The sequence below is a fragment of the Phaseolus vulgaris genome, chromosome 10 (assembly GCF_051622355.1).
Source record: "Phaseolus vulgaris cultivar YP4 chromosome 10, ASM5162235v1, whole genome shotgun sequence".
In the NCBI taxonomy this organism is placed as follows: Eukaryota; Viridiplantae; Streptophyta; class Magnoliopsida; order Fabales; family Fabaceae; genus Phaseolus; species Phaseolus vulgaris.
Window position 1 is genome coordinate 31,739,872 of NC_143507.1, and position 72,089 is coordinate 31,811,960.

Here is a 72,089-nt window from a genome sequence, read left to right on the forward strand (position 1 = left end):
ACACGAGACAAAGTATATTGATGTATTTGTTAAATGATTAAGATTTCAAGTTGAAAACTCCATGAGTAAGGAGGCATTTCAAGTGTCAGATGTAATTGTTAATGACTTAAGTTAATGGAGTATTAAGTACAAATTGGACTAAGAATTTTATGATGGAAGTAAAGGAGGATTATGAGATTTAGGATAAGGTTTGTGTACTTGCAAGCAAGACAGTAATCAAGCTACTTACAATTGGATAGTACCCCTTCCATCGGAGGACTGGGTGGAGAGTTACAAATATGAGAAAAGCCTACTTACTAGCCTCCGTGAGAGGATACCACTTTGGTAGATGCTAGGGATTGGTTGAAGTTAGAGAATATAGTTTAGTATAAAAAATTATGAGAATAATTAAGATATATCATTATCTGAAGAAATTCTTTTGATGGTTCAATATAAAGAGGAAGTGACTCAATAGGTCCTTGTTTGTCTTACTTATAAAAAACTGAGGTGGAGTATCAAAGAATTGGGAGTACAACAATATGACGTGGCTAAATAAAAATGACGTAATATTGGTATACAATAAGTTTTCTTTTCCACAATTAGTAAGAGTATATAGTATATGGTAAGACCAAGTAATGAATAGTACATAATTTTCTTTCATAAAAGATAAATGAAGTCTTGAAAGATTATGATCTTTAGCTGAAGTATTATCCTGGGAAAGGAAATATTGTTGCAGATGCTTCAAGTCACAAGGAGATATATGTATCAACACTTAAGATTAGAAGGTTGGAGTTGAGTGAAAGTTTCAACAGTTTGAATTTGGAAGTTATAGTATCTTGAAATCACATTAGTTGTGATACATTTTTATAACTAAAGAGTTTTTAAAGAAAGGGAGGGTAAGAAAATTGGTGAAATTGAATTTAAAGAATATTCTAAGATTATTCAATAATGATAAAACTAAATGGGAAGTGAATAATTTTTCAAGACTTAGGAACAAATATGTACAATAGATGATGATAAATTGAAGCAAGTGGATTATCTAAGATTCATGAAAGCAAGTTCAACTACATCTAAGTATGACCCAAAAGTATCAAGATTTCATGAATTTTATTTAGTGACATGGTATGAAGGAAGAATAGTCAAGTATGTAGCTACTCGTTTATCTGTCAAAAATAAAAGGCAAAACAAATAATGATTGGAAATATGTTAACATAGTTTGACATTCTCAAAATGAGAGTGAAATAATTTTCATGAATTTGTCACTTACTTGTCACGTATAAAGAAGAAACATAACTCAATATGAATAATAAATGATGGATTAATAAATATTATGCATATTCTACCTATGCAACTGAAGTATATGTTTGAGGTTATGTCGATAATTTGGTGATTTAAGAGATCTCAGTTTGATAAAAGTGGTGAAGAGGTGCCATTTGGTACTATAACTAATGTTAAGGAAGTTTGTGTTTGGCTAGGTTATGCTTATCTTTTTATTAGGGTGAGGATGAATCCTTTAGCTTGTGGTATTGGAGGGAGTGAGACAGTGGTAAATCCTAGTCTTCTAAGTAGAGGTCTCTAATAATTGATGTTGCACATCCTTCTGAATATGAGAATATTATCACTCGAGATGAAGAACAAAGTGAGCTAGTGATGTTGACACCACATCATGACCATTAGAAAGTAAAAGTGACTCTTCCAATAAATATGGAAGCATTCCATTTTTTATTTAGTTATACATATCTCAAGGTTCTATGGATTCCATTTCTTTGGTATTTGATGTTGTCTATATTAGTATAATCTGGGATCGAATAACATGAATTTTATTTGAGATATAATTGCGAAGAGGTTGGTGTGAGATGCCTATGTTCATGTTATAATACAACAAAGTTGTGAGTCATTGAGTTAGGTCACATCAACATCTCTTAAGCAATTTGACAATAACCTTTCAGCAAAAATATTGCGAAATACTCGAAGAACATGGGGTTGACCTAGATTGTCTATTGGAGATGGAAGGAAAAAGACTTTGGGGCCTTAATTCAGTATGCACCAGAAGGAAGGTTGGTCAAACAAAACTTAGAGTATTTTTCATCACTTCAGTTACAAGCAACTGAGTCAAATTTTTAGAACTATGATGATTGAAGACATCTTCGACAACGCAAAAATTTGATATAGATAAAGGAAGAAGACCTTTAGGTTTCTCAATGGGTAAAAATGATTGTCTGAGAGTTACACGATGTAGGGAGAGCAACCCAAAGTTCATGGGACCTTGTAAGATCCTTGTACTTGTCCATATGAACTTGTCTTACATTGAAGTACATTAGAATTTTGGGTTCTCAAGTAAAGTAACTTTGTGTAAAAATATCGATATAGTCAAAGTGTTGTGAAATCTCATATGTTGTGATTCCACTTGAGGAATAAAAGAGAACATAAGAGAATCATATCCTAATTTTTCTTGGTAAGCTAATTTTTAAGGACAAAATTTTTTGTTGTTAAGGATAATTGTGACATCGTGGCCCTGTACACCCCCTCCCATTTTTCTCATCTTTCCTCTCTTTAAATATCTCTTCTCTCCATTCTCTCTTCATTTTCTTTCTTATATCTCATTTTTCCAAAATTTGATCACACCATGCACTAGCTGAGGAGTCAAGATACATTTATACCCGATCAGGTTTTCCAACATAGTAAGTTCATTTTTACTTTAAAGATCCTTTATTTTCTGATTTTCCTTATGTTTTAGCCATCAATCTTGATGGGGACGATGGGCACAGTTGAGAAAAGTGTTCCTCTCAACTTGTTTTACCTTAGACTAAAATTTTCTATTGTTTGGACAACATGCTTTAGGTCCTTAGATTCTGGAATGATTTCCCTGGAGTTGGAATTTTTAATGGAATAAAAATTTTCACGTAAGAGAAGTTATATATCTTTGAATATAATCTTGGGGTAACTTATTTGGATAATAAGTTAATATGAAAATTGTATTATACATATTTAAGTATATAGTTATTTAAATTGAATTTAAATGGTGTTGCGTGTATGGAATTAATTGAAGCAATATGCTTGAGCAAATAATAGTTTCCATTAATAATTTAAAATTGTTTAGAAGTAGAATTGAAAATGTAATTTGAGTATGTTGTTAAGCTAATTTACTAGTATTTTCGCGAGATGATTCTCGCTCAAGCGAAAATATTTTGCATTTGACTTGTTCTTCAATTTTGTTCTCCTCAAGCGAACATATTTTCGCTCAAGTGAAAATTGCACTGAAAAATCATCCCTCTCGACCTTATTTTTGCTCAAAGGAAGTCCATTCTCACTTAAGCTATAAATTTTCGCTCAAGCTAACCTAAAAAAAACTTATATCCTATTTTTATTTTCTCTTTTTCATGTCTTTTCAATGATTTGAATTATGCATGAATTTTTTTTATACAAAGTATACATTTAAAAAAAAAAATCAATTGATTTGTGAATGTTTAAATGTTTTGGGATTGAATGGTGTGTAATATATATAAAAGTGATATTGTATGATTAATTGAATTGTACAATTTCTACATGGATTGGTGAGAATGGAAGGTCTATGAAATTGAGATGATTATGTAATTAATTTGAGTGATTGATATGCATTGTATGTGAATGATATGTATTGTATGAAGATGATGCAATTGTATGGAAATGAAATCTTACATTTGGAATAATGTATGACCTTTTTATTGGTTTGATATTAAGTTTTTGCACCTATGTTTAACAAAGATCCTATAACTTCATTAATTATCTAAGTCATATAAACTAAGATATCAGTAGGTGAGAAACTCATTAAAGAGTTCATACACATCGTGACTGTTTGTAATCACATGATATTGGATGTTTGAACTTACCTTGTTTCTTTCTCTCATATTTGCTTGTAAATCTAAGTCTTGGGTATTAGATCAGATGTTACTCTATGGTAGAGCCTACTTAATACAAGTCTTCTAGAAGGTGTCTCTATAAATGGATCAATGTGTACTCCTTATGATTGTTGAGAATGATATTGAAATGAAGTTGGGTTGATATGATGTGTATTGAGTACTATATGAATGATATAATCTAATTAATTATTATTTTTTATTTATATTTTCGTACGTTAGAATTTGATTTTTATAACTTATTCTTGTATGTGTTATTTGTATATAAAATGTGATGAGTATACTATGTACACAAATAGATATAGGTATAGGGTAAGAGGAACTTTGGAAAGAGTGGAGAGCATTATTTTCTTTTACTCACTTTTATAAATTTTTGCATATTTTAGGATTTTAGATGTGTATACTAATTAATATTATAATATACTCTTTTTCAATAGTTGAAATTTATTGGTAAAAATAATTAGTGGATCTTATCATATTTAATGAGCCTGTTCTAATTTTGCAACTTTCAGTAAATTTTAGTCAACAAGAATTTGCTCCTAACCATCCTAATTTTTTATATACCACACCTTCCTGTTCCCCTCCACAAACACTGGAATTCTGGTGCAGGATGTTTTCATAATACAAGAAGGGACTTGAATGTAAACAAGGATAAAAGGCTCATTTACTCTTACAACCACTAAAAGGGATATTAAAAATTACAGACAACAGAATTATCTTACAAGATAAAGAAACGACAATTCAAACAAACCTCGTACAATCAACTATGCATTAGCTGAAAGCCTTGCCTCTATTCAGGAATCATTCAGCAACCTTCATACCAGACAGATAGACTTTACTCTGAATCACACTTCCCCCAATCCAAAATCCAGGCATAACCATCAAACCAACTTTGGGTTTTTCATCATTGTCATCCATTATCATATTCTTGACCACACTTTCCATATAAACATCTGAGAACTCACTCCCTCCTTTGACCTGAAATACCTTGACGTTAGGCTCAAAAGAATAAGCCAACCTGTGTAAAAGCCAGATTGTCTTAGTCAGTTTAAGAAAAGCCTGGTAAAAAGGAGTCCTGGGATGGCCACCACCCATCACATAATTTCGCTGATCTAAATTTCCAAAGAATGACGCCTCCATCTTTGGATGAACTACCACTAAGTATTTGCTCCTGCAAAATTTCCCAAATATGGAATCTGGATTTTGCCCTAGCATGTCCAAGGGATCCATCTCTCTTAAAGCAAGGAATTGGTGGAAGAAGCTCTCCTTAGTTACAGTAATATTGTCTGATTTAACAGAGAAGGTTTCAAGCTCAAAGCCACTAAACATTCTTTGGCATATGTAAGACTCAAATGCATATTTCTTATGAGCTCTCTTTGCATAAACAACATCAGGTTCGATTGAGTTCGCAGCTGCATCAAGGTCCCAACCAGCTGCTTTCATCATGTTGATCAAAGGTTTAGAAAAATCATGAATGGCTTTTGCAGCTGCTTCCACAGCAGAGGTGAAGAGATCTGGAGTTAGATCAACAGGAAAAAAGCCATTTTCATCTTCGGATTCTTTGGTAGACAAACCTCTAAGCTTCAGATTTTTCTCTAGTTTAGTTCGCTTCTGGCTAGCCTCCTCAATCTGCTGCTGCAATTGGTGGATCTCGGAATCTTTATTCTGGATTTCAGATTGGAATTTCTTCACCATGACCTCATAAGTTTTCAGAAGACTCTGTTGTTCTTGAATTTCTGCAGCTAAACGTGAGTCTTGAGGAGAAACACACACGGGTTTTGGATTGTTCTCCCGGTAGAAATGCTTGAGTTCAGACAAATTTTTCAGCTCACTAATAACAAGTTTATCAGCAGTGTGGATTTTATCAGGGTCATAAGGAGTATGAGCAGCTTGTAGCTGGATGTAAGCTGACTTCAAGGAAGAGATGTTTGTAAAAATTTTAGATATTAGAGTTTCCATTGCTTCTGGATTCTGATTCATGGCATCTTCCATTGGTTGAGGATGGACCTTTTGGCTGTTGCTCTCACGTAATTGGGTCTCTTTTGCTCCAGTGGGTAGCATAGCTAACGCCAAGATAGAGATGGTTGAACAAACTTTCTGTCAACAGAAAAACAATTAACTTCAGCCCACAAGCTTTCAAAGAAATTTAATCAACCTGCGTAGTGCAGAAATAACATTTTTTACTACATTAGATGAGTGTTCAATTCATATTTCAACACTGAAGTTTTTAGAAAAGAGAGGTAAAGAGAACTAAACAGACTTAGAATTTAAAGACATTAGGGCAACCAAATATGAGGAAAGAGAGATATTATTGTAATAAAGTCCATTAACTCAAAAGGAGAGATGACCACTGAACCAAATAATTAGAACATTATAGCCAAAATATATATATTATAACAAATCAAGAACAAACATGTAAGTAATAAGCAACTACCATATCAGTACAATACTGCTTTACCCAAAACAATTTCTTTATCTGATAAAATATCCCAATATTTAGTGCCCATAGTTTCTTATACAGCATGTTTAAAAATGAAGGTTCAAAATTTCTGGTAGCTCTGCATCTTACAATTACAGGTTCCAGAACGCCAACTGTGTTAATTCTGGGAATATAATATACAGGAAATAAGATCCATGATTTCATCACCACAAGGGTCTCACTTGGTAATTTCATTCAAAAAAAAGGCCAGTTCACTATATCATTTGCCTGTAGCATGAAAAATTATATTTCTAAATTCGAATTATTAAACTATAGGGAAATGAAAAACCTACTTAAATTGACTAACTGAGACATATTTCTTCTTACATCCGTTCACTCCAAACATACTGCGGCTAACCATATGGCCAGAAATCTTGGAAGATATGACCAATGATCTACTTGTGGCCTACATCCTTTTATCAGAGTTTTTTCTTATTTTTAAGAAACTATCATTAGCATATCGGAGACTGAAGTACCTTTCTCTGAGACTTTTTTTTTTCGGAGAAAAAAATAATAATTCTTACAAATTCTCAAACAAGCCTTCTAATTGGAAAAAAAAAAACATTTTTCTTCAAAAAAACAAAAGATAAAACAAATGGGTCCTAGCCTGTGATACAGACCTCCAGTGTCTTACCATTTAAGGTACTGTAACTACTCACCATTCCACAATTGCACAGCATCAAATTGCAAGTATTCTAACCAAAAACAAAACTTCATATAGAAAAAAAGACATACATTCAGTATACAAATGAAACTGTGAGAACGAGTTCTCTACCTAGAAAGACTGCATTTCAGCAAGAGAATGAATCCAGCAAGCATAATACCCTTGAACCCTAGATATTGCAAAAAGAATATTAATACGACAGAGGATAGCTTCAATGCTGTAAAGAAGAATAAATCAACCCTAATCCACAAGCAAAACACAACAAAAATTCAATAGCAACCCCGTGTCACAAGAAATTCCCAGAAATTCTGGTGTCTCTATCACAATACAAAACCCTAAATTATGGGGAAAAAAGAAAAGAAAAGTGATTTTGGAGAAGAGAACACGTGGGCACGAAAGAATGAAGCTTAGCCAAGCAAAAGAAAAAACAGATCTGGGATTTAATTTGGGGTTACCTTGTTGGGAATTTGAAGGAAGAGTGAAGATGAAGTGGTGGTTCAGTAAAGTGAAAGCGTGTTGGTCACAAACAATTGGTATAATTACAAAACCCTATGTGAAACGAAAGGGAAACGTTGATGGACCTGTCGTTTTGTTTTTATTTGTTCCATTTTCTTATTATTGTTTTAATTATTTATTTCGTGTTCCCACCACTCCACCGAAAATTTTACCTTCCACTGATTTAAATGGTAAGATAATTATTTAATATATGTTAAGTGATTTTTAATATATTTTCTATTTTTTTATTATCGAATTCTTAATTAGTGTCTAGTTGATGACTTTTTTTTATGATAAAAATATCTATACATTAATAACCTAAAATAATTTTACATGACGTTGGATGGTTTTTATATTGTATGACCATTACATTTTTATAATTTTGTAAACATTTATATAATTATTATTTCATTTTTCTTAAAAATTTATATAGGAAATAATTAGAATCATAAATTAATTTTCCTATTATATGTTTATTTTAAAAATTAAAAAAAAAATATATAATAACTTTGCATTTAATTTTTATAAATATAAATGTTTTCTTAAATCAAGCCATTTTTACCTTTAAAGCTGGGAAAAAAGGTTAGTTTTTTTTTTGCCCTTATAGGTTACAGATTAAATCTCACTCATTCAGTGAGATAAATATACTTTTTTTGTAAGGCTTTTTTTTATTGTATGTTAGTTATTTAATTTGAATCTTTAAAGTGTATGTATATTTGTATAAATTATATATTTAAAAATAATTTTTTTACTTAATTCTCACTCTGGTCCAAACATCATTCTCATAATCATGTCTAGGAAAAAATCATAAACCAAAAAACATAAATTATTACAAGACAAATAATAAAAAATTAACATACTGCTTTTATTTAATTTTGTATAAAACAATATAACTGTTTATGATATTGCCAAATTTGTTTGAAGAACTTCATGGATAGAATTTAATTTTGTATATACTGTTAGTTCTTAAATGGATGAGACACTCTTCATTTAGTTCTTAAAAGAATAAAATATTTATTTTAGTTCTTCAATAGATAAAAAGAGCATCAATTAAATCTACTATTAAATTTTTTGGAACTACTTTATTATTAAAATATAATATTGAGGGCCAATTGATAGAAAATTAATTACTGTTTTTTCTTTAAGCTATAATATTAAGAATTAATTTATATTTTTTCAAATATTTAAGGATTGTTTAAACTTTTCATTCTATAAAAGATTAAATTAACACGGCCTCAATTATTCAAGAACCAGTGATGATGGAAACATGCAAAATCAAATCAAGTAAAATTAGATTTCAGTGAACACAAGTCTTGTTTAAGGTGAAACGCAGCTTTTTTTAAAAGCTTAGGATCATAAAAATGTGTTTACAAATTTGTCTTGTAGAAAAATTTAAAAAAACATAATAGATCATAAATGTGTGTTTAGTAATTTGACTTAGAAAAAATTATAAAAAAAAATAATAGATCTAATAAGCTAATCAAACTTAAAAAAAAACATCAATGTGTCTTTTTCATTATATATTATTCTTTATTTTTTTAAAGATTAGTATTGAAAGAAATTAAATATTTTAAAAATAATAGTTATTTAAAAATAGATATAGACGGTAACACCGTTAAAAATTCTCTTTTTCCCTTTCTTCATCTCTCCATTTTTTTTCTTTCTCTCTTAATTTCTTCTCTCAATTTGTATTTATTTTATAATCTGATCGGGCCACGTTTTAGCTGAGGAGTTAAGAAACATTTATACCCGATCAAATTTTCAATTAGAGTAAGTTCATTTTGCTCTAAAGATCCTTTGTTCTTTGTTTTTCCTTAGGATTTAGTTATCAATTTTGGTAGGGTCAGTTGAGAAAAGTAATCATTTCAACTTATTCTACTATATACTAAATTTTATGTTCTTTTTGAATAACTTGCATTAGACCTTTAAATCTTGAAGCTTTTCCAGACTGAGGGAATAAAATTCTAGAAGTTGCTTAGAAAACAAACAATTAAGGTAAAGGAAGCTAAATTTTAATAGCACCCTAGACTAAAAGATCGGGATGAGGAAGGGAGGTGGTCACAGTATTCAATTTTTCTTACAGGGATGTCATGTGTTTATATATTGTGTTATTTGTTTATATATTATTCAAAAACTTGTAAAAATATTAGATTTTGATGGTGTAGTATTTAAGTGCTGTTTTTTTTTATGTAAGATAGACTTTTGAACGTTGTGGATCACATTCTGAATTATATCGTATGATGAAAATAGTATGAAATTGAATTCATACATTTGGGATAATGTATGGACTGATGTTTTTTTGTGTATTAAGTATTGATGCATATGTGGTAACAGATATTTACGAGCTACACTGATGAATAAGTCACATAGACTAAGATATAAGTGGGGAGAAGTTGATGGGGGAGTTCATGCACACCGTGACATATGAGATGCACGACTTGAGTTGTATTGAACTTATCTTGATCCTTTATATTGGATTCGTTTGTAATCTTTGGATCCGGTGTTAGTCTCTGGTAGGACTTAATATGGATTTTCCGAAAGACGTTAGATGTTATTATCTTTGTTGAATATCCTAGATGTGTAGATTCTTGTGAGATTTATGTGATTATTTTATGTTGGGATTTGAAGAAGATTGAATAATTGAGAAACTGATCTTGTAATTTGGGTTTCTCTTTTAATTTAATTGTGTATATTATAAAATTTTAATTTAATTGTGTAATTTTATTTTTCTTGTTGGGTTGTGAACTGCAATAATTATACTATGTACACAAGCAGATGATCATACCGGTGTTGGAGGTTATGGAGGGCTATAAGATGTTCATTTGAACCTTATATTGTAAATATTTGTATTTTTATAAATCCTAATTATGTATAAATTTTTGAAAAACTCTATAGCTTCTATTGAAACATGTAGAATTTGTATTGTAATAGTATTCAACATTTTTTAAATTATAATAATTACTTTTTCTCTTGCGTTATATATATTTTACATTTTGGAAATTTAAAATTTACATTTTTTTATTAGAAATTATTAAACCTAAACCTAATTTTTATTTATTTATAAATAGAATCCTGATGAATTCTCACATATTTTCATCCCTAAGAACGATAATCACAAGATGGTTTCTTTACCCTTCTCTATTTTTAACCCTATTTCATTTTTCTTTGTAACATTATCTTATTTCATATCACTTCAATCCATTAACACCGACAACAACCACAAAACATGGGTTAATTCTTCCTCTGTTTTACGTAATGTTTTAGGTTCTCTACAATTTCCTTGTTCTTCTCTCTTTCTTTTCAACGCAGTACAACCTCGTGGCGCCATCCCCTCCTAGATCTACTCACTAACAGGTACCAATTTTTACATTCCTGCTTTCTTTGATTAATTGCAACGAATTCCAATGTGTCTCCATTTTTTTTTCTCATCTTGTTTCTCCCCCATTTCACGATCTATGCTCAGTGTCTCTGCTCTGTTCTATTTCGATTGAACTCACTGTTGATAATGCTATTAATGCTTCTGGTTTGTCCCCTGCATCAATTATCCATCTGGGTCATTTCTAATACCCTAATAAATTGGGTGTTTAAAGTTTCTTGCTTTCATGATTGTGCATACTCCAGGGATGGATTTTTCAATTGGGTTTTGATTTAGTTTTCTCTTTATGTTTTTGTGCATCATGTCACTTAGTGCGCTATAGTTACATAACTGTGTTTTTGGATAAACTTGCATATACAGAAGAAAACAAAATACTAAACCAAACATACCCTATATAAATGAACTTTGATGCTATTTAGTTGAGATTTCAATTTTATTGCACTGTGGTACAATGTATTTAGGTAATTACGAGTTTATGGGTAATTCTTGAACATTCAGCAACGACAGGTGTGCTTAGTTTCAATTTTCCTTCTTGCTTCATAGGCTGTAGTAAGCTGTTGTTAGTCATAGATGGCACTCTCGGCTTCACGGGCAATGTCAAAGGGTGTGGTGGTATCGGTGCCTGTTTTGGTTCTATCTGCATTAGTGGCTACTGTTTTCCTGTTCTTCCTTTTGTCCTCTCTGTCATCCTGCTCCTGCCCTACTACTTCAGACATCTCTGCTTCCAATGCTAGGAGTGTTGCTATTGGTGTTTCCGAGCCTAGCAGTGGTGATGTTCCATTATTGGCAAGGAAGGAGTCTGGCAACAGCATTTCTCCCTTGTCAACAAGGAAGGAGGATGTTGAGTGGGTGAAGGATCAAATCCGAGCGAATGGGCTTCATATGCATGACAATGTGCTTCGCAAGGGTATTAACCCTCGCACTAGGGCTCAGCAACTGGAGGATCTGAGACAGTAAGACCCTTCCAAGCTCTCAATGTTTTTAATCCTAATGTGTGTATCAGCATATCTTTGTTTTGGGATTACTATTTCTAAACATTATTATTACTCATCAGAATGGTAATTTATGAGAAGCCTGCAATTTGTAGTTTTCAATGAAAGTTGTATTTGGAAGGGGGGAGAGAACATTGAGGGGGTGGGGGGCATTGATTAAAGTTCTAACAGTTCAGACTCTATATATTAACAAATATTAGGAAAATAAATGAACTAGCAGACAAGTAGGCTAGAAATTATGCTGGATTCATAAAAGGTGAGAGAAGATGCAACAGAATGAGTGGAAATTGGTGTTCCTGGAAAACACACTGCTACTGCCTTTCTTTTTGTTTCTACAATAGTTTTTTGCATGATGCTATGCTTCAGACTGAAGTTTGTTTTACTTTCTGTCCATCTTTCTGTGAAAATGTGTATTAAACTCCGACTTCACAACCTTTAAAGTTGACATTTTTCTCAATTTTGAATTCGCGATTTATAATGGTTGACAGATCCCCTCATTCTGTTAATATAGTACTTATCCATTTGATTATGAATAATATAGTAGGGGTGCCCATATTCAAACACTGTATATAACGAAGTTCAAACTCAAGATTTTTTTTGTTATACAGCTATGTTTATGGGAGTGTTTAGTTACCCTCTTGGGACACATTTTTGAGGCATTGATGGCAATTTCTAATTTCATTTCTATTGAACATGGATATTTGAATACCCTTTTTGGTTTTCTGATCTCAACTTTTTCTTCCAAGTGCAGATTTAAGGGCATATCTCACTATGAGAAACCTGAATCAGATAATCACACTGCCTTCCCATGCCCTGGGGAACTGCTAGTGGAAGAGCACCATAGCAACTATGGTGAACCTTGGGCTGGGGGAAGAGATGTATTTGAGTTCCTTGCACAAACCACTCAACTCAGACCAGACTCATTGGTGCTAGAGATAGGCTGTGGTACTCTTCGAGTTGGTTTGCATTTCATTCGATACTTAAATACTGAACACTTCCATTGTCTTGAAAGAGACGAGCTGTCTCTGATGGCTGCATTTAGGTATGAGCTTCCTGCCCAGGGCCTTCTACCCAAACGGCCTTTGATAGTTAAGGGGGAAGACATGGATTTCAGCAAGTTTGGTTCTGGCACAATTTATGATCTGATTTATGCTAGTGCTGTATTCCTTCATATGCCTGATAAACTTGTGTGGACTGGACTTGAAAGGTTAGCATCTAAATTGAAACCATATGATGGAAGAATCTTTGTATCGCATAATATAAAGTTCTGCTCACGGTTGGGAGGAGAGGAATGCACAAAGAGGCTTACAAGTTTGGGGCTCGAGTATCTCGGGAAGCACACTCATGATAGTTTGTTATTCAACCATTATGAGATATGGTTTGAATTTAGACGGTCAAAGGCATAATGTGTGGTTGGTGTTATGTAGTAGCGTGAGAAACATCTCTAACATGACACTGAATGTGTGTTGCTCATCTGACAAATCTTCAGCAACAAAATGATATCCTTGTTTTGAGTCTTTAAGAGGTGGCATTTTTTCGCTACTCGGTTCATCTCGTGCCAGAAATCTGTATACACTTGACTCTTCAAAAGAGAGATGAACTTCATGAAAATTTGATTGAGGACTCTACAAAGACAGGGAGATTTGTATTATTCTTTTGGGGTCCTTTTGTCGAAGGGCTAGCTTTAAGTTTACATTTTCACATTGTTTCTATATAGATTCAGATATGATAGTTGTATTTGTAGCAGTCTTGTTATCTGGCAACTGATTGCCGTTTTGACAATAATTACACTAGATGGTATCTAACAGGTGTAATGTAATGATGATGTGACAGTGTTGAATACTTGTATTTTTAGGATTATGTGCTGTAACAAGAGTGTTTTTCAGAAGGTTCCAAAATACTCTCCGTTAATTGGAATATATCAAACAAGCATTGTTTGAGAAAATGGCGCCTGGGAATTCAAAATGATCAATTTTAGCAAAATTAGCCCTTGTTTTTGGTCCCTTGGACCAAACCCAAGGTCGAAAAGTTCCATATGCAGCCCAAATTAATTTATGTATATACCTCATCTTCAGCGTGATTTATCCTTATAAACCAAATTTTGTGTTCAAACTTTGTTCGACTTAGAATTGAAAAAAATATATGGTATTGGTAAAAGGTGGTTCAAGTCACGTTGTTGGAAGAGGACGTGGGTAATTGCATTTCAATTGATGGGAAGACTAGAAATGTGATGTATAAATATAAGAAAGTACTAACATGAAGAATTTATCAATTGAAACATCATTTATCAAGAACTTCAAAGGATGTTGGGGCGTGTATAACAGTTCTTGAAGCTATTATAAAGTTAACGTTGGGGGTTGTTGATCGTTTATAGCAAAATTTGATTAAAAGGTCAAAATTCAAAGAATTTGAAAGGGGGGTAGTATGAGTGATTATGATGATGCCAAAAAAAAGACTAAGGCAATAAGAAGAGGATCATGACTCAGGGAGAGTTTAAGATAATGTTGTAGTTGGTTCCCAAACATGATATCACATTTAAGTCACAATCATACCATTAAATCAGGAATAAATATTTGAACCAATAGATTGAAAACACCTAACAACTTTTGGAAGAATTATTTTGAAAAAAATTGGGTGAACAATAATGAGAGACAAATGGATTTAGGAAAGAAGAAGAATTTTACTTAATTTCTAGTAAATAGTTTCAAAGAGATGGTCTTTTTGAAATTGATATTTTTGACACATGTAAGATAACTGAGCAAATTTCAAGATCATGGATGATGTTGTTAAAGAGGTTGGGAAAGAGAATGTGATGCAAATTACCTATAATGCAGGAAATTACAAGACATTCAGGTTACTTGTTAATGTTGAAAAGAAGTTATTTTGCACACCAAGTGTAATTCATTGCACTAATTTAATCTTGAAAGATTTTGATAAGAAAATACAACTCTATCAAGAGAGAATTGTGAGTGCAAGTGGTACAACCTACATCTATTAAGAACTGAACATATTTCTTTGATGCACAAATTTACTAAAGAAACATATTTGATAAACATATTTTTTAGAATATATACTTTGTTTGAAGATTAATTTATTATTTTTATTCTTCTTAGTTACACTCTCTTTGAAAAGTCATGAATTAAAGATTGAACAACCAATTACATAGATTATTGCATGTTGCATACTATGTTGTAGTACAATTCTAAGTTATGCTATGTTGTACTATAATCCTAAATTTAAAGCTCATTATGAAGTGAAGCGTGAAATTTATGATTGTTTAGATAGGTTGGTGAGAAACATTGATGAAATGAATAAAATTTATACTCGCATTGATAATTTTAAGAGAAAATGTAATTTTTTTAGTTAAATTTGAGTTGTAGTTTGTTCAATTATGAGCTTAATTGAAGTGTAACTAAGATGGTAATAATTTGAATTTATGAAATTAACTTTATGTACACCACCTAAAAGGCTATACTAAGAAAAATAATTTTAGAACAAAAGACCAGGAATTATGTGATTTTTGAAATGGTTAATTCAAGATTGAAAAAAAAGAAGAGGATCTTAGAAAAGTAAATGACTAACATTAATGATCAAGCTTCTAATGACTAGGTATAAAAATTAAGTATAAAAATTAGATGTTTTGAATAAAGACATTTTAGTTGAAGTTGGAAAAAATATAGTGTTACAATTAAGAATGATTTAGGGTTCCTTCAATTATTGAAAATGATGAAGAAGGTCAAAGAGGTGATATTAATGAATAGGAAGACTATCTATAAAATTTACTATCATAATTTTAATAGGAATGATTTATTTATTTTTAGTTTACTTGTATTAATTAACTATAAATTTTTTAATTATAGTATAATTAGATTTATGAATTATGAATCTATTTCTACTTATGTTATATACTGCATCATAGTATTTATAATTTATTATGAATTATTTTTCTTTTCTATATTATTTTTAACGTTTTTTATCTTCGAATTACTTATGTCAACTCTTTGGTTTTATACCTAATTTGGAATTTTACTAATTGTAGTTGTTAAATGATTTGCAAACTTTGAGGATAAAATGGTGGGGCTTTTAGCACTTCCAAGTTGGTTGACATATTTTTGTTAAACATGAAAACTTAATTTGTAGATATAGTATATAAAATTTATCATTATGTATAATAAAAATTATAGAATTAAAGATATAAGGTATCACTACAAGAAAATTATGAAATAAAAACCAATTTTAGAGACAAAAAATAATTAGTTGCTATAATAACTAAATTAGAAACCATTTTAGAAACTAAAACAAAATTTGGTTTCTAAAATAGTTTTTATTATTGTTAAATGGTTTCTAAATTGATATCTAATTAGCTACCAAGGTTTTAACTACCAATTATTTAGATTCTAAATTTGGTAGCAAAAACTTTGATAGCTAATTAGATACAAATTTAGAAATCATTTAACAATAATATAAACTAATTTAGAAACCAAATTTTTTTTAGTCTCTAAAATGGTCTCTAATTTAGTCACTATAGCAACTAATTATTTTTTGTCTCTAAAATTGGTTTTTATTTTATGATTTTCATGTAGTGATAATATGTATTTTGGTTGAACTTACAATTTATAAGATAATTTCAAAGACTTTCAAACTTCAAAATTAATCTCACATTCAAATTTAAACAATCAATCAAGTTCATAATACCTATCAATTCAAAATAACACATTTCATTCAACAAAACAAACCTACAAGAGAAACATTTATGATAATATTAAAAGATAAAATTATCTTCGCTTACCTAATTAGAAGGATGAGATATAAAACAAAGCTTCAATCTCCAAAAAAACTCAAAGATATCTAACATGCATTATATAGTTATGACCAATTATCTGAATACATCATTAGGACTCATAATTAATAAAAACTATTTATGATGCCACAAACACCACATGCAAAGTAAATTTACCTAGGTAAACAGAAAAACTCAAAATTGGTTCAAAAGAAAAAAAAGAGCAAAATTGAACTTACTCAGAAAAAATATGATCTATGAGTTTTGCCCTATTTAATGTATGAGTCTAAAAATGATTTGATTGTCAATTATGAAAGATGAAGTCAATTTTGTTAGATAGAAGAGAGAAGAGAAAAGAAAAAAAAACTATATAAAGAAATGATGATTATTTAAAAAATAATCATGGATAATTGATTCAGGAACTATTATAATTATATATTTTTTACTCTAAAATTATTTTTTAGATCTTTATCATTTTAATACAAGACTTGCAATTTTTTATAATTTTGGTTCAATATCCAATTTATCTTATGCTTATATTTTACAATTAATAAAATTATTTTTTATTGTTTAATTAAATAAACATGTTAAATGTTTAGTTCAGTTGAAAAATAAATGTCAGAATTTGACCAAAATTATAGATTTTTTAAACTTTACGGACTAAAATTACAAGAAAATAAAAGAGGATCAAAATTATGGATTAGAAATTAGGAGTCAGAAAGGAAATTTATTCGATATAATACTATCTTTAGTTCATTTTAATCATTTCACTCAATTATCGTAAAATAAAAAAAGAGACAAATAAATAATAAAAAACGACAAAGAGACTGATCAATAAGTAAGTAATAAGAAATTAATAATAATTTTAATAAAGATGAGAGCTGTAATTCTATTTTTTTTTTAATTCTAAGGTCATTAAAAAAATTTCTTTTAACCATCTTAAACAATAATTACTAAATGAAGAAACAAACAAGAAATATCCTCATGACATTAACCATAAAGCTAACTAATTAAACATTCGTTTATAGTGAATAAGAATTTAATAATATAATAATAATATTAATAATAATAAGAATAATAATAGTAGTAGAAGTACAAATTTTCAAAATTGTTTTTATTATACACATTTTTCTACAATTTTATCTTATTTTATTAATATTTTGATAATTTTTTTTATAATAACTATTGTGGTAAATGTTTTTTTTACTATGGAGAGTTTTCTTTCTTTATTATATAACAAAATTCTAGATAAATAGGTGTTGGAGCATTTTTCTATAGTAATTTATAATCGGATATCTATAATCTATTATAATATACGTGTAGGAATCCACCGGTCGGTCATACATGTAACTTTAACTAAACTCAGTGTTAGCAGAGAGGAATGCATGACAACTGATACTCAACCCAATTGGATGATCCCAATCAAACAATATTTAACTAACATAATATGTGACCCACACTTGGAGAAGACGATGAAGCAACAGACCGCCTGGTTCATACTCATCGACCAAGACCTTTACAGGCGAGGGTACACTCGTCTACTCTTAAAATGTCTTACTCCCGACCAAGTCACCTATGTCATGAGAGAATTACACAAGGGAGTATGTGGAATTCACTCTGGAGCATGAACCATGGCAGCCAAGGTACTATGAGCCGATTACTATTGGCCGACCTTACAGGGTGATTGTACAGAATTTGTACAAAAATGTCTGAAGTGCCAAGAATACGACGCCCTGTCTTATTGAAAGCCTGAGAACTTGCACTACATCTTATCACCATGGCCGTTTGTGAAATGGGGAATGGACATAATTGGACCTTTCGCTCCAGGCAAAGGCCAAAGTAAGTTTTTGTTAGTCGGCATCGATTATTTCACTAAATGGATTGAAGTCGAACCTTTGACAGTAATAACCGTGCGAAATGTACAAAATTTTGTGTGGAAAAATATCGTTTGTCGATTCGGACTACCTCAAATCATCATTACTGATAACGGTTGGCAATTCACCGACCGAGGGTTAGCAAAATTTTACGGAAAGCTTGATATCAAGCACATTGCGAGTTCAGTCGAACACCCACAAACCAACAGTCAAGCTGAAGCCGCTAATAAAGTTATTCTCAATGAGCTCAAAAAACAACTCGGCCCAACCAAAGGTAACGGGACAAAAGAACTTCTTGAAGTCCGTGGGCTTACCGATGCACACCACAGTCTACAACTCAAGAGACACCATACAGTTTGACGTACGACACTGAAGCAATGATTCTTGTTGAAATAGGTGAGCCCTCTCTACGGCGACAAACACTGGATTTAGACCTGAATAAAGAAAGCCTACTGGTCGACCTTGACCTCATCAACGAATTTAGGGAAAAGTTCATAATACGGGAGGAAGCCTACAAGCTATGGGCGGCAAGGAGATACAATTCGAAAGTAAAACCAAGAAGTTTTCAGAAAGGAGATTTAGTTTGGCGAATGCGCAACGATGCCCGGAAGGACAACGACAATTTTCAAGCAATTGGGAAGGTCCATTCCGTATCACCGACAGAGCAACCGGTGAAGCATATCATTTAAAATATTTGCTAGGAAAAACTGTACCGAGAACGTGAAATGCCACTCATCTCAAATTTTATTACAGTTGATAAATAACATTAGTGTACTCTTTCCTCGCTCGGTTGTTTTATCCCTAAGGAGGGTTTTCGATCGAGAAGGTTTTAACGAGGCACTTTAAAAACTATTGTTTTGCATGTCTGTACTTACATTCACATCCAGATGACCAATAACATCAGTGTTATTTACCGAACTCTCGGTTAGAAACCCATTAATAACTTAACTGTTATTTATACCTATTATTTTACCATCTTATCGGCTTGAAACTTAACTACATTTATCACGTTATCGTTATACCATTCGTTCGGTCAGATATTAGTTATGAAGTTAGCACGAATTACTTAGCAAAGTCAAATATATAAGGGCGAAACCATAAGCGTTGTTGTTCAAAGCAGTTGAAAATGAAACAAATTGTTCAAAACCCAGAACCCGGGTCCAGGTATTTTGCCATTCAAATAATATCCTCGACCGACTGATCTGGTTCGATCACTTCGATGCGCTGAGGATCTTCCATCATATGGTCGGCACTCCCCCCAAGCAGTACTAGCTGGCCCTTCAGCACATCTTTACCCAAGTCATACTGCGAGTTATTCGTCGGCACACCATGAAAAAAGGCTGCCTGCCGGACAACCTGGTAAAAACTTTCCTCATTAATGCGCAACATGAACTCTTGGCACTTCTACACTTCAGCAATAAGAGATTCTTCTTTAACTTCAGCATCCGCTTTTTCCTTCAAAAGTTGATCTCGCTCAGCCATCAACTTGGTGAGAGTTGCCTTTAACGTTTCTTCTTCCTCTTTGGCTAGTCGATCATTCTTCCGCATTTCCTCCCTGCAAGTTTCAATAACCTCTAAAGTCGCTTTCAAGGAACTGGCCGACTCCTCCAACTAAACCTTCAGCTTCGACACAACCACCATCTGGGCCCTACTTAATTCATCACCAAGAGCCTTGCCCACGATGGTAGCAACTCCACCAATTCTTCTATAAATTCTTTGGTGGGGATGGCTGCCAGGACACCTTCATCTTCTGGGCGAAGATCGAATTGCATAGTTGGGGCCACTCGCATTGAAGGGTTCAACATTGTAAGTGGCCTGCCAGACGACTGCCCCACTTCAGAACTAGTTTGGACCTTGGGTGGACGCCCCCTCTTTCGGCTGACGGTTGGAGCGACCACCGCCGTAGTCGGCGCAACCTCCTTAACAACAACTTTTCCTTCCCAACCCCCGCGAGACTGCTAAGCTTTCGCACGACCACCTGACGTTTAAGGTTGCTCATGAAATTGCTCAAGGCGGGATCCATCTTTTTGATAATATCTGCAAGGTACAAATACAATTAAACCATATTAAACATAGCGAATACACTGCAAGAAATCCACGTACCATTGAAGTCCGTCCACTTCTTGGATGACCCATATAAAGCTATCAACTCTCGGGTTGGCAGCTTACATGAGAGTTGATCAATAACGACTAAAATTTCCTTATCAAATGGCGAAAGAGACGACTACAACCAATTACCAAGTTGAGTTGGTTTCTCCTGGAAATTTGGTTGTCCGATTTGCATTACAAAAATAGTTTCGGCCATCCGGCTCCACAAAAAATTTAAAGTATTTTTTAAATTTTTTTTATACAAAGTAGTAAAAGTGGAAAATCGAATATTCCCCGATCGACTAGACAAAGATAACCAACTCACAGGAGTACTCGAACGTGTTATAATAATACAAAAAGGCTTCGGGAGTAGGCTCAAGTTGGAAAAGGCGAAAAAGTACCTGGAACGCGTGAAGGGCCGCCCACGAGTTAGGATGTAATTGTGTAGGTGCTATGTTGAGAGTCCGAAGGACCCCCATCGTAAAATTATCAAAAGGTAAGGTTATATGTAAATAAGCAAAAAAGGTATTATATACGAAGAAAAAGTCGACTGGTGCGTTCTCCCGACCATGACACACACGGTAGGTCACGCCACAAATGTCAGCCAATATGGCTCCAGGCGGGCAGCCGGGCGCTAGAAATGAATTTTCAGAAAGGAATTGATCTAACTTATCAGAGTCCCTTAACCTAGTGGGAATTTTCAAAACTGTGGGATCAACCCAATCATAACTTAGGCCGTCCGACAACTGACTCGCACCACCAGATGCAGTGCGAGTCACAAATGACTCGATATCTACAACATTATCAGAAGAATCCACAGAAGAAGACATTACTGACATGGATACTCGACAACTCAAAGGACACGGAAGACTCGACACTCGGAACAGAGGATACAAGACTTGAAAGAAGAGAGAAAGTGTAAACCTTTCCACCCACCAATGAAGCTATTTATAGCCAACGGAGTAAGAGAGAAAATCCTTTACCATTCGTCCAACACGGTTAGATCTAATGCAATCCAATGGTCAGCACCACTCGGCATACGAAACGACATGTAATCTCCACCGTCAAATGCATCTGATGAAACAATGCATCATGAAACGACAACTCTGTCAAACGCCACATCTCTGCCATGAATTTAATGCTACCAACAATCAAGCACAACCTCGAAAACCTCAATCATCCTACACGACTCTTCAGAGATGAATCTCTTTGAGCCTGGGGGCAAGTGTACCGGTTGGACTCCGGACGATTGAAGACCGGGTCAAGTAACATTTACAACATAATAAATACGCAGTTACAATTGAAGTGAATGAGTCAAAGGCACGCCCCGAAATACTCGGATAAATATCTCAATGTAACAATAAACCGAAAGATACACTCCCGTGATTTCAGGGAGCCACTACGCATGTTCTGATCAAGAGATCCAACCCACACAGGTAAGGGCCCATAGGTCAACTTATAAATAGAATTTTTGAAGGGGAAAAAAGTACGTTTTTCATATTCTACTAGTACGCACCAGAAACACTAGCACTGACTTGATCATCAGAGTGCAATCGCAGGTACCCCGACCGACGAAACACACGCAGCGAAAGAAAGAACTTGAAGAAACTTGAAGATCACTGACACGTTAGCAAATTATGTATCCAGTAAACAGGTATTACCTGGACCCATCATCGTACAAGTACAATATATGTTTTCATTTATTATGGTTAATACTATTTTTTTTTTAATTTTTAGCGTATCCTTCTATATGATTAAACATTACTGCTATAAGAAACTTCACATATTATAAAATATATAAAAATAAAATTAACATAAATATTATATTTTAACTCATTAAAATAAAAATTATATATTAAAAAATACTATAATATTTTTTTTCCATTAATAATAATAATAATAAAAATAACATTTTATTAAAAATAAATAAAATGATATTAAAAACCATCAATCTTATATATGATGTTTTGCGATATATATGTCATATTTTACTTTTACAATTTTGTTTACACTTTTTTTAATTATTTACGTTCTCTAATAATATTATAAGCAACTCAATTATTTATTTTTAATTAAAGCTGTCATTTTTTTTTATTTTTTAAAAAGTATAAAATACGGAGGACTATTTTATACTAGAATTAATAATATTTGCTCAGAAGATTTCATTTCTGGGAAAAAGTATTTTGACAACCACTTTTTTTTATAAAACAATCACTTGAGAAGTCTTTTTAATAATAAAATATTTAATTAAAATATAAATTAAATTATTTAATGAAAAATTAACAAAAAAAGTTGTAGAATGATTATATAAAATTACATGATTCCCTATATGTATATCATCAGTCTTGGTTTTGAACATTTTAAAGGGTGTTTGGAAAACTTTCTTTAACTGTTAAAGAAAAAAATGGCATATAATAAATTAAAAAAGAAATTCACACGTGAATAATAAAACAAAATATTTTTTATCAGCATAAATAATTTGGTAAATAAAAATGAAAAAAATTGTGGAAAGTGGTGTGATAAGCAGTATTCACACACCCTTTCTGCAACTGCAACTGCAGCTATACATTTTACTCTGAAATGATAAGAGCTTCAATTTGAAACAACCTCGTACCCTAATTTCACTCTGAATTCGCCCTTTGGTCTTACCCCCAATACACAAAGTAAGATTCTAACTTCACTTTTTGGCCTTAATTTTTCATTACTCAAACACCCATTTTGTTCTTTCTTTTCAATCATTTCGGTTCCATTTCAAAATTGTTTTTTAATACATTTTAATCTGCTTTGTCACTTTACAAAACCCAAACTAGGATGTGTTTTTTGTTTTTTTGTTTTGCTGAGGGGGTACTCATTGTTAAACTCTGACTCTCTAACAAGCAGTTGAATCGAGTCAAATTACTGTGGAATACAGAGATGATAAAAGAAAATAGCCAGTTTCAAAACTGGAAAGTGGTAGCTATTGAATTGTGTTATGTTTAGCAAATATTTGCATTAGACTATTTGTATTGCATATTTGTGTATATTAAATATTCAGCTGCAAGCACTTTGTTGATGTGGATTTTTCGCATTCACATGTCTTCTGAAGAATTTTAGTATTATGTTCAAGTTCTTTGTGTAATGTAAAGTGAATTACTTACACGCGAGGACGGTAATTGCCATTTACTTATGGTTCCATTTATCATTGTATCCACCAAAATTTGATTTGGAGTGTTTCAGTTGTGATTACATTTGTTATCATTATCTGCATATGCTGGTAATATGCTTTTAATGTTTATCATCTCCAGGAGTGAGGACTGTGCATGTTGTTTGCAAACTAGAATGATGTCTTCCGGTTGTATGACAAGGGCCAAATTTATATCTCTTGATTATAACTGTTCAAGAGTTTCTAAAGTTGATCTTGCTGCATTCTTTTACAAGACCACGTTTGGCCAGAAACAATGCTCTCCATGCTTTAGTTTTGCTCAGCCTTGTTTAATTGTTAATTTCAAGTAAGTCAGTAGCAATTTGTGCTTATGATTTTTTATCCTGCATAGAATCTAGGACAACTTTTGATAATTGATATACATAGTTGGAGGTTCTGTAACAATTAAATGCTGACAAGAAGCTTGGATGTGTTGTTATATTTAAGGGATGATAATGTAAACCTGTCTTTGTTGCTAGGCAGTTCCTTCACATCAGCTTTATTGGGTTACAGATTTTCTATATTTTGGTTAGGTGGGATTAAGTATTTAAAAAAGTATGATAGGAAGAAAGTGTCTAATGTGATGAGGGGTTTTCTTGGTCTATAAAGGATGATGAGAAGTGTTCTTCTATTTAGTCTAACATGGTGAAATGTGTTGAACTGTTGATGAAATTGTTTCATTGCAAAAGTCTGTTAGATTTAATTTGACGTCTAAAGTCTGATTTATTGTAATATCAGCAATCTTTTGAAGACCGTATTCTATTATTGTTGTACACATTCAGTTTTTCAACTGAATGTTGGGAGTTAGTGTTTCTGTTTTTGTGTTATGGTTGTATAACCACTTTTGAAGATATATATAGACTTTGCTGGTGTACTCTTTGAATACAAGTGAAATAATATTCAGTTCATCTTCTGTTAAAGCTTTTTATTTGTTTTCTTCATATCAAAATCTGATATGGTATCAAAACCTATATAGGGTAGGCATATCATTAAAATAGCTGGTATTTTGTAGCTAATTTGGGATATCAATATGAACATGTACTTGCAACTGTGCTGTTTGAAACACTTCAAACCCTGTATAAGTGATTATCAGAGGTTAACTATATGAATAGAACCATTACTATTGATCTTTTTCTTAGGATATTAAGTCTTTTGTCTTCAGGAGGATGACTTGGTCAGTTAGAAACAGCTTAAATGACAGCAGTTTTAGTTCTTCCACTTCAAATGGCAGTAATGGAAGGACCCGCATAATTAGAGTGATTCAAGAGTTTCAGAGTAAGTTAGGTTCTAAAATTCAGGAGGTAAAGAAAAATCTTCCCATGAAGCTGTTTTTCTTCTTGGTTGGATTTTATTGTGCAACTGCCTTTGCCACTGTTATTGGACAAACTGGTGACTGGGATATTCTATCTGCTGCCTTGGCTGTGGCTATTGTGGAAGTCATTGGGGCTCTCATGTATAGGGCTTCTCTTCCTTTAGTTAGCAAGAATAGAGGCCTTATTTCCTTGTTTAATTATTGGAAGGCGGGCCTTACACTGGGACTTTTCTTAGATTCCTTTAAATATTGATTTGATAGCATTGTTGGATGAGCAATCCCTTCCATGTGAATAGAAAGTTCCCACTGTTATTATGATGCTTGGCATTTGTAATGCACATGACTCATCGTCATTGCTGTAATCTGTCACCACTATGTTTGATATATGCTGAAGTTACACTTTACTCGACCTAAGATGGAGCTAGTTCAACTTCTACGGTTAAAATCCCTGAAGTTCAGTGCTCATATCCAGAAGATAAGACATTCAAGAGGCGAATCATGTATATTTATGAAGAAACATAGCAATGGTTGAGTTTTGACTAGGACACCCTAAAGGACATTGAAACATTCAACAACTTCATATTTTCAATTAAATCTCCATTGGCTTTGGTTCAAGCACCTCCCGGAACAACATTTCAGTCCTTCAGTCCATTATTTCAATGTTTCATCCTATAATCCGTCTTCACATCAGTTCCTTGATAGTAGTGGGATTGCTGGTATTCATTTTGCAGGCATTCAGACAAATTGGAACTTAAAGAAGTCCATTTTTTCATTGACTTGTGAGATGATGGTATACATTGATGCGGATCTTTGAATCTTTTTGCAAGAAATCCGACACTGTTGTATTGTACATGTACAACACCGAATATGTGTCTCTTCCATACAGAGGAAACTTGATTGCCTCATGAATGGTGATGCGAAAATTGAGTTTGGTACAAATAATGCAAACTGTCTCAAATGTAGTCTTGGTAATGTGATTGTGGATCATCATTTCTGCAGGAACTACAAAATACTTGAACATTGCACCATGTTCATGTCTACCAGGCTCCATCATGAACTGCAAACAATGCCATCTGTCGAATTGATTTTGTTTTTCTTTTTAGTATACTGCTAAGGATCTTTTGAAAAGTTATCCATCTCTATGTACAATTTTAGTTCTAAAGAAGAAAAGTTATCCATCTCTATGTACAATTTTAGTTCTAAAGAAGAAAAGTTATCCATCTCTTTGTACAATTTTAGTTCTAAAGAAGAAAAGTTATCCCTCATGTCTATATACATTTTGGATATACAGTTACCTCCAGAAATCATTGCACACTACAAATTGATGGAGATACATCTCTTTGATGAATGTATGGACTGGAAATTCTACAGGAACTAATTTATGCGCATCACTTTGGTGTATATATAACTTTTGGTGAATGTGTATGTGTCAGTTTTCAATTAACTTGATGACCAAATGATAAACACTTTTTCAAGAAGAATGCCAGTCAATTTTCCAAGGATGACAACTTTACCATTTACATTTCAAGCAAATTCAACTTGAATCTGAAAAATTATTTGAAATCTGAAACTGGTATGGTTGGATGTTAAGCAATCAACACTAACAATATTTTACTGTTTGTGCCAATCTCAAACTGCTACACTAACTGTGCATTTGGATAATCATCTGTAAAATAGAATTTAAATTAAATTCATATTTAGAAAAAAAATTTGGGGCTAAAATTGATTATAGTTTGTGTTTGGGTTCATTTTATATTATTTATAAATAATCATGTTGGAATAATAATTTTATAGAATTAAGGCCATATTTCGTACATCAAAGTTAAAAATACTTTGCCTTGCTTAAAGTTTGTGTGTTTCACACTTATGCTCATGCAAGCAATGAATAAGTATGGAATAAACATGGGTGGGTTTAAATTTTAGTTGGAATATCTATACTAGCTTTTCATTTTGCATTGATAACTATGGCAACATATTTAACATTTTTTTTTCTACATTATAAAATTTAGCTTAAATTTTAATTGAGTTAAAAACTATAATATTTCTTTTCAACTCAATTTAATTTCTTAACTGACAGCAAAACACTATGCTAACAACATAATGTCAAATATCAAGTTAATGTGAAATTATAAGTTTGACTAATACTATGCATATATTCAAGTTGAAATCATTTGGTGCAGAAGAAACACAACTTAACATTATATTTGGAAGAGGGGAAGAGAAGAATTAAGAGAAACTGATATGGAATGAAGAAAAAAAAATGCAAGATTCATGTTTTTCTTCTTCTCTCTTCAAATGAGAATAAAAAGAAAGGTGTCTAATTATATTTAAAAGACAAAATTATCCTCACTTTTATATTTATTAAAAATATTTGTCATTTTATATATTTAATCTTTTATTTTCTTTCATTTTCTGTGAAAATAGTTATAACTTTCTTTTACTTCCTAACAATCTAAGTACCACCTCATTTCACACTTTCTTTAACACTTTGTTTGAAGGAGATTACTATTCACGCGGATGGAAAAGAAAGAGACATTATTATTTGGTTTCAATGATGTGCGAAGAAATGAGAATGCTGATTTATGTGTGATCACTCGTAGACTTCCTTGCAGTCTTGAGAAGATTAATGGAGAAAGTCAAATAAACAACGTGCAAAGTGCCTCTCCCTTTTTCCAGTTTGTATGACAAAGATTTATGACTATGCAAAAGATTTATATGCACTACATAGAGCTTTAGAGTCCTTTGTTGACTATGGTAGCTTGAGGCAATGAATAGGTCATTAGAAACCCGTGAATGAATTTATTGGCTTCACACTTATTTCGTTCTTCCTTCTTAGGTTGCTGCTTCTAAGGTTTGTGTGAGTTGTGTTCATGCTATATGGAGGTTAGGTGTGTCCGTTTGTAACAAGCATAACTGCAACAAAGGAAATTACATAGAATAGTGGAAAAAGAGAAAAGGGACACATGGTAAGCAATGAAAGGAAGAGGTGTAGTGCTCAGGACAAAATAACCAATTCCAAGTTTGCGGATTTTAAGTGGTCCAAGCATTAGTATTTAAGGTAGATAGTGGAGAGAGAAAATGGGGGAATGATTGTAATTTTCTCTTTCTTTTATTCTGAACACTCTGCAGTATTGGATCACGCTCTTTCTTGAGAAATTGATATGTATTTCGTTTTTTTTGGTGCATGTCACCTTCTTCCTTATGCATGTCTCTTCTTCCTTATACACGTCTCTTGGTGCGTGTCATCTTCTTCTTCCACATGTACCATTGTTACTGTACCGCCCTGGTAGTCGGAAATGATGACGTGGCATCAAGCTATTGTATAGGCGTGTTGATGGGACACCTGGTTGGCAGAAGGGAAGGAGGTCGGGGGGTTTGCGTAGTCGCCAGTTATTAAGTTGGCGTGCTCTGATCTCCACCATACCTAAACCGGCGGTCACCGAGTTGAAGATGAAGTCGCCAGATGTGAATCCAGGCGACCAAGTGATTAGAGATCGCCGAAGCAAGGACATCGCCGAAGATGAAGGCAGATGGTCATTTCCCAGTTGGCCAGAGGATGAGCTTGGAAGATAGCCCACTTACACGGTGAAGCAGGTAGGGCAGATCATGAAGGCGGCCGGCGAGACCACAGGGAAGGTGTGTACGAAGGCACCCGAACTCGCCATCCAGAAGAGATCACGCTCCAAGGCATCTATGCACTGAGTACGCCATGCATAAGTAACTTAGCCAAAAGAAGAGTCAGAAGTAGCGCCCAAGTCAAGGATGCTCCAGATGATGGCACGTGTACAGTTGGATGCGAGCCACGTGTCCAGATGTGTAACTGCCAGGACAGAGAAAGTGCCCAGGTATATAAGAGTTCTCAACGAACTTCTGAGGTACGCATGTTCAGATTGTTTCTTTACGCTTGCAAGTCTTGAGTACACTGAGAGAGAACTGGTCACGGTTCCTTAGAGTTCTTGAGTCTTACTCTTGAGTAATTGGTGGTTCAGTCACTGACTTGGGCGTTGGAGCGCGATCGGCCGCAGCGGTGCCGTTTCGTCTTTTGCAGGTTCTCGAGGTGGATCGCGGTGAAGGACGGAGGCAAACACGGCGCATACGTCGATCCAAGTTTGACGAGGCAAAGCTCCAGCGTTTTGGTCAACAGGCAGGATCATCAGGCGCCCACCGTGGGGCCGTGTAAAACCTGTTCCCATCCACAGTGTGAGTTCTTGGAGGTTTCGGCAGTTTCTGTGTGGTTGTGTGCTGGTGCAACCATTGTCCGCTGTTCATCTAGGTTTTGTTCGGTAATTTTGCGTTTTCCACCGTTTGTTTGGGTTCTTGTTCGGTGAGGTGAGGTTTTTCGCTGCTTGCGCGAGTTTTAATCGGTGAAGATCTGAGTTCTGTTGCTCGTTTGGATTTTCGTGGAAGGAGCGTTGGGTTTTGGTGGAGTTGCGAGTTTCTGCGAAGGTTTGCTGCGTTCTTGAGGTTCTTCGAGGTTTCGCGAAGTTCTGACCGATTGATCGCTGAATCGATCGTCGCTGAAGAAGGTGTTGTTCATCGCTCTCTGTGATTCGTCAAGATTTCATGAGAAAAATGAGAAGCAACCGTTCAAGTCCAGTTGCGCCCGTTGCTGCTGAAGGCGCCATGACTATGGCGCAGATGGTGGAAATCATGCGTTCGCCTGCAGCGAATGTGGAAGCCTCGCGCATAGAGCAGGCAAGAATGCACGAGGACCTGGTCGCCTCTCGGGCCAGGAATGATGAGCTTAGCAGAGTGACTGAAGAACTGCGTCAAGCTCTTCAGGAGCAGCGAGGGCGTCCAGTCGCTGAGGAGGTCGCGCCGTCAACGCCGCCTCGCGTTTTCCCTATGCCTTTCGCTCAGGCGATTACCGACACGCCTATCCCTGCGAGTGTGGTACCTGTGAAGGCTGTTTTTACCGGCGTGGAGGATCCTGAGGCGCATCTCACCACGTTCCATACGCAGATGATGCTGTCAGGAGGATCAGACGCCGTATACTGCAAGATGTTTGTGAGCACGCTCCAGGGAACGACGCTGGAATGGTTTGTGAGCCTGCCTACGGGTCACATAACCAACTTCCAACAGTTTTCAAAGATCTTCGTCGAGCAGTACATAGTGAACAAGGCACCGCCCAGGGTGTCTTATGATTTGTTCGACATAAGGCAGTATCAGGGAGAGTCCCTCAGGGACTACCTGAATCGTTTTGGGACGCAGATGGTCCGCTCGCCAGCCAAAGACGAAGAGATGCTGGTCTACGCATTCAAGAAGGGCGTGCTGCCGGGACCATTCTGCGAAGCATTAATCAGGGCTCACCCTGCCACATTTGCTGAGGTCAGGCGACTTGCGGTGGCCCACATCGCCGATGAAAGTGAGGTCGCCGAGAAGAGGGGAAGCGTGGCTCCCGCTAGGCCACGTGCCCAGACTAGGATCCAGCCACAGAGGGTGCTGGAGACAGCGGCGGCCAGGAGGGAACAGAGGACTCGCCATCCTTACGATCCAAGGAAGAACAAGGGCAGGGGCCAAGGGCGGCCTCAACCAGCACGCTGGGAGTACAATCGCCCGCCAAAGCACAAGTTTGTCATGGGATTGGCGGACCTGATCGCTATTCCCAATATAGCAGCTAGGCTGAAGGCGCCCGAGAAGATGGGCGACAAGGTGCTGAGACCAAAGCCAGACGCCTGGTGCGAGTTCCACCAGGGCTTTGGCCACACCGTGGATTCATGCTTGGCTTTAGGATACCAGCTCGACGATTTGGTCAAGAGCGGGTTCCTAAACGACTACTTGCTGGATAGAAGGACGGGGGGTGCGTCGAGCTCCCAACCAGCAGGTGGTGAGGCTCAGCAGCACGAGATGCCTACCCACGGAGAAATCCACACCATTGCAGGAGGTTTCTCGGGTGGTGGATGCACCGCATCACAGAGGAAGAAGTATGCAAGGTCTGTGATGACGGTGGATATGTTTGAGGACCACTCGCCGGATGTGGACATTACGTTCACCAAGCAAGATCTTCGGGACGTTGTGCCTCACGACAACGACCCCATAGTCATCTCGTTGATTACGGCGGGAAGGAAGGTCCATAGGGTTCTGGTGGACCAAGGAAGCTCGGCAGACGTGATGTTCTGGCCGACTTTCACGCAGTTGGAGCTACCCCTTGACCAGCTGAGGCCCTATGGAGGGTGTTTGTATGGTTTCGCTGGTGACCAGGTAGAGGTCAGGGGGTACATAGAGTTGAGGACTACGTTTACAGATGAGGCGGGTTCGAGAACAGAGAAAATCAAGTACCTTGTCGTGAACGCTCCTTCAGCATACAACATTCTGCTGGGAAGACCCACGCTCAACAGAATAGGCGCTATACCGTCGACCCGACACATGAAGGTGAAGCTGCCGTCTATGGAGGGGGTGGTGATCACCATCAAATCCGACCAGAAAGAAGCAAAGAAGTGCTATGAGAATAGCCTGAAAAAAAAGAGGTCTGTGAGTTACGTGACAACCACCCCGCCACCCGGTGCGAAGCCCAGGCCGACGGTGATGGGGGAGACCGCCGGAAGCGACGTGGTGATGGTAGATGCTGAGCTGGGGGAGGGGAACGCCGGTCTAGAGGAGGAAGAGGCGAGGAATCGCCCTGAGGAAGCAAGGGAGCTGGGAATCGCCAGGGCGGTGATCGCCAGAGAAACCAGACCAAAACCCGTCGAGCAGTGGCTTGAAAGAGAGATTGGGGGAAAGATCTTCAAGCTGGGAAGATCACTGGAAGTTGAGCTCCAGGACCAGATCGCCAAGGTGATAGAGTGGCATCTGGATGCGTTTGCATGGTCCGCTTCGGACATGCCCGGGATTGATCCCGACTTCTTGTGCCATCATTTGGCGATGGACAACCAGGTCAGGCCAGTGCGACAGAGAAGAAGGAAGTTCAACGAGGAGAGAAGGCAGGCGATCAGGGACGAAACACAGAAACTCCTCGCTGCAGGCCATATCAGGGAGGTGCAGTACCCTGATTGGCTGGCCAATGTCGTACTGGTGAAGAAGAGCAACGGGAAATGGCGCATGTGCGTCGATTTCACCGATTTGAACAAGGCTTGCCCAAAGGATTCGTATCCTTTGCCAAGCATAGACGCCCTGGTGGACAGTGCTGCAGGGTGTAAGTTGCTAAGTTTCCTGGACGCCTTCTCGGGGTATAACCAGATCAAGATGCATCCCATGGATGAAGAGAAGACTGCCTTCATGACCGAGAGATCGTGCTATTGCTACAAGGTGATGCCTTTTGGGCTGAAGAACGCGGGGGCCACGTACCAGAGGTTGATGGATCGAGTACTTGCACCAATGCTGGGAAGGAATGTGCAAGCGTACGTGGATGACATGGTCGTGACCTCGCCGGAGAAGAGCAAGCACGTTGTGGATTTGGAGGAGTTGTTCACTACGATCGCCAAGTTTAGGTTGAAGCTGAATCCCGAGAAGTGCATCTTCAGCGTGGAGGCTGGGAAGTTCTTGGGATTTCTCTTAACTGAAAGAGGAATAGAAGCCAACCCTGATAAGTGTGCCGCCATTTTGGCGATGAGGAGCCCGGCTACCGTGAAGGAAGTGCAGCAGCTTACGGGTCGGATGACCGCCCTGTCTCGTTTCGTGTCAGCTAGTGGAGAGAAGGGCCATCCGTACTTTCAGTGCTTAAGGCGGAACAACAAGTTTACCTGGACGAAGGAGTGTGAAGAAGCCTTCGTCAAGCTTAAAGAGTACCTGGCGAGCCCGCCGGTTCTGTGCAAACCGCTGGTGGGAACCCCTCTCAGGTTGTATTTTGCTGTAACTGAGAGGGCGGTGAGTGCGGTGCTCGCCCAGGACCAAGATCAGGCTCAAAAGCCTATTTATTTTGTTAGTAAGGTACTGCAGGGCCCTGAAACGAGGTATCAGGCCCTGGAGAAGGCTGCACTGGCTGTAGTCTTTTCAGCAAGGAGGTTACGCCACTATTTCCATAGATTCACGATACTGGTGATGACCGACTTGCGCATCCAGAAGGTCTTGAAGAAGCCCGACGTTGCTGGGAGGATGGTGAAGTGGGCAGTGGAGCTGTCGGAGTTTGATATTAAGTATGAGCCCCGAGGTCCGATCAAGGGGCAGATCTTCGCAGACTTCGTGGTCGAGCTCTCGTCTGAGGCGACACGAGTTGAGGGGAATGACTTCCGTTGGGTGCTTTCAGTGGACGGATCGTCGAACCAGCAGGGTAGCGGTGCTGGAGTCATCTTGGAGGGACCCAACAGCGTGCTGATCGAACAATCTTTGAGGTTTGCCTTCAAAGCCAGCAACAATCAAGCAGAATATGAGGCGCTGATCGCCGGTATCTTGCTGGCTAAGGAGATGGGAGCCAGGGTGCTGATGGCTAAGAGTGACTCGCTGTTAGTCACGGGACAAGTAACAGGCGAGTTCCAGGCCAAAGATCCACAAATGGCGGCTTACCTGGAGTATGTACAGGAATTGAAGAGTTCCTTTATCTCCTTCGAAGTGGTGCACGTGCCCAGGGAGCAGAATGCCCGAGCTGACTTGCTAGCTAAGCTCGCCAGTTCAGGCAAGGGGGGTAGGCAGAGGACGGTGATTCAAGAAACTCTGAAGACGCCGAGAGCATTTGTGGCAGATCACCTGGTTCTTCAGATAAGCAAGACGACGGAGAAAGCGGCGAGGAGTAACAGATCCTTGACTCAAGAGACCTTGAGGTCGCCAAGAATAAGAGCATGTCGGGGAGAAAAGGTGAACATGATGCAGGTCTGCGCGACCCATGAGCCAGACGCCTGGGTAACACAGTACAAGCGATGCCTGGCGGATGGCCTCCTCCCGTTGGATCCGACGGAGGCTAGGAAGATAAAGAAGAATTCTAGTAAGTTCACAATGATTGATGGCGAGTTGTACAGGTTTGGGTTCACTCATCCACTCCTGGAATGTGTGCACGGGAAAAAATGTACAAGAATCATGGCTGAGCTACACGAAGGGATTTGCGGAAGCCACGTCGGGGGTCGAGCTCTGGCTGCAAGGACTCTCCGTGCAGGTTACTACTGACCAACAATGAGAGAAGATTGCAAGAGGTATGCGCAGTGCTGCAAGCAATGCCAGCAGCACGCCGATTGGCACAAGGCGCCTCCCGAGGAGTTGAAGTCGATTTACAGCCCTTGGCCGTTTCATACATGGGGAATCGACATCCTGGGACCATTCCCGCTGGCGATCAGGCAGATGAAGTACTTGGTGGTGGGGATTGAATACTTCACCAAGTGGATCGAAGCAGAACCAGTGGCCCAGATCACCGCACACAAGATCGAGGGTTTCGTGTGGAAGAACATCGTGTGCCGGTTTGGTGTGCCCAAGCGCCTGGTGTCGGACAATGGGACTCAGTTTGCAAGTCACCTGTTGAAGAAGCTGTGCGAAGGGGTGGGAATTCAACAAGTATTTGCATCCGTCGAGCACCCTCAGACGAATGGCCAAGTAGAGTCAGCCAATCGGGTGCTGCTGAGAGGGTTGAAGAGAAGGCTAGAGAAAGCCAAAGGAAGTTGGGCTGAGGAGGTACCCCGTATAGTTTGGGCGTACCACACCACCGAGCAGTCAGGAACCCATGAGACCCCGTTCAGCCTGGTCTATGGATGCGACGCAATGATTCCAGTGGAGATCCAGGAGAGCTCGCCGAGATTCCAGAACTTCGAGGAGGAAGACTCGAATGAGGAAAGAAGGCTGAACCTGGATTTGCTGGATGAGGTCAGGGAGGAGGCGAGATTGAAAGCTGAGGCGGTGAAGAGAAGGATTGAACGAAGATATAACTCGAAGGTGATGCCAAGACAGTTCAGAGAGGGCGACCTGGTGATGAGAAAGGCCCACCAGTACGAGATGGAGAATAAGCTGTCGCCTAAGTGGACGGGACCGTTCAGAATAACCGAGGCGCTCGAGAACGGCGCCTACCGCTTAGAGACATTGGAAGGAGGGGCGATTCCTCGCACTTGGAACGCCACGCACCTCAAGTTATATTACAGTTAAGAACTTTGTAAGTAAAAACAAACACGAAGAGCTTTACAATGTTTCTGTTAAAACAGTTTGGAGGGGGCACTCTTTTTTCCCTAAGGAGGGTTTTTAATGAGGCCACCCAATAAAGAAGAGTTTTCGAAGTTTAAAGTGTTTTAGATTGCATGCGTGTTGTTTTCCGAAAGTTTTGAAGAAAGACCTTGTCACTTATATGTGATTTAAGGCAAGTCGAAGTTATGTTGCATGCTTTCTAAAAAAGTTTCTAAGTCCCCATCGTCTTTCGGCGACTGGCGGCATCAGTTAAAGTTTCAAGTCCTCATCGTCTTTCGTCGATCGGAGGCACCAGTTAAAAGACCTCAACGCCCTCGCGCGTCCTGAGGCGAGATAAAGACCTCCTCGTCGTCGAGCGAGTGCAGACGAGTTAGAATGAAAAGTCCTCAGTGTTTCTGGGGGAGAGAAGATGTAACCCCTGGGGCAATGTAGAGGCACCGGCAAAAAGTCCTCAGTGCTTCCAGAGGAGAGGAGATGTATCCTCTGGGGCAATGTAGAGGCACCAGCAAAAAGTCCTCAGTGTTTCTGGGAGAGAGAAGATGTAACCCCTGGGGCAATGTAGAGGCACGAGTTAAAGACCTTCTCGCCGACGAGCGAGTTCAGGCGAGTTAAAGACCTTCTCGCCGATTAGCGAGTTCAGGCAAGATAAAATCCTTCTCGTCTCGAACGAGTTCAGGTATGGTGTAAAGGGTGGAAGAAGTTTGGAGGGTGGCTAAGGAAGGTTCGAAGAGAACGCCTAGCCACCCGGTCTTTCATTCTGAAGCTCAGGGAGGTAGAGAAGGATCCGAAAGGCGCCTCTACCCCCAGATAAAGGAACAATGGCCAAGTTGTGAGGGCAAGAGGAACCTGATATCGCCAAGAGTCTTTGGCGACCAGGAGAAATTCAGACAATGGCGAGAAAGTCAAGACCCGTTTTGATAAGGCAGATTAGATGAGCTGTGTCTTAAGCCATTAGTTGGGTTGAAGTTCGTTATTCGAAGAGCGATTTCACGCCAAGGTTCATTACCTTGAGGTAACAAATTGTTAGAATGTGATTGTTCGAAAGCTGACGGTTCGAGGCGATTAGTATACAATTGCGTTTGCGAAGTTACTAAGTTAATTTGTCTAAAAGATTTGCGCAAGGAAGGTAAAGTTAACAAGAAGAGAGTATAAAAGAAGCGGGAAATGTCGTAACATAAGTGACATTAGTTCAAGATACATGTACAGAAAAAGGGAAAGTTTATTACAAGTGTGTGTAAGGGAGAAAGCAAAGGAATAATGGATGGAGGGAAGCAACTAGTCTTCAGAAGGAACAATCTTCCCGTCCACCACTTCGTTGTTGAGAGACACCATGGAGAGGTCCAGATCAGGGTATTGGCAGGCGAACTGCTCCAAGGCGGCATCGAATCCAGCAGCGAGAATTTGGGCGGAGCTCAAATCAAGTTCTTCGATCTGCTTCTTGAGCCCCTCGTTCTGTTGCTTCAGCTCTTCAGCTTGTTTCTTGAGTTCTTCAATGGTTTCCCGAGCTTGAAGAAGGTCTTCAGTAACCTTCTTGGATTCCGCCTGCGCCTGGACCAGCTGTGTGGTGATCTTCCCGTTTTCCTCTGTGGCCTCGGCGAGTTTGGCCATGGTGTCGTCTCTCTCCTTTTCGACTTTTCCCAAGAAGGCCTCCCGATCGACTGACCTCTTCTCAAGGTTCTTTACCTTGGCGGCATCTGCTTTGATCAACGCCTCCAGGTCAGCCACTTTGACGCGATAAGGGACCAGCTTGCTCTCCAGCTCAATCTTCTCTTGAGCTCAGAGCTGCACCTTATGGCGTAGATCGGTGGCCTCCTTGCGTGCCACCCGGAGCTCAGTGCTCATAGCATCTTCCACTCGGGAGTGATCGATCTCGGCGAGCGTTAGATTGCAGGATAACCTCTCCGCCTCAATCCTGATGGTGCGATTCTCCTCTTGGAGCGTGAAGATGTCATCCTGGAGCTTCTTGCTGGAACTCTCCACAACTTTGGATATGATGGAGGGGAAATCCTCTGCCATCATCTTGAGTTTCGCTGAGAAGGGTTCCCACACCCTTTTTACCTCAAGGGAGAGGTTTGCTCGTGGGGGCACCAGGGAAGCTTGCTGCTGGTTCTCGCCACCACCTTCTCGAGATGGCTGTTGAGTGGGAGCTTCTTGGCGTGGTGGCGACGACGGGGATTCGGTGATGAGGATAGGCGAGTTGTGAGCACCTTCATCCCCGCCTGGTGCAGCGTTTGCAGTTGAGGCGTTTGAAGGAGGACCCCCTCCAGCTGATACATAGGGCGTGGAGGCGCTCGGGGGGTTCTCCATAAAGTTGGGCTCGGCAGCCTCAACCACAGGAAGCGCAGATGCCAGAGGAACTGCTTGGACTGGCGAGGTGGGAGCTGGAGCAGGAAGCAGTGTGGGAGGTGGAGCTGGTGTGGAAGGTGGTGTTGATGTTGGAAGAGGAGGTGGAGCAGATGGTGAAGAAGGCGCCACCCTCTTCCTCTTGGTGATAAGGCCATCTTCAGTCGCCTCATCGTCTTCTTCGTCATCCTCTTGGACCACCTGAGGGGTTTTCCTCTTTGGCTTCCTGAGGATGAGCTTCTTGCGCTGCTGGGCGGGCTGGGCCTCTGAAGGAGTTGGGCCTTTAGGGGGCGATCTGCCCTGAGCAGCGGCGATCTCCACCACTGAATTTGGCACGTTCTGGGAACCCGACGCCAACCCATGGGCTCGGGCGAGCGCCCTCAATTCTGCCAGTTTTCCCTTGCCCAACATACGGTCTGCATGATACAAAGGTACATAGGTTAGCTCAGAGAGAAAGATAAACACATAAGTCAGTATGCAACAAAAGCAGATAAGTGGTGCAGAAAATAAAACCAAAGTCTTGTGCACAACAGACAAGACGCCCAGAAACAGTTAGCAGAAGTATCGCCAAGAGTAAATGATTTAGACACTGAGGTGAGCTCTAACCTATGCGAACTTCGAGTTGATCTTCAAAGAACTCGAAGGAGATGAGCGCAGTGGTGAGGAAGGTGATATTGGCGCCTGCCACGCTCTTCCAGAAGAGGCACAAATCCTTGTCCAAAGCACCCATGCTGTCAGGACTTCTTGGCCTCCTAAAGCTTCCCTTGGCGTCTTTGTTTCCCTTGTTTACCCAGTACAAGGGAAACCCGTCGAGCATCGAGGCATCCTGGTCGTTTTGGCGTACTTGGACAAATTTGCCCTTCCAATCCTTGTAGGATTGCTGGAAGATAGAGAGGATCGACCTCCCAACAATCCCGTTCAGACTCACCCACAGGCGATCTCCCAGGTGTTTGGCTTCAAAAAGAAAAAGAAAAACGTCCACTGACGCTGGCAGCCCCAGATGTGCGCACATGATCTGGAACGCCCTTACGAACGCCCAGCTGTTGGGATGAAGCTGGGCGGGGGCGATATCGAGCTCGGTTAGCAGCTCTCGTTCGAAACGGGTGAAGGGAAGTCGGAGCTTCACCTTCTTGAATAACGTTGTGTAGAGGAAGCAGAACGAATCGCCACCGCTCACTTTGTCGTCAGCACAGATCGGCTCCTCAGGGTGGCAAGGCAGCACGGTCACCTTGTTATCATGCTCCTTGTGAAAGGAAAGATTCGACTGATCCCCTTTCCTTAGTTGGAGTACCGCCGTTTCAGAGTTTATCGAAGACGTTTCTTTCAGCAGTGCCGAGCTGGCCTAGGGGTATAGCTTTTTGAAGTCTGGGGAAGGAATGGAGGTTCCTCCGGCGATTGGTGGAGTAGCCTTAGCCAGGTTAGGGCGGGAGGTTGCAGGCCTCTCAGCCTGGGAAGAAGAAGCACCAGGTGCTCGTGGTGGGTTGTGAGCTTGAGATGAAGGGTTTCGTGACGAGGGAGGAGGATTCGCGGTGGTCTTTGTTCGAGCCATCGCGGAAACTGCAAAGGAAAAAGAAAAGGAAAGGTGATCAGGGTTCGCAGAGGCTGACTCGATCGTGAAAGAAGGGTGAAAAACGAACGAACGAAGGTTCGTTGTAACGAAGACGAAGCCCTAAGTTACGAGAAAGGAGAAATAGAAGAAACAGCCCACAGCGTATGCACCAGACAGTTAATGGATGATGCGAATCGGTTAAAATGCAGGAAAAATCAGCAGAAGAAGTAAAGGGAGTACCTTTTTATGATCGGAAGAACGATGAAGGAAGTTGAGGATTCAGGAGAGCGTCGTGAGTTTTTGCAGAAGAAGCTTGAAGCGTTTGAGAAAGCAAAGAAGTGATGGAACAGTAGAAGTGAAATGGGTTTAAGGGTTTTTCGAATGGGTTTTGGAAGTGCAAACGACAATTAAAGGTAACCGTTGATGGAGCCACGTGTCGAGCGATTGGAAGAGTATTTGGTGGAGTGTCAGGAAAGCAGAAAGTACAAACGTTTGGAATTCCGCGCCAGCACCACGTAGATCGGTATTGACGTGACTCCTTTAGTCTTTTCGCTGGACAAGTCTTCGCTTAAGACTGGGGGGCTTGTGTACCGCCCTGGTAGTCGGAAATGATGACGTGGCATCAAGCTACTGTATAGGCGTGTTGATGGGACACCTGGTTGGCAGAAGGGAAGGAAGTCGGGGGGTTTGCGTAGTCGCCAGTTATTAAGTTGGCGTGCTCCGATCTCCACCATACCTAAACCGGCGGTCACCGAGTTGAAGATGAAGTCGCCAGATGTGAATCCAGGCGACCAAGTGATTAGAGATCGCCGAAGCAAGGACATCGCCGAAGATGAAGGCAGATGGTCATTTCCCAGTTGGCCAGAGGATGAGCTTGGGAGATAGCCCACTTACACGGTGAAGCAGGTAGGGCAGATCATGAAGGCGGCCGGCGAGACCACAGGGAAGGTGTGTACGAAGGCACCCGAACTCGCCATCCAGAAGAGATCACGCTCCAAGGCATCTATGCACTGAGTACGCCATGCATAAGTAACTTAGCCAAAAGAAGAGTCAGAAGTAGCGCCCAAGTCAAGGATGCTCCAGATGATGGCACGTGTACAGCTGGATGCGAGCCACGTGTCCAGATGTGTAACTGCCAGGACAGAGAAAGTGCCCAGGTATATAAGAGTTCTCAACGAACTTCTGAGGTACGCACGTTCAGATTGTTTCTTTACGCTTGCAAGTCTTGAGTACACTGAGAGAGAACTGGTCACGGTTCCTTAGAGTTCTTGAGTCTTACTCTTGAGTAATTGGTGGTTCAGTCACTGACTTGGGCGTTGGAGCGCGATCGGCCGCAGCGGCGCCGTTTCGTCTTTTGCAGGTTCTCGAGGTGGATCGCGGTGAAGGACGGAGGCAAACACGGCGCATACGTCGATCCAAGTTTGACGAGGCAAAACTCCAGCATTTTGGTCAACAAGCAGGATCAGTTACATTGGTGCTCTATTCCACAAACATGGCAGAAAACACACGTCTTAAGGAAATCTCTATGAATATGACCAAAATTTTAGAGATGCTGGAGGCTGATAGAGAAGAAAACAAAACTCGATTTGAGACTTTGGAAGTTACAGTGGATACCTTGCTGAAGCAAAATCACAACACAGAAGGAATCATTCACCCTAATGCGAACGAAACTAGTTCCACTGTTAACACGACGCAATAACAACCCTTTTAAGTGAGAAATGTGAAGCTTGATTTTCCGCGCTTTGACAAATTTGAAGTTCTTCAATGGATCTTCAAAGCGGAGCAATTTTTATACTATACAAAACACCGGATGCTCAACGTATTACCATTTCTGCAATTCATATGGAGAAGGAGGTAGTTCCTTTGTTTCAAATGACTAATAAATCTACTCCTTTTCATTTTTGGATTGATTTTACTCGAGCATTAGAGTTAGAATTCGATCCATCTTCGTATGAGTGTTCTAGGTCCTAACTTTTCAAACTAGCATTGGTTGCACCAATGCATGAGTATTATACTCAATTTACTGCTCTTGCAAATTGGGTACAAGGAGTCACAAGTGAAGCTTTGATTGATTGTTATGTGGGAGAACTTAAATGAAATATCTAGTGTTATGTTATAGCTCAATTTCCTACTACATTAATACACTGTGTTTCCTTGGCCAAGTTATATGAAGAAAAATATAGTAAAACAAACAAGCCTCACATTTTTCCATTTCGACATCACAACCCAAACACAAACGTAATCTCATCTCAATCCATCAAGTCCTCGAGCCTTCCACCCTTGTTACAAGCCCCAGTTACCAACACACATTCCACGTTACCGAAGCCTACAAATATTAAAAAAATATCTCCAGCAAAGATGCAAATCAGATAAGAGAAAGAGCTATGCTATACTTGTGGTGAAAAGTTCACCCCCTCACATAGGTGTCCGAATAGACAATATTTGTTGCTGCAAATAGATGAGGTAGATATATCATAATTGCAACCTGAGACAGAGGAGGTGATAGATAATGCAATTTAGGATCATCATTTATCATATAACGCCTTAAAAGGATCAAAAGGGTTGGGGACTATGAAGTTTCAAGGCATAATTAATGCCATGGTGATTCAAATTCTGTTGGATAGTGGCAGTTCAGATAATTTTCTGCAACCTGGAATTGCAAATTATTTAAAGCTGCTAGTGGAAGATGCTCCAAATTTTCAATGATTGGTGGGAAATGGTAATTCTTTAGTTGCAGAAGGATTGGTGAAGCAACTAGAGGTAATGGTACAAGGACATTCATTAGATTCATGCGTATCTCTTACCAATTTCTGGTGTTGATCTGGTGTTGGGAGCCGCGTGGCTTGTTACATTGGAACCTCACATTTCTATTTACAATAAGCTTACTTTGAAGTTTTACATGGACAAACAGTTTGTCACCTTACATGGTGATAAATATAAATTGCCTGCTCCTGGTCAATTTAATCAGCTTCATCGAATGCATAATGTTCATTCTATAGCAAAGGTCTTCACTTTGTAGTACAAACAACAAGATGTGTTGCAAGATCAATGGATCGAGCTACCTGATAATATGGAACCTGAGTTGGTCATGTTGCTGCATAATTACAAAAGCGTATTTGCTATGTCCACCAATTTACCACCCTTAAGAAGTCATAACCATGTTATTTTCTTGATGAGCGATGCAAAACCAGTAAAAGTGAGGCCCTATCAAAGTAAAAAACACTAGATAGAAATGATGGTTCAAGAAATGCTTGTTGCGGCATTATTTGCAACCAACAAAAGTCAATTCTCTCACCAATTATACTAGTTAAGAAGAAAGATGGTACATGGAGGTTTTGTACGGATTATAAAGTATTAAATGCAATTACAATCAAAGACAACTTTCCAGTTCCAAAAGTAGATGAATTATATGGCTCCCATTATTTTTCCAAGATATAACTGAGATCAGGCTACCACCAAATTCTCGTTGTTGAACAAGATAGACACAAAAACAACTTTTAGAACCCACCAAGGACCATATGAATGGTGGTGATGCCATTTGGTGCTTACTAATGCCCCAACCACTTTTCAAAGCCCCATGAATGATATTTTTAAGGACTTTCTTAGAAAATTTGTATTGGTTTTCTTTGATAACATATTAGTATACAATCCTTCTTAGAAGAATCATCTATTACATCTTGAATTGTTTCTTCAGTTGCTCTGCAAAAGCATCAGTTACATGTGAAGCTATCAAAATGCTCCTTTGGTCTACAACAAGTGGATTATCTTGGCCACACATTTTCAGGACAAGGAGTAGCAATGCATAAAGACAAGGTACAAGCAGTTTTACAGAGGTTAGTTTCGCAGAATCTTAAACAATTGCAAGGATTCCTAGGCTTGACTGGGTATTATAGAAAATTCATCAAGTCCTATGCAGCAATTGCAACTTCCTTAACAAATTTACTGAAAAAGGATAAATTTCTAAGGGGTCCAGATGCCGACAAACTCCAAGCTCAAATCTACAATTACACAAGCACTAATTTTAGCCTTGCCAGAATTTTCAAAACCTTTCACTCTTAAAAATGATGCTTTCAGAGTGGGTATCAGTGCTGTTTTGAGTCAAAATCGACATCCTATTGCTTATTTTTCTAAAAAACTCACGGATATGATGCAAAGACAGTAGTCACCTTACATAAGTGAGTTTTTTGCTATCACGGAGGCTATAGCAAAATTCATACATTATTTCCTTGGCCAAAAGAGCCTAAGATCACTCATTGATCAAGTTGTCCACACACCAGAATAAGAAAAATGGTTGTCCACTCACGGAGGTTATGATTTCACTATTGAGTATAAACCTAGAAAGGAAAATGTGGCTACTGATTCTCTTTCTCGCTCTTTTATGATGGTAATATTTGAGCCGAAACTATAATTACTTCCAAAAGTACAGGAAGTTATTGCCCAAGATAATCAGTTAAGTGCAATTATGTAGTTGTGTCTGCAGAACAAGCTTCCCACTCCTCATTATTCAGTTCGTGATCAGTTACTGTATTGGAAAGACATAATGGTTTTATATAAAGGACATGAATTGGTGAGAAAAATCTTCCAGGAGTTCCATAGTACATTGTTGGTGGACATTCAGGATTCACAAGAACCTTAAAGAGACTTGCAACACAGTTCTACTAGCAAGGTATGCACGAAGATGTAAAGGTGTATGTGCATAATTGTTTAATATGTCAACAAACAAAACATGATACAACTCTACCATTTGGGTTACTACAACCCTTTCTGATGGAAGAGGCCCAAGCACAAGCCCACATGCAAGCCCACCAAAGGGTAGATTTGGGCCAACCATAGAGTTATGGCCAAGAGGATCCAAGAAGACGTTCTTTTACATGTTCAAATGCCATAAACTCTAGTGTAGAGTAGACTTTAATTTCTTGTCAAAATTAGCATAGGAACTTTATTTGTAATTTTCTTAGAATTAATTTTGGCACCTAAAACACCAACCTAGGTAAACTTAGAGTTTCTAAAAAAACCTCTAAATTTACCAAGGCCGGTCTAGAAAGCCCATGGAGGGGGTGAGCATAAAAACTAGACACACCCCTCCCCATGTGCTCATTTGTACACCCATGTGCCATGTGCACCCATGTGCTTCACATTTACATTTCATTTGGCTAGCATTAGGGTTGCATTATGGTCCTCCTTAGCCTATAAAAGGAGGAGTCTACACCTTGTATTTTCAAGTTTATTGTGAGTAAAGTTATGCTGCCATTTTGTGCCAAACTTTGCTTCTCCCTAGAATCCTAGGCTCTAAACTAAAATTCCTTCATCTTTTCCCTTGAGCTGGCCGAACCACTCAATACCCACACTTATCATGCACCTACAAGATCAACACCACTCTTAGGAGGATCTTGCTCACTCTCATTCATTGCTTCCGCCCCATACTCTACATTGATTCAAGAAGAACTTCATGAAAATGCCATCATTTGGTATCATGAGCTTTGGTTCTTCAAGATGAGTAGCTCCTTGTCTTTTCAATTTTAGTTCTTCTTTATTTCATATTGTCATTTACTTTCCTTACTTGTCTTGCTGTTTTTTTACATTTTAATTTGTTCTTGGTGTGCTTTGTGGAAGATCCAACCGAAGCACTCTTGTTCAATTGATATTGAACAATTTCTTGTGCAATTTGTGATAGGATTCCATACACCTTTGTGTTGCTATTTTCTTTTAGGCTTTTGAGTCTTTATTGCTTTCATTATTTGGTTCATATTATGCTTTGAGTCTTTAATTTTCTGAATCTATACATGTTTTGTCAAGTCATGTTCATCCATATTGTCAACAATTCATAGTAGTCCTTTTATTTGGCTTGATTGTTTCTTGATTTTGGGTCTCTTTAATTGCTTGAATCTGCTGTTCTTTGCTCTTTTGGTGCCTTTTTAATTTTATTTTGAGTTCCATTTGTGTTTAGATCATACACAAATTCTATTTCACAAATTTCCATTGTGTCTAAACTTCGGTATCTTGCTGTTTTTGTTTCCAGTTTTCAGATTCCCCTGTTTTCACCTTCTCTGTTTTGGCTGTTTTAACCCAGAAAAATATTTCCACTCATAGGAAAATTTTGATTCTCTGGAAAATGCAAGTTTAAAGTGTTATAGAAAGGACAAAAAAAGAATTAGGTCAAAAAAAGCAACAGAAAAAAAATGATAAATCTTTTAAAATCAGAGTGCAAATCTGAAGCGCTCCAGCTGGCCTAACCGAACACCAAAACTGCAAAATTTATTAAAAAAAAATGGTGCATTCGTTTTGAGTGATTCCAAAGCCAGATTTTAGATAAGATCCTGAATCTCTTGCATATCAAATTTCAGAGTCAAATTTTAAAAATAAAGCTCAGCATAAATCGGGGAACAAACACGTTTTCTGGCCCACAACATTTTCCAGTGGTGCTGTTTTTTTATTTGGTCATCTAATCTAGTGCTTTTCTTTAGGAATTCTTTTGTGTGCCAACCTTTAATTGAGTACCTTTATTTGTTTGCTTTAATTTCTTGATTCTATTTCTAGTTGTCATCATCTAAATCCTTTTGGTGGTACTGTTTTATTCAATTAAATTTGTTTCTTGCTTTTGTTCTTTGACCTCTAATTTGGGTGCTGGAATTTATTCTTTTTTGGTGCTTATGTGAATGGGAACTTGATTTGGTTAAGGTTTAGCCCTTTGCTAGGTGCTGGAAATTGGAGAATTAAAGACCATCATTCTAAGGAGAAGACAAGGCCAAAGCCGAAACAAGCATTCTTGAAAAACACTACAAACACTTGGAAGATCAACAAGCAAAGACAACAAGGAAGTGCACTAACCAAAAAAAAAAAAAAAGGATCAACAAAGGGAGTTCTCTTATTTCCTTTGCAACTTGGTTTATTGTTAATTACCTTTTAATTACGTTTTAGACGGTGAGTGTGTCTTCAAGGGCTCTAAGTGTCCAAGAAGCCTCACCTAGGGCCGAATAGTATAGCATTCTTGTTTAGTAATTGTTACTTGTTTGAATTTGCTATTCTATTGCTTTAGTAGAAACGCTTTGCATGTTTAATTTTGTTTAAATTTTGTGCTAAACCGACTAGCCTTGTTAATTAGTTAGCATACATTGTTTTCTTGCATTGAAAAAAAAAATTGATTTCTCAACTTAATTGTGTTCTAAGTAGTTTACTAAGAGAAAGCTTTGTGTGAAGACATTGGGGGATAGTTTTTGGCTAAGGCAAAGGCTTGGTATTTAAGTAGTCCTTTGTGACTCACCTCCCTTACCTGGAAAACTACCTTCTTTGACTTTCCTAAGTTTTCTCAAGGTAAAATACTTGTATACACAAAGCTTTAGCCATGTCTTCTTCTTCTCATTCTACAAAGTCTATTGGAAGTGAATTAAAATCTTTAAAAACTCTTTTGAAAGAAGTTTCACAAACTGTGCAATCAATTGCATATAGACAATTGGAGAGTGAGACTAAACTTAATGTTTTGACTAAAGCAAAGGATGAGAAGTCTCACATTCTAAAAAAATTACCTTCTCATGCATATATCTCTAAAGATCATGATTCTTTTGGGGAGGGAAGCATTAGAGTAAATGATTATTATCAAGCACCCCCTAGAAGACATAGAAGAGATAGAAAAGAACAAGAAAACCCAAGAGAGGTTAGGGTAGAACAACCCCATTTCCATGGAAAAGAAAATATAGAAGCTTGCCTAGATTGGGAAATGAGGGTAGAAAAATTGTTTGCTTCCCATAAAGAAAGAAAGGAAAGAAAAATACAAAATAAGAGAGGGGAAGTCGAAAGGGAAGCTAAAGAAAAAGAAGAAAAAGAAAAGCATGAGAAGACCCTTGAAGAACAAAAGGCGTGGGAGAAGAGTGTTCCTTCCCACAAGGTCATTCAACAAGACCAAAGATTTAAAAATACCTTTGAAAATATGTGTCTTGCTGAACAACCTCAAAGCCTTACCTTTTGTAAAGGAACACTTGCAAGCCTAAGTGAAAAAGAAGAGTCTTTAAAAGAAGCTTGCATAGATAAAAATGAAATAGATTATTTCTCATATGTGCTAGGATATCACCAAGTGAATGTCAAGTTTTTTATAAGCATCTACAAAAACAAATTTTTATGTGAAGTAGGGCCTAAAGAAACTTGTCATGTCTTATTGAGACAACCATTGCAAAGTGTACAAATCCTTATAAACAATGGTTGTCACAACGAGACTATCCTTACACATAAGAGAAAGAGTCTTCATGAAGGAGAACTCATGGGACAAATTAGAGTTGATAAAACTCTAGAGCTTTTAAAAGGAAAACTTTTGTCCCCCATGAGAAAAGAAGTTCAAAGACATTACCTTAGGTACAATTCTTGTTTTCAAACTACACCCAAGGCAATCTCTCATGAACTCTATACTCCTTCACCTTTTGCAAATGATCATTGGGAAGATATAAATTTCATATTAAAACTCCCTAGGACAACAAAAGGTTGTGATTCAATCTTCATGGTTATGGATAAACTCTTCTCTAGAGAAGTCATACATCTTCATGGTTTATCTTCAAGCATAGTGTTGAATAGAGTTCCAAATTTCGCAAACCATGATTTGAGGATTTACTTTGGAAAACTTGCAACTAAATTGCACACTTTAAATTCTTATCATCCTCAAACGCATGGTCAAAATATATTTGAAAATCTAGCTCTTTCTACTATGCCTAGAATAATCATGAAGTGCACACACAACTCTAGAGGTGAGCAAACATACCATAAAGTAGTTCACAAAACTACTTATATTTCTACTTTTAAAGTTATGTGTGGGTTCAATCATCTTTCTCCTTTTATGTTGTTACCATCTTCTATAGGATTTATGCCTAAAGAGAAAGTAACCACAAATGAACATTTTAAAATACATAAGATGATTAGAGACCACACACAACCATTAAAAGAGAAACTTTGTCCAAGGTTGCCAAAACCAAAAGAAAAACAAAAATGGCAACCTAGTAAAATTAATTTGCAAACTAACACCTATGCCTTATTTGATTATTTCTATAGGTGGACGTTTGATCCAGGAGGACAAGCTTTGGCGAAGCAAAAGGTTGCTATCCGAGATCAAGTCTGTAGATCTGAGGATAGATCTTCTCAAGAAGGAGGAGATGATGGACACCATCCAGCCACATCCATTCCCCTAGCCATGAAGAAGAAGAAGCAATGGATTTGAGGACAAATCCTTTTCAAGAGGGAGGGGATGATGGAAGAGGCCCAAGCACAAGCCCACATGCAAGCCCACCAAAGGGTAGATTTGGGCCAACCATAGAGTTATGGCCAAGAGGATCCAAGAAGACGTTCTTTTACATGTTCAAATGCCATAAACTCTAGTGTAGAGTAGACTTTAATTTCTTGTCAAAATTAGCATAGGAACTTTATTTGTAATTTTCTTAGAATTAATTTTGGCACCTAAAACACCAACCTAGGTAAACTTAGAGTTTCTAAAAAAACCTCTAAATTTACCAAGGCCGGTCTAGAAAGCCCATGGAGGGGGTGAGCATAAAAACTAGACACACCCCTCCCCATGTGCTCATTTGTGCACCCATGTGCCATGTGCACCCATGTGCTTCACATTTACATTTCATTTGGCTAGCATTAGGGTTGCATTATGGTCCTCCTTAGCCTATAAAAGGAGGAGTCTACACCTTGTATTTTCAAGTTTATTGTGAGTAAATTTATGCTGCCATTTTGTGCCAAACTTTGCTTCTCCCTAGAATCCTAGGCTCTAAACTTCAATTCCTTCATCTTTTCCCTTGAGCTGGCCGAACCACTCAATACCCACACTTATCATGCACCTACAAGATCAACACCACTCTTAGGAGGATCTTGCTCACTCTCATTCATTGCTTCCGCCCCATACTCTACATTGATTCAAGAAGAACTTCATGAAAATGCCATCACTTTCCAAATTCCGGGGTAAATACGGGAGGATGTGGCCATGGATTTTATCACCAACCTTCCCTCTTCAAATGGGCATATTGTTATTGTGGTGGTCATTGATAGGCTTTCCAAATATGCACACTTGTCTAGTTTGAAACCTAAATTGAACAACAAGCAAGTGGTTGGGTTGTTTGTGAAAAACATGGTCAAGTTACATGGTTTTCCAAAATCCATAATTTTTTATAGAGATAAGGAGTTCACGAGTCAATTTTGAAAATATTTGTTTAAGCTGAGTGGTACCACTTTGAAATTAAGCACTGCGTACCACCCACAAACAAATGGTCAATCAGAGGCATTGAACAAATGCATTGAAATGTATCTACAGTGTTTTACATATGACAATACTAAAGAATGGTCTAAATTATTACCATGGGCAGAATTTTGGTACAACTCTTTCTTCCATCACAACACTAACATAACACCATTTAAAGCCGTTTATGGTAAAGAACCTCCACAACTAATTAAATATACCATCAACAATCAGGATCCCACTAATGTGCAAGACCTACTCGTCTAGAGGGAGGCCACACTCAGCAACACAAGAAGAAATAGGCGGATAAAAGACGAAAACTTATGCAACTAGAAGTTAGTGATATGGTATTTGTGAAACTTCAACTCTATAGACAACATTTTGTACTGCTAAGAAAGAATCAAAATCTTAGCCTTCGATATTTCAGACCATTCCCTATAATTGAGAAGATTGAGGAAGTAACTTATAAACTTTTTTCTCCTTCTGCAAAAATTCATCTTGTCTTTTATTGCGCCCATATGAAATTGTGTAAAGGTGATCATGATCAACCATATGTTCCATTACCTATTACAAATTTAGACTTAGGTTTGGTGTTGCAATTGTAAGCCATATTACAAAACAAAACCATTAGAAGGAATCAACAACAAGTACAACAACACTTAATAAAGTGGGAAGGGTTGGAAGACAACCAAATAACATGGGAGGATAACATGACTCTGAGGAAAGCCTTTCTAGAATTCAACCTTGAGGACAAGGTTTCTTTTAAACACAAAGGTAATGTAACAAACATAGTTGTATCAAAGGAAATTACAAAGAATAGTGGAAATAAGGAAAAAGGATATGTGGTAAGCAATGGAAGGACGAGGTGCAATGCTCAGTCCAAAATAACCAATTCCAAGCTTGCGAAGTTTGAGTGGTCCAAACATTAGTATTTAAGGTAATAGTGGAGAGAGAGAAAAAGGGGGAATGATTGTAATTTTCTCTTTCTGTTATTTTGAACACTCTGTAGTATTGGGTCACGTTCTTTCTAAAGAAATTGATATGTATTTCTTTTTTTTTGGTGCGTGTCACCTTCTTCCTTATACATGTCTCTTGGTGCGTGTCATCTTCTTCTTCCACAAGTACCATTGTTACATAGTTGTTGTTGTTAAAGGTTGTGGAGGTCTTCCACTATTATCAAGGGTCGTTGGTGGACTTGGTGTAAAGATGAAGAGGTAAGTTTATGGGTAGATGCACTTCATAGAAAATAGAATGACATTGTAATCTCTAGAATGGATTATGGGATGAGGAGATAATAGATTATGCTTCAAAAGGAAGCACATAACCGATCATGTGCTTCCTCTCTAAATATAACAGATTATCCCCTTACTCCCACAATAGATTAGGCTCAAGCTTTCTTTTTTTTTAGTTTGCTTGCATGCTTTTGAGTTGACTTCATTAAAGTGTTTAAAGTGAATGAAATGATGTGCTTGCAGGGAGTGGTTTACGAAGGTGTTACTACGTGGTTTGTTTTGTTTTCGAGATGGTCAATGTGGTTTTTCCAGTAAGTAGGCTTAAGGTTTGTTTTGTTTTATTTATTTTTCATTTGGAGTTGGCTTGATCACACTATATAACAATCTAAATCAATCAATTATAATAATAAATATTAATAATTATTATAATAATAAAAATATTAAAAGAAAAATACTTACAATAATAATAAAAAATTATTAAAAGAGCGATAATTATAATAAAAAAAATCTAATAATAATAGTAAAAATATTAATAAAAAATTATAAAATAATGATAAAAAATTATAAAATAATAGTAATATAAATAAGGTATAATTATCTTATTTATCTCTACATTTAGGGTCAATATTGAATTTAGTATAGTGGCTTTTAAAAACATGATTTTGGTCCCTTTGTTTTTTAAAAAGTACCCAAATTTGTCATTTTTCTTAAGTCCCCCTAATGGCATCAAGTGTTGCTTATGTGGCAGAGAAAAAATGGATTGGGTGTTGTGTGAGGTGGCAAGTGGAGCGGATTGACAAATTAGTAAAAATGAACATTGGGGTTAGGATTTTTTTGAATTGCAATCACTGAGTGGGTGCAATTGAGGTTAGGGTTTTTTAATTACAATCTGTGTGGCAAGCAGTGAGTTTGGGCGATTCGGGTTATAGTTCAACATTGGTGAAGTGCAATTTTGTGAAGTGCGATTGTGTGGGGTGCGATTTTGTGAAGTGGGATTTGGTGCAGTGTTGGTGTTTAGTGGTTTGAGGTGCAGTGATTGTTGAGCGTGGTGCATTTTTGTGTTTGCTCCTTCCTAAGGTTAGGACTTTTTCATTTACCCTATGTTGGTTAAATGATTATGGGGTCTTTAAATGTTGTTTAATTGGTTGCTTTATTTTATATGTTGTATGTTGTGTATTTGATTACTTTAAGGGAACATTTACAGAGTAGTTTATGATGTAGGGTCCCACCATGTGGAAAAATTTCTATGTGGTCCAACATTTGGTTTTTTACATAGTTAAATGAAGGATTAGTTTGTAATTTGTTTGGTAAGTGTGTCATATGTATATTTTTCAGAGATACCTTTCATAAACTCCATATCATGTCAAAAGGTTTTTTTGACCTTGTGGTCCACCATAGTGAGATATTTTTTGATGGTGATAGAGTGAGATATGTTGGTGGTGATACATCAACATGGTCATGTGACTCTAATAGATGGAGTTACTTTGAAATAGGTTGCATTGTAAAGGAGATGGGCTTTTTATCAGTATAGGAAATGTGGTATTCACGTGGAGGTTGTGAAGTGTTGGAAAATAGATTGCAACTTCTAGTTGATGATGGTGGTGCAATAGATATGCTGAAAGTTGCAAATACGTTTTTGAAGTTCACTTATTTTTAGTGCACTTTGTATTAAAGGTCAAAAGTTATGTTGCTTCTAGGTGATGAGGTTGATTGTGAGGTTGAGGGTGAAAATGATGTTGGTGATGCTGATGGTGTGAAGATGATGTTAATAAGGAAGGTGATGTTAAGGAAGATGATGATTAGGATATCAGTGCTGGTGTGGAAGGTGATGTTCAGGAAGATGATGATGAGGAGGAATTCAGGTGTGGAACCTGATAATGTGGAAGGTGTTGTTGAGGAAGATGATGATGATGAGGAATTCAATGTAGATGTAGAACCTGATGTGCTATTGGTGGTGAGGAAGGTGATGGTGGTCAGGGTATTGGTGCAGTTGTTCATGAAGTGATGGAATGAGATCATGATGGTGGGGATGATGATGGTGGGCACGTGTCAGAAGATTCTTCAAGGTTAAGGGAAGTTGAATTTATTGAAGGTAAAGTTGAAGTTCAAAGTGAGGGTACTAGAGATAAGGGTGATGGTGAGGGTGAGACATTTGTCGAGGTTAATGAGTTGAGGGCTACTGAGAGTAGACCGAGGCCCAAAAGTAAAAGGCAGGAAAGTAATCCCATAGAAGGTTATGAACCAAATTCTTCAAAGGATTTGCAGAATTTTGGTCTTGATGATGATGAAAGTGAAGGTACAATTGTGCATGAGAGAGGGTTGTCAAATACAAAATGGAAATCAGAAGAGTTAGACAACATGGACGATGTTGAAGATGGTGATGAGGATATCAGTACTGGTGGTAAATTTCCATCCTTTCAAATGCCATAGAACATGACAGATTTTTCCTAGGATCTAGGTACCTATTTTATAGACAAGGAAGCATTTAAAGATGTCATCAGAACTTATGTTATCCATTCAGGGAGAAACTTGAAATTAGTAAAAAATGATAATACGAGAGTCTGTGTATGCATACTGTAGGTACTTACCATCAACAAGTTGTTGGTAGTTAAGAAAAATAATTGATGTACATACTTGTGCTAGGCAGTTTAAGGTTGATTTGTTGAGTACTAAATGGTTGAGTGGGAGGTTAGAGTCTTCTTTAAGTCATAATCCAAAAATGAGAAGTAATGATGTAAGTAATAAAGCTGTTAAAAAATGGAACACTAGTATAAGTAAGTCAAAAGATCAACAGGTTATGGCATCGAAGAATGTCCATTGTTCATACTAGGAGTTGTACAAACGAATTTATGACTATGCATATGAGTTGTTGTGCTCAAATCTGGGTTCCACAATCAAAGTCAAAGTTGAAGACATTAATGGGTTCAAAGTGTTTAACAAATTTTATGTTTACTTAAAGGCCTGCAAGGATAAATTTATATCTTCTAGGCCCATAATTGCTTTGGATGGGTGTTTCTTGAAAGGCTTTTATGAGGGTGAACTGTTGACAACAGTTGGGAAAGACCCAAATGATCAGATGCTACCACTAGCATATGCTTTGGTTGATGTTGAATGCAAGGATTCTTGAAGCTAGTTTTTGCATCTTTTAATTGGAGATATTGGGGTGTAGAAGTATGTGCATGCATCACTTTCATGTCTAACCAACAAAAGGTATATTCTTTGTTGTCCATTGTTGATTTTGTTTGTGTATTTTTTCATTTAAGTATTCTATATATGACCTTACACAAGGTTTGTTGTCTGGCATTCAAGATCGGATACATGGAGCTGTCCAACGCTTTTGTGTTCGACACCTGTACTCAAACTTTAGAAGAAAAAAAACTAGCAGGAAAAAAATTAAAAAGTTTAATATGGAGGGCAACCACAACACATATTCCCAAGCATGGGAGAGGGAGATGAGAGCTATAAAGGAAGTCAATGATGAGGCTTTCAAACATTTGATTGCACTACCTCCAAGGCAAGCATTCATGAAGCACATAGTTGTACTCACATTTATTTTCGAAGTATTTAACTAATGTTTGTTTTCCTTTACAAAGTTATGGTCCAGATCAAGGTTTACATTCACTCCAAAATGTGACTCACTTGTCAATAATATTTGTGAAGGGTTTAATAGTGTGCTTGTAGTTGCACGTGCAAAACCTATCATTACCATGCTAAAAGATATTAGGACTTATATAATGCAGAGATGGGCAAAGAACAGATTGAAAGTTGCCTCATTTGAAGGATCAATATGTCCAAAGATATTAAGCAAATTACAAAGAAAGCAAATCAAACTCATATATTGGATACCCAGGTTAGATCACAACATTCATACAATATTTTAAAATTTTATTGTGTTAGTTGTTAGATTTGTTTAACCAATTGGATGATCACAACTTTTCCGTAGATCACTTATTCGAGGTCAGACATATCTCTATCATTGGAGAAAAATTTGTGCTTAACTTGGACATACAGGTGCCGAAAATGGATGTTGACTGAAATACCTTGATGTCATGCACTATGTTCAATGAAATTAGTGAATGTGGATGCAGTTAACTTCATTTCATTTTGGTTCAAGAAGGCAACATATGCAGATGTGTACAACTCAATTATTTATCCAATGAACGGTGAACTATGGGAGAAAACTTAAATGCCAGATGTTGTGCCACCTCCCACAAAGAAGATGTCTAGAAGACCAAAAAAGAAGAGAAGGTTGGAAGCATGGGAGATAATGAAGAACAAGACTTAATTAGGCCAAACTGGATAAAAGAAAATATGTGGGATTTGTCATAAACTTGGCCAAAACAGAAAGTCCTGCACTGAAAAACTATCTCAGCAAGCTCCAAGTGAGGCAGATCCACCTAACCCAGGGCCATCTCAGGCACATCCATCTGAGACTAGGGATAGCAAAGCGGGCTAGCCCGCCCCGAATAGGCTCGCCTCGCACTTGGCCCGCGCCGCAAAGTGAATGCGGGCTAGATTTTCTGTTCCGTCCCGCATAAGGGCTGGCCCGCGGGTTTGCGGGCCAACTCGCATTGAATTTTTATTTTTTTAGAAATTGAATGATTTTTTTTTTTACTTTTTCTCTTGAAAAAATGTCTAAAAAAACAAAGGGTTTAGGATTAATACAACAACAAACATTAATTGAATGTTACATAATCCAAGTTTCAACCTTCCAATATTCTGGACTTACCCACTACCTAACATATCCATTATTATTTATTCCAAATTACATGAAAAATATCATATCCAACATCCTGTATTTTCATCCCCAAAATTAGACCAAAAAGGAGTCTCAAGGAAATTATAACTCCAATGACCCTTGTAATTTTCTACCCCAAAATGAAAAAGGAAGAAAAACAGAACATTTACTCCACTGCTGCCAAAGTCAATTTGTTTTTTGGTTTGCGGGCTTGCACACCAGCCCGCCCCGTTGTTAGCCCGCAGGTTATGCAGGGCGGGCTAATGCGGGTTAGCAGGTTGAAAAGGTGAGCCCGCCCCACGTTTTTTATCAGCGGGCTTCGTGCCGGCCCACGTGGCCCACCCGACTTTGCCATCCCTATCTGAGACAGCTCTAACCCAACCCCCTCCACCATTTCTCCCTACTCAATCAACAAATTCACAACCACGCCAGCTATCTTAGCCAGCTCGAAGGACAACAAGATCAAGCGAAAAATTTAGCGGACCCAACACGAGTCTTAAGTTACGGTCCAAGAGAGGGCATTTTTGGAAGCCACTGATTTCAGTTTATAACTGTGTATTTTGAAAAACAGTTATTCTAGGCTCCTGTTAATGTATTTTGGAATGATATTTAGGTTCATGTAGACATGTATTTGATAATTTCACAGCACATTGATGTTATCAGGTTGTATGATAATTAAGTTTGGTTCATTCCATATGGCTTTGCTTATTTCATTTCCTTCATGGGTTCATTTTATATTATACAACACATTGCTATCATTAAAATTCATTCTTGACATGATACTGAAATCAAATTCAAATATTTGGTTAATTAAAATTCATTTTGCATTACTTAATACTGAAATACAAATTCAAATTTCAGGATAATTTCAATACATTGAACTAATACATATTACATTAACCCATTCAATCATAATCTCAAAAGAAATACATACGTCATGGGAATTTTAAGAAAATAGACAACATAACAATGTTTATTACAACAACAGACAATCCTACTAACAACATCTTAATTCACTTTCTTGAAACCTTCAAATGTTTTTCCAAACTACAAATCTTATTTCTTTGTCTAGCAATAAATCCATCTTTGTCATCCTTAGTGATGGCAAATTTCATGAAGGTCTTCTTGAATCATGTAAGAAAATGGTGCGGAAGCTATGGAGGTGTGTGTGCAAGATCCTCCTAAGAGTGATGTTGATCTTGAAGGTGCATGATAGGTATGAACATAGGGAGGTTCGGCCAGCCCAAGGAAAGGTGAAGGATGTGAAGTTTAGAGCCTAGAGTTCTAGGGAGAAGCAAAGCTTGGCACAAAATGGCAGCATAACTTTACTCACAATAAACTTGGAAATACAAGGTGTAGGCCTTCCTATTTATAAGCTAAATGGCCGTGTAAACTAAGCTAATAGCTAATGAAATGAAAGCCAAATGAAATGCAAATCACCAAGCACATGTGCCATGTGCTCATGACCGGCCAAAACAAAAGATATTCTAGAATGTTCACTCAATTATGCTTTCTACACTACTCTAATTACTAAGCACCCCTAATGGGCCTCCATGTAACATGTACAAGGCTTTCTCTCTTCTATCTGTGGCTTCATTCAATTGGGCGTGAATGTGCTTAGCCATTGATCTTGTAATTGGGCCTAGACGGTCTAGGCCTCCCCCTAGACGCTCCATGTGTAGCCTCCCCTCTTCACGTCCTAGACGCTCCTTCCTTGAGTCTAGACGCTCATCATGGTCTAGCTTTGGGTCTTGGCTTTCATGGTGGGATGTGCTTGGCCCTCCTCCATCATCCCCTCCCCCTTGGAAAGGATTTGTCCTCAAATCCAGCTCGTCATCGTTATTGGTACCTACAAATGGAGGAAGATCAATTACATTAAAAGTGTCATGAACTCCATATTCAAGAGGTAGGTCCAATTTATATGCATTGTTATTGACTCGCTTGAGGACTTGAAAGGGTCCATCACCTCGGGGACTTAGTTTGGACTTCCTTTGAGTTGGAAATCTATCTTTGCGAAGGTGAAGCCAAACTAAGTCTCCTTCCTCAAAAATTATTTCTTTCTTCCCTTTATTGTTGTATTTTGTGTACTTCTCATTTTGTTGTTGTATTTGGAGTTTAATCTTCTCATGCATTTTCTTTACAAAGTCGGCTTTGATTACTCCTTCCTTATGCACAAAATCTTGTGGATTAGGAAGAGGTATCAAATCCATGGGTGTGAGAGGATTAAAACCATATACTACTTCAAAAGGAGAAGCATTAGTAGTCTTGTGAACTACTCTATTGTAAGCAAATTCAATGTGGGGAAGATACTCATCCCAAGATTTATGGTTGACCTTCATGATAGCCCTAAGCATAGTCCCAAGAGATCTATTGACTACTTCGGTTTGACCATCCGTTTGAGGATGACAAGAAGTTGAAAATTGTAGTCTTGTTCCAAGTTTGCCCCAAAGAGTTTTCCAAAAGTGGCTGATAAACTTGGGATCTCTATCGGATACTATACTTCTAGGGAGACCATGAAGTCTCACCACTTCTCTAAAGAAGAGTCTAGAAATATTTTGAGCATCATCTACCTTGTGGCATGGAATAAAATGGGACATTTTGCTAAAACGGTCCACTACCACAAAGATAGAGTCATGGCCTCTTGCAGTCCTAGGAAGTCCTAAAATGAAATCCATGTTAATGTCTTCCCAAGGAGCATTTGCAATCGGCAAAGGGGTGTAGAGTCCATGAGGCATTGTTCTAGACTTTGCTTTTAAACATGAGATGCTTCTAGAACAATGTCTTTGGACATCTTTCCTCATGTGTGGCCAACAAAATTTTGCTTTTAAAAGGTCTAGAGTAATATCAACTCCAAAATGGCCCATGAGTCCCCCCTCATGTGATTCTTTGACAAGGAGTTTCCTATGTGTTCCTTGGGGAATGCAAAGTTTTCCCTCTTTAAAAAGATATCCCTCGGACACATAGTAACCTCATTGCGCTCTATGTAGACATTGGGCATAGATGGATGAGAGTTCTTGATCTTCTTGGTAAAGCTCTCTTATGTGGTCAAATCCAAGAATTTGGGCACCCAATTTTGAAAAGAGTGTATGCCGTCTTGAAAGAGCATCGACCACTATATTGGTGCTTCCTTTCTTGTATTTGATTACATAAGGAAATTGTTCAAGAAATTCCATCCATTTAGCTTGTCTCTTGTTGAGCTTGTGTTGGCCCTTCAAATATTTTAAAGACTCGTGATCACTATGGATGACAAATTCTTTGGACACAAGGTAGTGTTCCCAAGTCTTTAGGGCTCGCACAAGAGCATAGAGCTCTTTGTCATAGGTGGGGTAGTTGAGGGTGGCACCATGGAGTTTTTCACTAAAATAAGCAATGGGGTGTCCACCTTGCAACAATACCGCACCTATGCCTACCCCCGATGCATCACACTCTATCTCAAAAGTTTTGGAAAAATTTGGGAGAGATAGAATTGGTGCATTGGTGAGTTGAGCTTTTAGCCTTTGGAAGGCTTGCTCATGCTTTTCATTCCAACAAAATGCAACATCTTTTTTAACAAGTTCATTCAAAGGAGAAGCTAGGCTAGAAAAATTAGGCACAAACCTTCTATAGAAGCTAGCTAACCCATGAAAACTTCTTACATCACTTACATTTTGTGGAGTGGGCCACTCGCGGATGGCTTTGATTTTCTCGGGATCTACATGCACCCCCTTTTTGTTTACTATGAAGCCTAAGAAAACTACACTATCTACACAAAAGGTACACTTATCCCTATTTGCAAAAAGACTATTTTTCCTAAGCACTAGAAGAACTTCCCTAAGGTGACTTAGATGGTCTTCTAGGGATTTACTATACACTAAGATATCATCAAAATAAACTACTACATATTTACCTATACAATCTCTCAAGGTGTGATTCATAAGCCTCATGAATGTACTTGGGGCATTAGTAAGCCCAAAGGGCATCACCAACCACTCATATAATCCAAATTTCGTCTTAAAAGCGGTTTTCCACTCATCACCCTCCTTGATTCGAATTTGGTGATATCCACTTTTAAGGTCAATTTTGGAGAATAGAGTTGACCCATGTAATTCATCAAGCATATCGTCAAGCCTTGGGATTGGATGCCTATACTTGATGGTGATGTTGTTGATTGCTCGACAATCACAACACATGCGCCATTTTCCATCCTTTTTGGGCACCAACAAGACAGGTACAGCACAAGGGCTTAGGCTCTTTTGAACCCAACCCTTCTCCAACAAGTCTTGAACTTGTGATTCTATCTCCTTTGTCTCCTCGGGGTTGGTTCTATAAGCAGGCCTATTTGGTAGGCTTGCCCCCGGAATGAAGTCAATTTGATGTTCTATACCTCTAAGGGGAAGAAGCCCAATGGGACCCTCATTAGAGAATAGATCTTCAAATTCACTTAAAAGGTTTTCTATTTGAGGAGGTAAATTCATAAGTTCATTACTTGTGGCAGTGCATGTAAGTGCTCCTTTACAAAAGATAAGGCTTGGTTGTTCAACAAGAAGCAAATTTTCAAAAACATTTTCAAGAGGCTTTTCTTGTTGACCAACCTTGTGGGAAGGAACACTCTTCTCCCACGCCTTCCTATCCCTAAGGATTTTCTCTTTTTCTAGCGCTTTTTTTTTTGTTTTCCTCATCCCTCTTTTGCTTCATTTGTATTTGGTCTTTTACCACTTGAGAATGTGGTAAAGGACTAAGTACAAACTTTTTATACTTGTGGGTGAAGGAAATCTCGTTAGTGAGACCATCATGCAAGGTTTTCTTATCAAATTGCCATGGTCTCCCTAATAAGATATGACAAGCTTCCATAGGTACTACATCACATAAAACCTTATCTTTGTAGTTCCCTATGGAAAACTTGATTTCCACTTGCTTGTCTACATGTAGTTCCCCATTTTCATTAAGCCATTGAAGTTTATAAGGTTTTGGGTGAGGAACTACTTGTAGCTTAAGCTTCTCCACCATTCTAGCACTACAACAATTGCAACTAGATCCACTATCCACAATGAGAGAGCATATGTTTTCTAAAACATTGCATGTTGTATGAAATATGTTCTCTCTTTGTGTTTCAATGGATGTGCTAGGGTGATTGTTGAGGGTTCTCCTAATCATAAGCAATTCTCCCTCTAGTGGAGCTACCCTCTCATCCTCTCCCCCCTCCTCTCTCTCACTAGGCTCATCCTCGCCACTAGTGTATTCATCTACACCCTTAAGAAACAAAGTCCTTTGGTTTGGACATTGTGCTTGCACATGCCCTCTACCATAGCACTTGAAACACTTGACATCTCTAGCTCGGATGGGTGGGGTGGAGGTTTCTTTGGTAAAAGGTTTGGTAGGTTCTTTTGGTTTTTCTTTTGATGTACTACCCTCCCTTCTAAACTCTTTCTTGGGATAAAAGTTAGAGTAAGGGCTCACCTTTAAACTTGATGTTTTGCGTAAGATTTGTTGTTCAACTTTAATGCAAAGTTGAACCAAGTCATTCAAGTCTTGGTAAGGTAAGAGCTCCACTCTATCTCTTATCTCAAGTGATAGGCCACTAAGGAACCTAGCTATTGTGGTATCCTCCTCTTCTCTAATGGATGCTCTCACCATGTAGAGCTCCATTTTTTGTCTATACTCTTCCACACTCATGTTTTTTTGTTGGAGTCTTTGGAGCTTGTCCATCAACTCCCTATGGTAGTAGGAAGGTATGTGTCGGCGTCTTAGGGCTCCCCTAAGGTCATTCCAATATGTAATGGGAGGTTCCCTATGAAGACGCCTTTCTCTTTCGAGAGAGGTCCACCAATACATGGCGTTCCCTTGGAAGCTAAGGGCGGCTAAGGGTACTTTACATTCCTCACTTACCCTATGGCAAACAAAGAGTTGTTCTACCTTCATTTCCCAATCTAGATAGATTTCTACATTTTCCTTACCATGAAAATGAGGTAGGTCTACTCTAGTTTCCCTTGGCACCTCTTGCTCCCTTTGCCTATTCCTTCTAGGGGGTGGTTGGTAGTAGTCATTAATTCTAAGGCTTCCCTCCCCTAGAGACTCATTACTCCTAGATGCATGAGTATGAGTTTTCTTTGATTTTTGTGATTTTTGGGATTTCTCCTCTTGGGCTTTAGCCAATTCATTGATTTTATTCTCATTCTCCAATTGTCTAAAGGAAATCATTTGTACAACTTGTGAAACTTCTTTTAAAAGAGATTTTATAGATTTGACTTCACTTTCAATAGACTTTGGAGAGTGAGGAGGAGAAGACATGGCTAAAGTTTTTGTGTATATAAGTGTTTTACCTTAAGGAAATTTAGGAAAGTCAAAGAAGGTAGTTTTCCAGGTAAGGGAGGTGAGTCACAAAGGACTACTTAAGTACCAAGCCTTTGCCTTAGCCAAAAACTATCCCTCAATGTCTTCACACAAAACTTCCTCTTAGTAAACTACTTAGAACACAATTAAGTTGAGAAATCAAAACTTTTTTTTTTCAATGCAAGAAAACAATGTATGCTAATCAATCAACAAAGCTAGACGGTTTATCACAAACTTAACAAAATAAGCATGCAAAGCGTCACTAACTAAGCAAAAGAAAAGGCAATTACAAACAATTAACAATTGCTAATTAAGAATTCTATACTAGTCGGCCCTAGGTGAGGCTTCTTGGACACTTTGAGCCCTTGAAGACACACTCACCGTCTAAATCGTAATTAAGAGGTAATTAACACAAAATTAAGTTGCAAGGAAATTAAGAAAACTCCCTTTGTTGATCCTCTTTTTGCTAAATGCACTTCCTTGTTGTCTTTGCTTGTTGGCCCTCCAAGTGTTTGTAGTGTTTTTCAAGAAAGCTTGTTTGGGCCTCAGCTTTGTTTCCCCTTAGAATGAAGGTTTTAATTCTCCAAGTCCAGAACCTATCAAAAGACTAGACCTTACCCAAGTCAAGTTTCCATTCAATTAAGCACCAAAGGAGAAATAAATTTCAGCACCAAATTAAAGGTCAAAGAACAAAAGCAAGAAACAATTTAATTGAATAAAACAGTACCACCAAAAGGAGTTAGATTATGACAACTAGAAAGAGGTCCAAGAAATATTAAGCAAGCAAATAAAAGGTACCAAAATAAAGGTAGGCACACAAAAGAATCCTAAGAATGGCACTAGAATTAGATGACCAAATAAAAAAAAACAGCACCACTGGAAAATGTTGTGGGCTAGAAACGTGTTTTTTCCCAATTTATGCTGAGCTGTGTTTTTAAGATATGATTCTGAAATTTGATATGCAAGATATTCAAGATCTTAGCAAAAATCTGGCTTTGGAATCACTCAAAACGCATGCACCAATTTGTTTTAATAAATTTTTCAATTTTGGTGTTCAGTTACGCCAGCTGTAGCGCCTCAGATTTGCACACTGATTTTAAAAGATTTATCATTTTTTTTCTGTTGATTCTTTTGGACTAATTCTTTTTTTGTCCTTTCTATAACACTTCAAACTTGCATATTACAGAGAATCAAAATTTTCCTATGAGTAAAAATATTTTTCTGGAACAAAACAGCCAGCACAGAAAATTTGAAACAGGGGATTCTGGAAACTGGAAACAAAAACAGCAAGATACCAAAATTTAAACACAATGGAATTGAGAAAAGGAATTTGTGTAAGATCTAAACACAAATAGGAACTCAAACTAAAATTAAAAAGGCACTAAAAGATCAAAGAACAGCAGATTCAAAGCAATTAAAGATACCCAAAATCAAGAAACAATTAAGCCAAATAAAGGACTACTAAGAATTGTTGACATTGTGGATGAACATGACTTGGCAAACCATATATGGATTCAGAAATTAAAGACTCAAAAGCATAATAAGAACCAAATTAAAAGTGCAATAAAGACTCAAAAGCCTAAAAGAAAACAACAACTCAAAGGTGTATGGAATCCTATCACAATTTGCACAAGAAATTGTTCAAGATCAATTGAACAAAAGTGCTTCGGTTGAATCTTCCAAATAGCACACCAAAACAAATTAAAATGCAAAAAAACAGCAAGACAATTATGGAAATAAGATGAACAACATGAAATAAAGAAGAACTAGAAATGAAAAGACCAAAAGCAACTCATCTTGAAGAACCCAAGCTCATGATACCAAATGATGGCAAATTTCATGAAGGTCTTCTTGAATCATGTAAGAAAATGGTGCGGAAGCTATGGAGGTGTGTGTGCAAGATCCTCCTAAGAGTGATGTTGATCTTGAAGGTGCATGATAGGTATGAACATAGGGAGGTTCGGCCAGCCCAAGGAAAGGTGAAGGATGTGAAGTTTAGAGCCTAGAGTTCTAGGGAGAAGCAAAGCTTGGCACAAAATGGCAGCATAACTTTACTCACAATAAACTTGAAAATACAAGGTGTAGGCCTTCCTATTTATAAGCTAAATGGCCGTGTAAACTAAGCTAATAGCTAATGAAATGAAAGCCAAATGAAATGCAAATCACCAAGCACATGTGCCATGTGCTCATGACCGGCCAAAACAAAAGATATTCTAGAATGTTCACTCAATTATGCTTTCTACACTACTCTAATTACTAAGCACCCCTAATGGGCCTCCATGTAACATGTACAAGGCTTTCTCTCTTCTATCTGTGGCTTCATTCAATTGGGCGTGAATGTGCTTAGCCATTGATCTTGTAATTGGGCCTAGACGGTCTAGGCCTCCCCCTAGACGCTCCATGTGTAGCCTCCCCTCTTCACGTCCTAGACGCTCCTTCCTTGAGTCTAGACGCTCATCATGGTCTAGCTTTGGGTCTTGGCTTTCATGGTGGGATGTGCTTGGCCCTCCTCCATCACTTAGTGTCTTCAATGCACCATCTAAATCTTACCTTATACTTTGGACACCCCGAAAATTGCCTCCCACCATTTTTGACAATTGTTGTTGTTCTCAAAATCATAAATTCCCCACAATCGCAACTAGGAGCAACTACTGTGGTCCTGCTCCCACCACCAAAGCTACAATTAGACTAGTTTTGCTCACCCATCCGATTACAGGTGCATGATGATGCAAATGTAGACCTATAGCCATACATTCTCACTCAAGGAAACATCAAACAAGAACGAATATGAGAATGAATCACAAAAGCCAACTCCTTCCTTCCAGCAACAAATCCACAAAACCGAACTCCACCACTGTTAGAATATATGGCTTTAAACAAGAGGGGGGGGGTGAATTGTTTATGAAAGATTTTCGCAAACTTTGAAGGTATAATGAAATTCAAAGTAGAATCACAGATATAGAAATCCAGAAAGCAATCAATTAAAATTGTTTAAGTTGATTTACAGAAAATCAACCGGTTGTTTTTGCGATTCAACCGGTTGTTTATATCAGCTGAATTGAAAACAACTTAAAAGCAGAATTTAGATGAGTTTAGGGTAAGATAAAAGCACACAAGCAATTTATACTGGTTCACTCTTATCCCTAGAGCTACATCCAGTCCCCAGAAACCACTGAGTATCTACTATGCAATCAAAATCCAGATTACAAACACACCACCAAAGAAGTGACCTTGAACACCTCAAGACACACACTTCCTTAGGCACACAAACACCACATAAATCAGAACAACCTCTGGTTCTGCACTTACACACCAGTATTTAGAAATACAATAGATTCAGAAAGGATTACACCTGATGAAGATCAAATGAAAAGATTACAACAATCCTATTCCACTTCTTTGAGAAAACCCAAAAAGCTTGAATGCAAATCTTGAAAATTCAAATTTGTTTTCTCACTTTCACAAATGTCTCAAAACTGTTATCAAACTTTAAGAGAATATAACAACCTCTTTAAATACTCCAAAAGCTGTTAAAAACATTTAAAGCAGGAGCCTATTCAGTTAGAAAACATTTAAAGCTGATTTGCAAACATAACAAAAATTCTGTTATGGATTTTCAAGAAACAATCAGTTGAATTCTTGAAACAACCGATTGAATTGGTTTGACAGCAAAGTCAACCAAGTCAAACAGTTTCAAACCCTTTTCAAAAACCTTTAAGTGATAAACAACTAATTGAAACGACAAAACAACAAGTTGTTTTTCCACTTCTTCATGAAACAATCTTTTTCAAAAAGGTTTTGATTCCAAACTGTTTTGGATTCAAACAAAGAGTGGATTACACATCATTCTACCCAAAACCCACCCACACAAGCAACAACTCCAGCCTTCCATCAAACACCATGGATTTGGAGACATCAAAGCTTCAAGATCATCCTTGATCAACAACCACAACCTCCAACACACCCCTTAGAATTGAACCACCTCCACAAACGACCCTCGTATCTGCTGATAGACCACCTTCCAAAAACGTTAACGAATGAGAGAAACCCTAACCCCCAAACTTTACTAATATCTGAAACCTCTCCACTTGCCACCTCACACAACACCCAATCTCACTTGTCTTTGAAATAATAGTCACATCAACAATTATCTCTGCCACATAAACAACACTTGACGTCGTTGCGAGGGACTTAACAGAAAGGACCAATTTGAATACTTTTTAAAAAATAAAGGGACGAAATTGAATTTTTTTAAAAACCACTAAACTAAATTGAATATTGACCAATGTAGGGACTAATTAGACCATTATACCTATAAATAAAATTAAAAAACATTTTTTTATAAAATAATAAAAAGAATTAATTATAATAAAAAAATAATGATGATAAAAACAATAACAATAAATTTATAAAATAATAATAAATAAAGTAAATTTATAAATTAATAATAAAATTATAGTTTGATATTTAGTTAATATTAACTTTTAATAATAAGAATAATTTATTCATTTTCTAAATATATCATTTTATAATTTTTTAAATATATTATATCAATCAAATTATATATAAACTTTAACAATTTTTTATTTATCTTAACTTTTCACTTTTTCTTAATCCAATCAAGCTCATTTTCTTATTTATTTTTTTTCGTCCTTCTAATTTTTTTTTTTAAAGATTGATAAATAAAGACCAGACTATGGGGCTAGTGTTTAGGGATTCATTAATTATTGGTTTTATGATTTCTGCATGTCAAGTCGTAATTAAAGGAGAACAATTCTGACTATTACATAAATATTTGTCAAAACAAAAGGATTCTTCAACTCATAATTTCCTTTATCATATGAAAATTTCACTTTACTCTTCTACTTTATATGAAAAAAGATATTTTAGAAATTTATAATTTGAAAATAATCTTTTTACATGAAAATATTTTTAAATTATACAACTAATTTTCGCAGAGATTGTACAATCCAAAAAAAATTTATCCTTTCAAGAGTCATTTACTTTTAGATTATACAATCTATAATTTTTTATTTTTATTTTCAAATTGTGTAACCCAAACATTATTTTTACACAATTTTTTTTTTAAATTATATAATTTGAAACTCATATTTTAACGTGTAATCCAAAAGATTCTTCTAAATTATATAATTTAGAATTTAAAAGTATCTTTCAATTGTATAATCCAAAATACTCTCTTTCTTGAGTATATTCTTAGCACAACATATATAAAGAGAATGGTTAGTGGCAAGGGCGGTGACGGGGCAGCAACTACGGCGGCACGGGATGGTGGAGGCAAGAAAGAAGTTTGATCTTTTAGCCACCTCTAGGGGTGCACATGACAACTATGGAGTGCAAAGAGAAAAGGCTCATATATAGTGGACCAACATATTTAGCCCACTAAGAAATATGAGTTTGATTTGGGGTCTGAATCAAAGGTCTTTCTTCTTGCACCTCTACATTTTTCTTGATACACCCCTACATTCTTCAAAAAATAAAATTACCTTTAGAAGTTTCCAGAATAGTGGTTCTTTCAGAATAAAAAATCTGGAAGATAAAAAATCATTCTGGAACATTTTTTATTTATTTCCAGATTGATAAATCCAGAATTCATAAAACATATTTAAAAAAAGATGTTCTAGAAATATTTCGGAAACCATAATCTGGAAGTTATTTTTTAAAGGGGGCAAAACAGTCTTCTCTGAAAATGATGGGGTGCAGGAATAAATTTGTAGAGGTGCTGGAAGAAGTTGCCCTGAATCAACTATGCTGCCAAAAGTGGTAGTGAAAACTGGAGGCAAAACATTCAAACAGGTAGCAAAATTATAGACAATTTTTCAGTGCTCTTTCATTCTTTTCTATAACCAATTTTGTGAGCCAAAAGGTGCTTAACTCACCTGCTTGTATCTGCCACAACTTAATACTTGTTAAAGATTATGTCTCCATTATTCAGTTGCTGGATAAAGTAGGAAATCAGAGGATCCTAGAATCTAGTTCACCTTTTTTTTTATCAGCAATGATCTAGTTCTCCTTCTTAAAAGTACAATCACTGCTCTATCAATTAGAAATTCCTTTAATTGGTCAATAGTTCAATTCAATTACTATAGAGTGAGAACTCAGGATCCTGGAATCTGGTTTACCATCTGAAAGCTTTTATCCCGGTAAGATGCAATTGTGAAGTACATACCATGCTACCAATAGCTATAAATATGGTTAATCTCAACACCCTTTCTAAGACTCAATATTTCATCAATAGAAGACTTATAACATGGTTTTGCATTTGAATAGTTAATCAACCTATCACATATTATGTAGTATAATGAGAATGGTTGATTGACTTAGATCATAAGGTTTAGATTCCACAGGTGGACCTTAACATACAAGTATGAGAACAAATCCATGTTGAAAATTCTGTCTGCAATCAAGATATTTCTATGTTATCTATAGAATTGTAGTTCTACTTGAGTTATAGAATGACCATCTGGATACTGTTTTCCTTCTGGCTCATAGGAGGGAATGAATCATACTGATTCTAAATGGAAAAGGAAATAAAGAATGGGGAAGTTAATGGAAAGTGAAGTTATTTAGATTTAGAGAAAAAGTAAGTGAAAATGAATAAAAAGTTTGTACTAAGTTAGAAACTCCACTTCAGAATATTGTGTGCTTGTTGAATTGAAGGTAATTTAATATCGTGAAAAACTCAGAAACAAAATCTTAGATGAAGTGCAGAATCAGAATACACACATTAATCACTAGTGAACTCATAAGGCTAAATCAATTCCTCAAACACCTTATACACACAACATTACACACCGACTCTTCCTTATATGTAACAATTGGGCAACATTATACTAACCAACATTCCTTCTTAACAGCAAATCCAAATTTAACAGATCTATCTATTAAAAACAGTAACATAAACACTCACTTTCATCCTAATAAAGACATATCTCATCTCCTCAATGACTGTGTTTCATTTCACTGTCTAACCAGAAAACTATTTGATCATGTACAACATAATTCACAACTATTTGAGTTTAGTCCTTGTCCTAAGTTAAAGATTTTCCTTGTCTAAATAGAAAAAAAATAATAATATAAAAGTGAATTAAACTTCTCCATGATGCAAAAGCTAAAATCAACATCAACTCTTAGAGAAGCTAAATGAAGAGAGTTCCTACAGATTAGCACATGCATAAACTATTTCAAGCTTGTGAAAATAGATATTTTTTTTATAATTCCCTTCTCGTAGAAGTTCTTGCTAAAGAGATTATCCAAACAACATCTTAACAAAGTTGGATGACAAACTTAAACAATGTTTTACTACTTAAATGACTAGTCAACATAATTTGTAATATTTAAGCACAAAACTGGTAGTACCTGAACGCCCGTTCCCCGTACTTCCAAGCCTCACGCCAGAAAACCGAGGGCAACTCAACAACGAACGAATTGGGTGGAAAAAAACTTGGGTAAAAACCAAGATGGGATTTGCGCTGTGAGTTTCAAAGAATGCTCCTTAGGGGTACAATGAGCAACAAAAGTGGAATCAGAGATAGAGGGTATGGGTGGGTCAACAATGTAGGCCTCGGTCCGGTCCCTGAGGAACCAAGTGGAAAAGCTGGTGGCTTTCCAGGCGGAGAGGGCGAGGGAATCGAAGAGGAGAACTGGGAAACGGCGGATTGGGAAATGGGGTGGGGAGAGGGGAAAAAAAGGAAGAGGGAGTGGTAAAGTGGTGGTTGAGGTGGTGATTGATGTGGTGGTTGTGGGTGGATGGTAGGAGTTGAGCTGGTTGACCACGGGCGAAATGGTTGAAGGGCTCTTTCTTTTTTACGTCCTATAAATTCTTCCTCCGCCTCATTTGAGAAAATTTTAGATTCAGTAATTCAGAAAATTTCAGATTGAGTGATTCAGAAAGTTTGAATCTGAAAGTTTAAATTATGGGTGTTAGGTTTTAAATTGTACAACTGAAGAAGCAGGAGTTGCACTGATGCAGAGGATGAGTAGGAGAGAATGGTGGTGGTGTCCAACACCAATTGCGATGATTCCATCTTCGAAGAGAGATCTTTGGATGATGCCATCGCTTAGATGGCCAACGTGGACAACTCCGTGCTTACCCTAGGCATTTAACGTTGTTCTTGGATTGACTTAGGACGTGGATTTGGATTTTGATCTCCTCGCTGTCGGCGACAACCTTGTAAGACACCGTCTGCTACGATGAAACTTAAGCATGGAATTAGATCGATAGGTAGAGCGGCAAATCATGTTATTAGCCATAATCTGCAGATTATTCATCTTGGGAAACTGGGAAGAGTTGAAGACGCCTTCAGAATCTTCTCTAACATGACCCACAAAAATCTTGTAACATACAATTCCATGATATCCATGTTAGCCAAAAATGCTAGAATCAGTCATGCTAGACAATTGTTTGATAAAATGTCCCCCAAAAACCTTGTTTCTTGGAACTCCATGATTGCTGGATATCTTCACAACACCATGGTTGAAGAAGCCAGTGAGTTGTTTGATGCAATGCCTGAAAGAGACAGTTTTTCATGGGCTTTGATGATAACTTGCTATACACGTAGCGGGAAGCTTGATAAGGCTAGAGAATTGCTTGAGTTGGTTCCTGATAAGCTGGACACTGCATGTTGGAATGCAATGATAGCTGGTTATGCAAAGAAGGGCAAGTTCAATGATGCTGAGAAAGTGTTTGACCAGATGCCGGCAAAGGATTTGGTTTCTTACAACTCAATGTTGGCTGGGTATACACAAAATGGGAAAATGCTTTTAGCATTGCGATTTTTTGAGAAAATGGCGAAGAGGAATGTGGTCTCGTGGAATTTGATGGTGGCTGGATATGTTAACAGTGGTGACCTTAGTTCTGCGAGGCAATTGTTTGAAAATATTCCAAATCCTAATGTTGTCTCCTGGGTTACAATGCTGTGTGGCTTTGCACGATACGGAAAGATTATAGAGGCTAGAAGACTTTTTGACAGGATTCCCAGAAAGAATGTGGTTTCCTGGAATGCAATGATTGCAACCTATGTCCAGGAGTTACAAATAGATGAAGCTGATAAGCTGTTCAAGAAAATGCCACATAAAGATAGTGTCTCATGGACTACAATAATTAATGGGTACATTCGAGTTGGTAAGCTTGATGAAGCACGTGAAGTTTACAATCAGATGCCTTGCAAAGACATTGCAGCAAAAACGGCTTTGATGTATGGATTAATACGAAATGGAAATATAGATGAGGCTAATAAAATGTTTAGTCAAATTCATGCACCTGATGTTATTTGTTGGAACATGATGATTGCAGGCTATTCCCAGAGTGGAAGAATGGATGAAGCTCTCAATTTATTTAGACAAATGCCGGTAAAGAATGTTGTTTCATGGAATACTATGATTTCTGGATATGCTCAGGCAGGACATATGGATAGAGCAACAAAGATCTTTCAGGCCATGAGGGAAAAGAATTTAGTTTCCTGGAATTCTCTTATTGCTGGTTTCCTACAAAATAATCTTTACTCGGATTCTCTTAAGAGTTTGGTTATGATGGGCCAGTTGGGAAATAAACCCGATCAATCAACTTTAGCATGTGGCTTAAGTGCATGTGCTAACCTTGCTGCTTTGCAAGTAGGCAAGCAACTTCACGAATACATTCTGAAGAGCGGTTATATGAATGATTTATTTGTCAACAATGCCCTGATCACTATGTATGCTAAAAGTGGAAGGGTACAAAATGCTGAACAAGTGTTCAGAGACATTGAATGTGTTGATCTTATTTCCTGGAATTCCTTAATTTCGGGTTATGCTTTGAATGGATACGCAAATAAGGCATTCGAAGCCTTTGGTCGGATGTTATCAGATAGAGTGGTTCCAGACGAGGTTACTTTTATTGGGATGTTGTCAGCGTGTAGTCATGTTGGTTTAGCGACTGAGGGTTTGGATATTTTTAAACGTATGATTGAAGATTTTGCCATTGAACCATTGGCTGAACACTACAGCTGCCTTGTTGACTTGTTTGGCCGGGTGGGTAGGCTAGAGGAAGCCTTCAATATTGTGAGGGAGATGAAGGTGCAAGCAAATGCTGGATTATGGGGTTCATTACTTGGGGCTTGTCGTGTACACAAAAACCTTGAACTTGGCATATTTGCCGCCCGGAGACTTTTTGAACTCGAACCTGATAATGCCTCCAATTACATTACCCTGTCAAACATGCATGCTGAGGCTGGCAGATGGAAAGAGGTTGAAAGACTAAGGATGCTGATGAGGGACAAAAGTGCTAGAAAGCAACCTGGTTGCAGCTGGATTGAAGTTCAAAACCAGATACAACATTTTCTGTCACATGATCTGGCGAAGCTGAGACATGAAAATATTCAGATTATATTAAATACTTTAGCTGCACACATGAGGGATAAATGTAACATATCTGACATGGAGTCAGCCTATGACATTTTATGACTGGAGGTATTCAAAACTTGGTCACAACTTCATATGTTTTGAACTACATTGAAAAAATAAAGTGAATTTCTATTGCATTGCTAACTACTGGGAATAATC

At 37.6% G+C, this 72,089-nt stretch overlaps 4 protein-coding genes and 2 pseudogenes across 12 annotated transcripts in view; 5 read left to right on the forward strand and 1 right to left on the reverse strand.

Annotated features, from left to right (window-relative positions):
• Nucleotides 1–4,517: 4,517 nt before the first annotated feature.
• On the reverse strand, nt 4,518–7,619 carry LOC137818382 (myosin-4 protein (DUF641)). Of its 6 annotated transcripts, none has more exons than XM_068621775.2 (3): nt 7,474–7,612; nt 7,130–7,187; nt 4,518–5,972 (listed from the first exon to the last, which is right to left on the reverse strand). In XM_068621775.2, exon 3 carries the CDS (start codon nt 5,934–5,936, stop codon nt 4,677–4,679), a length of 1,260 nt encoding a protein of 419 aa, XP_068477876.1. In that variant the 5' UTR covers nt 5,937–5,972; nt 7,130–7,187; nt 7,474–7,612; the 3' UTR covers nt 4,518–4,676. The 6 variants fall into 6 exon arrangements, with proteins under 6 accessions (XP_068477876.1, XP_068477879.1, XP_068477877.1 ...); XM_068621778.2 differs by having other exon boundaries at nt 4,518–6,030; XM_068621776.2 differs by lacking the exon at nt 7,474–7,612 and adding an exon at nt 7,299–7,453.
• A 3,024-nt stretch (nt 7,620–10,643) lies between these two features.
• On the forward strand, nt 10,644–13,779 carry LOC137818844 (S-adenosyl-L-methionine-dependent methyltransferases superfamily protein). The gene is made up of 3 exons (XM_068622470.1): nt 10,644–10,867; nt 11,433–11,842; nt 12,633–13,779. The coding sequence occupies exons 2-3, from the start codon at nt 11,460–11,462 to the stop codon at nt 13,285–13,287; spliced, it is 1,038 nt and encodes a 345-aa protein (XP_068478571.1). The 5' UTR covers nt 10,644–10,867; nt 11,433–11,459; the 3' UTR covers nt 13,288–13,779.
• Nucleotides 13,780–23,143: 9,364 nt separating this feature from the next.
• Nucleotides 23,144–26,294, forward strand: LOC137819320 (YCF20-like protein (DUF565)). 2 transcript variants are annotated; one of them, XM_068623123.2, is made up of 3 exons: nt 23,144–23,286; nt 23,908–24,111; nt 24,967–26,294. In XM_068623123.2, exons 2-3 carry the CDS (start codon nt 23,942–23,944, stop codon nt 25,367–25,369), a joined length of 573 nt encoding a protein of 190 aa, XP_068479224.1. In that variant the 5' UTR covers nt 23,144–23,286; nt 23,908–23,941; the 3' UTR covers nt 25,370–26,294. The 2 variants fall into 2 exon arrangements, with proteins under 2 accessions (XP_068479224.1, XP_068479223.1); XM_068623122.2 differs by lacking the exon at nt 23,144–23,286 and having other exon boundaries at nt 23,293–24,111.
• A 14,014-nt stretch (nt 26,295–40,308) lies between these two features.
• Nucleotides 40,309–41,498, forward strand: LOC150024725 (uncharacterized; annotated as a pseudogene).
• Nucleotides 41,499–53,204: 11,706 nt separating this feature from the next.
• LOC150024726 (uncharacterized) lies at nt 53,205–54,770 on the forward strand (annotated as a pseudogene).
• Nucleotides 54,771–68,921: 14,151 nt separating this feature from the next.
• LOC137818707 (uncharacterized) overlaps nt 68,922–72,089 on the forward strand; it is an 11,989-nt gene continuing 8,821 nt past the window's right edge. For all 3 annotated transcript variants that reach the window (XR_011082128.1, XR_011082126.2, XM_068622278.2), the window contains exon 1: nt 68,922–71,996. Coding sequence is in view for 1 of the 3 variants with exons in the window: in XM_068622278.2 (XP_068478379.1) it covers nt 69,744–71,990 (2,247 nt within the window). In the remaining 2 variants the exon portion in view is untranslated. The remainder of the gene's footprint in view (nt 71,997–72,089) is intronic.

What these genes read in the sequence shown, in the direction of transcription:
- LOC137818382 (XM_068621777.2), bottom strand. Translation starts at nt 5,936, where the DNA reads ATGCTACCCACTGGAGCAAAAGAGACCCAATTACGTGAGAGCAACAGC.
- LOC137818844 (XM_068622470.1), top strand. Translation starts at nt 11,460, where the DNA reads ATGGCACTCTCGGCTTCACGGGCAATGTCAAAGGGTGTGGTGGTATCG. An exon ending in CAACTGGAGGATCTGAGACA is followed by an intron (nt 11,843 to 12,632) that starts GTAAGACCCTTC and finishes TTCCAAGTGCAG; the next exon opens with ATTTAAGGGCATATCTCACT.
- LOC137819320 (XM_068623122.2), top strand. Translation starts at nt 23,882, where the DNA reads ATGCTTTTAATGTTTATCATCTCCAGGAGTGAGGACTGTGCATGTTGT. An exon ending in TGTTTAATTGTTAATTTCAA is followed by an intron (nt 24,112 to 24,966) that starts GTAAGTCAGTAG and finishes TTTTGTCTTCAG; the next exon opens with GAGGATGACTTGGTCAGTTA.